The sequence below is a fragment of the Mytilus californianus genome, unplaced genomic scaffold (genome assembly GCF_021869535.1).
Source record: "Mytilus californianus isolate M0D057914Y unplaced genomic scaffold, xbMytCali1.0.p SCAF_5, whole genome shotgun sequence".
Taxonomy (NCBI): domain Eukaryota; kingdom Metazoa; phylum Mollusca; class Bivalvia; order Mytilida; family Mytilidae; genus Mytilus; species Mytilus californianus.
Genome location: NW_026262701.1, coordinates 84419848 through 84483999, shown reverse-complemented (window position 1 = coordinate 84483999; position 64152 = coordinate 84419848). Strand labels below are relative to the sequence as shown.

The following is a 64152-nucleotide window of genomic DNA, read 5'->3' as shown; positions in this document are numbered from 1 at the left end:
GAAAATGTACCAAATCTTCAGTACCTGAGTTGAAATCAGCATGATAAAGGTACCGTTAATAGTGGCGCACAATGAGTTTAAATGCTGTATCTAGTCAGCTTTATGCTGTCCAAGGATGATCGGGAAAAAATTCAGCTCTGACATTGTAAAACACTTAACAAATTGTGAGTTATAGTTCCCTTTTAGGAATATTTTAATTCATGATAAACAAGAATACAAGAGCAGACACTTGGTACTTAAATACATGTATAACAGATTTATAACAGATGTGTGTGTGTGTGGTACTTAAATACATGTATAACAGATGCGTATGTGTGTGTGGTACTTAAATACATGTATAACAGATTTTTAACAGATGTGTGTGTGTGTGTGTGGTACTTAAATACATTTATAACAGATGCGTATGTGTGTGTGGTACTTAAATACATGTATAACAGATGTGTGTGTGTGTGTGGTACTTAAATACATGTATAACAGATTTATAACAGATGCGTATGTGTGTGTGGTACTTAAATACATGTATAACAGATTTATAACAGATGTGTGTGTGTGTGTGGTACTTAAATACATGTATAACAGATTTATAAACGTGTGTGTGTGTGTGTGGTACTTAAATACATGTATAACAGATTTATAACAGATGCGTATGTGTGTGTGGTACTTAAATACATGTATAACAGATTTATAACAGATGCGTATGTGTGTGTGGTACTGAAATACATGTATAACAGATGCGTATGTGTGTGTGGTACTTAAATACATGTATAACAGATTTATAACAGATGTGTGTGTGTGTGTGTGGTACTTAAATACATGTATAACAGATTTATAACAGATGTGTGTGTGTATGGTACTTAAATACATGTATAACAAATTTATAACAGATGCGTATGTGTGTGTGGTACTTAAATACATGTATAACAGATTTATAACAGATGTGTGTGTGTGTGTGTGTGGTACTTAAATACATGTATAACAGATTTATAACAGATATGTGTGTGTGTGGAACTTACAAAAGGGCAATCGAGTCCTCAAAGCATCAGCCACATTTATAAAGATTGCCAAAAATATGTGGTCTTGATGGGTCAGCCGTTTCTACTCTATTAGCAGCTATCTTTGTAACAAGGTAAAACCTGGTGATATGACATATGATCTTGATTTCAGTGGAGGACTGAGTTAACATATGCATTAAATTTTAAATCAACACAATCAAAGTGTTCTTATTTCTGTATAAGAGGGTGCTACTATAAATTACTGAAATGTTCGTGACACTAGTCCCTTTTTCTTGTATAATTATTTGGGAAAAGAATGATGAACTTTCCAGCAAGATATACTAGGACAGAGCATATCTTTTAAATATGTTCTTATAAACTTTCTTACATGCTAAGATATAGGGCATTTTTCCCTTTTTGGAAAGGAGGAGGCTTCATGACATGTCAATCATACAAGTACCTGTGTTATTTTCAATAATAAGCAAATATATTTAAGTCAAAATTTTGGTAGTCCTGTCAGAGAAGACATGAAAAAGCAGGAGTTACAAACTAAAACTCTGTCTTTGTCTTATATAGTTTCTCTATTGTGACAGAATTTGTATGCCCCCCCCCCGTAGCGGTGGGGGCATTAAGTTTTACCCTTGTCCATCTGTACGTACGAACGTCCCAAAATTGGTTTCCGTTTTCTAACTTGAGTTTGCCTCAACCAAATGTTATGTAACTTATACACAATGCTTATTTTTATTTGTAATGTATCCAGACACTACTTAATAACGTAGACCAAACTAAGCAAGCAGATTGACAAAACTAATAACATACATACTTAAATACCAGTAGTATACAGTATAACAACTCTAAAGGTAAAACCTTAATTTTCAATGGTCATTTGTCCAAAATTTTTTCAATCGACATTTGAAGTATTGGGAACTATATTTAAGTGTATGTAGATTATGTGGGAATATGGCTACATATTATTATTACTTTGAGAGGTGATGTCTTAGGGAAGAATTGGAAAAAGTTCAAATCTTTTTAATAAAATGCTCCACTGGGCGCAGCTTGATACGAATACAGAGGTCGAACCCTGAACAGTTGGGGCAAGTATGGACACAACATTCAAGCTTGATACACACTGACTTTTGATTGTGATTAAATATTTGACACAGCATAGGTTTCTGACACAGAATGAATGTGGTCTAAGAACTTATAAATTTTTAATTTACCTATTCAAACCATATCATTATTATTTGCTTTTATATATAAATCAGAAATAACCAATTTAAAATGGAAAATTTTAAAGAAAAAAAAAAGGAAAAAAAAATCCCTCCCCTCAAATTTTTGGAACCCCCTTACGATTCATCAACCCCAAACTCAATCCCAGCCTTCCCTTTGTGGTATGGTACCTTGCAGTACAATTTCAGAGAGATCCATACACTTGAACACAAGTTATTGTCTGGAAACTAGAAAAATGCTTATTTTTGGCCCCTTATTCCTAAATGTTTTGGGCAATTACCCCCAAACTCAATTCCAGCTTTCCCTTTGTGATATGGAACCTTGTAGTACAATTTCAGAAAGATCCATACACTTACACACAAGTTATTGTCATGAAACTAGAAAAATGCTTGTTTTTTGCCCCTTTTTTGGCCCCTAATTCCTAAGATTTTGAGGCAATTACCCCCAAAATCAATCCCATCATTCCCTTTGTTATGTCTGGAAGTTACAAAAATGCTTATTTTTGGCCCCTTATTCCTTAACTGTTGGTACCATAACCCCCAAAATCAATCCCAACCTTCCTTTTGTGGTATTGAACCTTATGGTAAAATTTCATAGAGATCCATTCACTTAAACTAAAGTTAGAGTGCGAAAACCAATGTGTCTTTGGACAACGACGCCAACATCATACCAATATACTACTATGACCGGACTGGATCGCATGTCAATAAGTGGGGGAACTAGCTGTCATTCTGCGACCCAGTTCTGATCATATTATTTTGTAAGGGAACTAACTCTGAATAGTGATGGTAGGGCATAGGTAACGCATTGTCTGGTTTCCTTTAATTTACCGCACAAGAAGTCAATAAAACACTAAGTTTGATGATTGTATATTAATTATTCTCGAACAGATAAGCATTCATATTTACAACACAAGTCACACATGTATACGAATATGCGACTAAGTCACCATGATGTGAACAAAGCCTGAAATTCTCTCATCCTCTAAATTACACAAAGTTAATATATATCCATGTCCCTTTCTAAACCCATTCCCCAAATCTCAATAATCATTTAATGTATATCCTAGTTACTTGACCAATCAAAATACATAACTCCCAAAAAGGGGAGGGTAATCATTTTAATTCTGACTTTTGAACATATGGTCCCTTAGATACCTTTTTATCAATTACAATGTAAAGTTAAAGTATGAATTTTGTAACTAAAATATAACACTTCTATTGTATTTTATCTTAAATAGGAAATAGCTAATTACAGTCTTATTGTAATATTTTGAAGGTGCTAATAGCTTTACCTCAAGTTTACCTTAATCCCTAATCCAGAATTAAGAAAGACAGTCTAATTATGTTTTCTTTGAGATGTGAATTATAATTTATTTGCAATAAGCCCTTACTGAGTTTTGACATGTTGATATTCTAACACTTTAATTCATCCTAAAAGTAATAAAGAAAATATAGATTTATATAATATTTTAAACAAAACTATTCAAAAATATTGCTAAGGAAAAATACCTCATTTTTCCTTGGTGATATACTCTCCCTTCTTCCAAAAAAGATTTTTTTTTTTTTAAAGAAAGAAGAAGAAAAAAAAAATCTTTTCATATATGTACATAATATATAGAATACATGGCAACAAACATTATTTAACTTAACATTATATCCTTGCATGGCAAAGCAAATTATTTAAACAATAGTTAAAATACCATCATTTGTGAAAGTAAACACAACCTGAATTATGCACATGAATATCATTATGAATGTCATTGTATAGTCTTTGGAACACAGTCTTATGGTTTTGCTTCTTTTGAAACGAATCTTTTGACATGAATCTCCTTATGAACGTAATGAATAGTTATTTGAACACAGTCTTATGGTTTTGCTTCTATTGAAACGAATCTTTTGACATGAATCTATTGACAATTGTCTATTGGTTTGATTTCTTTTGGAACATATCTATTCTGTTGCGTGAAACACGAAAAATCTTCTGGAAACAAACAAACCTTCCTCTCAGAAGAGAGTGGTACCTGAAGGATGTTTTATCGGCATAAACCAGTCGCCTGGTTTGAAGTCTCAATCCACATGATACTTCTGAATTTACATATGCTGGATGTAAATTCTGAATCCCAGTTCTGCATGGCGATTCATACCCGAAAATTTTACTCCATACCAACCAGTCGCCTGGTTTGAAGTTTCAATCTGCATGAAACTTCTGAATTTTCATTATATGTAAATTGTGAATCCCATATTTGCATGGCGATTCATACCTGATAAATGGTTTTCCTGACCTTTGAAGTTTCAATCCGCATGAAACTGATGAAGTTTACATATGACGGATGTAAACTGTGAATTCCATATCCACATGGAGATTCACCTGACCAACTGATGTTTTACATCAACGAATGTAAAACTTTGAACTCCATATCCGCATGGAAGTTTCAAAAAGACACACATAAATTGCTTACCGTACATATTTTGAAATGTAACATGAAATCCATAACCTAATGGATTTTTCTTTATAATTGTTTGACAAGCATATTTAACCAGCGCTAGAATGAGGCTCAATATCATATCTCTTGTTCCCACGAGCAAAGCAGGGAAACTTGATTGCTGAACTGCAATTAACTTTGAAAATGTCTTGTATTCTGGTTCTTTTCTGTACTAGAATCATCTGAAATAGTCTAAACTGTATTATTTCACAAAAGTTACTGAATCTTCTTCCATACTACTGAGTATTATGAGACACAGCTTACTTAAATCAACCTGTGACAATATATTTTGGCCTTAATACTTGAAATATTAATATCCTAACTGGAAATACTATTTAAATTCTTAACCCTTTGAAAAGCGATGAGCAGAGTCTTCATGAATGAAGTAACGTTTAGTATCTACATGCACATAGCATCAATATTATTCTTGAGTTGAGACATGAATTAATTGAACACTATAAAGTACAACCCTTAAGGGTAACTAACACCTTACTTAAGTAATATAGGGTAAAAAATAATTTTTCGACTTTAATAACTGACTGACTAGATATTTATAACAATACTTCAAAACCAAAAATAACAATGATGTATTGAAATCCCAAAAATTTAAATGAAAAATGAATTTTCTTAATTTGATATCAATTCAGTATGAAGTCGTCACTTTCACACCGAACTGCCTGTAAGAAGTAAGGTTTGGTTGACGAGACCAACCCTTACTCTACAGTATATAAATGTACCCAAATATTTGTCATCACTTTTAACAATCATTGTTATTTCTAATTTATTTCTATAACTTTATTTTAGTGTTGAATGATAACAACAACAAAAATTACATTACTATTGAAAAAAAATGAATTCCATGGTCTCTGTCTAGGACAAGAGCATGAACAGTGCTGAGATAAGTAAATAGATTCTTAAAAACTTAAACGAGCATGTCTTTTGCAGAACAAAAGCTCGATAAAAGCAGAACCTATAACCTACCCAGTTTGGTAAGGGATTAGTAAAGGCTTGGATCATTGCCATTGACCCTTGCATAATGTTCAATTAGTTTTAATCTGAACCTGTTAATGCCATGACCAGATGAATATTGAGTGGGTATTGCTCTTCGTGTTGTAGGTGTAAAGTGATGCAAAAACTTCATTGTTTCAATATCAAACTGTGATACTGGAACAAAATCATTTGGTTGTACTGGATTTTGAGAATTTGCACACATATTTTCTTCTTGTTTGAGAACTTTTAAGAACTGCCTGAACACATCAGGCCTTAAATCATCACTCATAAATAGAGTACTTCTTGGGCCTTGACAGACATTACCATTTGAATACTTTACTAAATATCTGGACTCTTTTTGATCTTTGTCTAATGTAACGCTTACAATTCTTTGATTAAGTACTTGACTGAATTTTTGACAATTTCCCTTGTTTTGAAATGAATTTGGTTTTGTTTTTGGAAATGCCTTATTAGATTGTATGACTTGAACCGAATGACTTTTAGCTGACTCAAAAAACTTGTGTTTCCCTGGACGCTTACGTTTTCGTCCTTTTGCATTGTATTGTCTATGGTAATCCTGTTTTAAATTTTCTGGAATACGTGATCCATCTTGCCAACTAGTTCCTGGTTTACCAGTGAATTTGACTTTGTATATAGGTCTACCCTGATAAAGACTATACTCAACAAGTTTTTCAATTTCATTGGACTGAAATGCTATATTCTGAGGGTTTTGTGATCTGGTTTGATTTTGTGATGTCCCTTGGTTTGATTTTTGTGAACTTTTGACCTGTGAATTATGTTTGTCAGGAATACTTGTATCATTTTGAACTGAATTTTGAGTCTGAACTTCATTTTGTGTGTGATTATTGTTTTCATTTTGCATGTTTTGTGAATCAGTAAGGTCATTATTATGCTCAACATGTGTGGCTTCGTCATTACCTTGCTCCTCTGCATCAAGAAGAATGTCTTCATATTCAGGCAGCAAATAATTTGGCCGGTCCAGGGGATTATGATAGTCTTTCAGTCTCTTAGCATGTACTAATGCCTTAACCTCTTTTTGTGTTTCTGTGTTTTTAATCTTAAAGGTATTATTTGGCCCTTTGTACAGAATTCGGTAAGGACCTGTCCATCTTTGAACTAATTTGTGAGAGTTGCCTTTTGGTGTTCTGCTACAATATAGCCATACGTTTGCCCCAGCAACGAAAGTTGGTTGAACTGCTTTTTTGTCGTGTTGAGTTGTATATTTGTCTTGTTTTTCTTTCTGGTTTTTAGCTGCAACTTCACGGTAGAGTTTTAATCTGTTCACCAATTCATTAACATGTTGTCTAGTTTCCCTTGGCATAGTTTGTTTTGGTATTAAGGACACATCAATAGGCAGCCTCATTGGCTGTCCAAACAGTATTTCAAATGGTGAGAATTGAGTTGACTGTGTTGCAGGTGTGGACCTGTAAGCCATCATGATTGGAGGTATATAATCTGGCCAATCTGTCTGTTCTTTGTTACAATAGGAACGAAGGGATTGAATGATATAAGAATTCATTCTTTCACAGGCAGCATTGGTTTGAGGGTGATAACTACTGGTATAATGTCTAGTAACATCGCATAACTCACAAAGAGCTTGAACAAGCTTGGACATGAAATTGGCACCACGGTCAGATATGATACAACGCGGACTTCCCCAGCGGCATATTATTTCATTAAATAGTACTTTAGCAACCACCTTAGCTTCCATTGATTTTAAAGGAAACGCCTCACACCATTTTGAGTAACTATCAACAACCAAAAGCAGGTATCTATGTTTGTCAGGTGTTGTTGATAGCTCTAAAAAATCCATATGCATTCTTTCAAACACATTTTCAATTGACAAAGGAGTAAGGGGTACTGGTCTCTGATGTTTAGAGTTCTTTGATTTCTGGCACTGCTCACATGTTCTAACATACTTGTCTATGTCGGAATACATATTTGGCCAATAGTATTTTAACCGTAAGGAAGCATGATTTCTTTCAACACCTGGATGAGCTGCCATTTTACTATCATGGTAACATAACATCACGTCATGGCGCAGAACAGTTGGAACACAAAGTTGTTTTACGAAATTGTGGCCTGGAGGAAGTTTTCTTGAATTCTCTGAAACCATATGGTATAAAATGCCTTCAATAATTTCATAATGGTATGCCTTTGCAACAAGAGATCTTGCCTTCTGAACCTCATCTGGAACAAGTCCTTTTAGTTTATAGTCAAAAATTGGTTTGAAGTCTGGACAGTTTCTTTGTAGCTGGTACAAGGTTTGACGTGTTGGTAACATCTCATCAGGATCTTTAACTTGGTCCTCATCAATAGCTAGAACTTCCGGGATTCGGATGCTGTTTTGCCAGCCAAACTCAAAGGTGACTGCTATATGTTCCTTTCTTTCAGCATGTAGTGAACCAATCTCTGGAAGGTCATCATCAGATTGGTATTCCTTGTCTTGGCTATCTACCGAATAATCTCTTCGTGACAATGCATCAGCATTTTGGTTCTGGGTACCTGGTCTATGAATAATGTAGAAAGTGTACTGCTGTAGAAACAATGACCAACGCCCAAGTCGTCCAGTAGCATCTTTTGAATTATTTAGCCATCGCACGGTTATACTATCAGTGTAAACTGTAAACTGATTGTTTGCTATATACGGTTTGAAAGTTTTTATAGCTTCAATTAGAGCTAACCCTTCTTTGTGATTGATATGCCAACGTTTTTCTTGATCTCTTAAACCTCTACCTCCATATGCAATAACTTTTTCTAGTCCTTCATGATCTTTTTGACCTAATACATAACCAATTGCTGAATCTGACGCATCTATTGACAGGAAAAACTCTTTTTCAAAATCAGGAAATGCAAGAATTGGTGCAGTTGTCAGTTTTTGTTTTAATGTATTGAATGCATCATCTTGTTTTGTTGTCCAATCAAATTTTACATCTTTCTTTAATAGTGTTGTAAGAGAGGAACAAATTTTACTGTAGTTTTGAATAAACTTTCTGTAATAGTTGCACATACCCAGAAAGCTACGTAGTTGTTTGACTGTTTTTGGTATGGGATATTCAGAAACTGCAACTGTTTTAGATTTGTCAACCTGTATGCCATGTTCAGAGATAATGTGTCCTAAATATTTAACTTGTTTTGCGGCAAAATGACATTTGGAGGGTTGTAAAGTTAATTTTGCTTGTTTTAGTTTTTGAAATACCAGATTTAAATGTTCCAGATGTTCATTAAAGTTTTTGGAAAACACTAATATGTCATCTATGTATATAAGTGCAACCTTCCAATTTAGTTCTTGTAAGACTTTTGTCATTAACATTTGAAATGTTGCAGGTGCATTTGTTAAACCAAAACACAATCTCTTAAATTGGTATTGACCTTGTGGTGTCATGAAAGCTGTTTTGTGTTTTGACTGTTCATCAAGTGGCACCTGATGAAATCCGCTAGCAAGATCAAGCGAACTGAAAATTTTAGCTCTTGAATAGGCAACTGTATCAACAACCTCTTCTATTTTAGGAATTGAGAAAGAAACTTTTTTAGTGACCTCATTCAATTTTCTGAAGTCTAAAACGAATCTGTATGTATTGTTTGGTTTTTTCACTAAGATTACACTGCTATGGTAAGGAGACATTGATTCTTCTATGATGTCATTTTCTTTGAGATTTTTGATTTGTGTCTCTATAACTTCTTGCATTTTTGGTGAATATTGAAACCGTTTAGATCTAACTGGTGCTTCATTTGTTGTTTCAATGTTGTGATAATGCAGGTCTGTTTTGCCTAATTCAGAAGCATCTTTTGCGAAAACACACCTATTTGTTCCTATTAATTTTAGAAGTTTTTGATGTTGCTCTTTTGTTATGTTAACCGAATCAATTTGAACATTAAGATTTAATGCCTCTTTAATGGGGTCTTGAAATTGAACATCAGATTTTGAATTGTTATCTAAGGCACAGATTGGTTTTGTGGGTGATTTCCAAACTTTTGAAATTGGTGAATTTGCCTTTATAACAATGTCTTCATTTGTTGGATTTAGCACTCTGTAATAGACTTTTGCATCTTTGACTAGACTGAGACAATTAGAACCTAATATTTGTCTGTTCATCAAATTATCGTGTGGCTCTAACAGCACTGTTGTATTTGTTGGGAATTTATTGATGGAAAGTTGAATATCATTTTCTGTATATGCTTTTAAAGTGAGTGTTTTGTTTGTTTTTGCAATGAAGTATCTCTCTAAATTCTTTCCAGACTCTAAGGCAGCAATAGTAAAATGATCATGAAATGAAACAATACGATTCGAAAAATTTATGTTTGCCTTATGAGTAGTCAAAAAATCTTGACCAAGGATTAAGTGAAATCCAACATCTCTTAAAATATAAAAAGAAAAGGGCATAACTAATTCATTGACATCTATGTCCAAATCAATTTTCCCTTTAACATTATGTACAGTATTACATACTCCACGAATTTCATGTAAATCTGTAATATTTATGTCTGGTAATTCTTTTTTATAAAATGCCCTTCTAAGAAGTTGCTCATTAATAACAGAGATTGTAGCACCAGAATCTACAAGAGCATTAATATAAATATTACCTAACTTAACTCTTATCTTATTATTATTTACAATAGCTGTTTCTACATTAGCCATGAAGTTGTTTTTGAACTCAAAAGACTTTGCCATTTTAATAATATAATATTAGACTTCAGGAGGGATGAGAAATATAAGCCTTATCACTTATCAGACCTAATTATATGTTCAATAAATTAAATAATTATTATTATATAAAGTGTCACAGGTGATTTAATAGTAGGCTGTACTCACCCTCTGCAGTTACCAAGGAATAAGTAAATAGTTAAATTCCTATACGGTTTCCTGTCCTGGAGATCTTCTATATTATGGCACTAGTCTTTAAAGTTCAGAGAGCATCTTCTTCACGGGAAACAAAACCGGGTCCTCGAACCACTCTATGACCGGACTGGATCGCATGTCAATAAGTGGGGGAACTAGCTGACATTCTGCGACCCAGTTCTGATCATATTATTTTGTAAGGGAACTAACTCTGAATAGTGATGGTAGAGCATAGGTAACGCATTGTCTGGTTTCCTTTAATTTACCGCACAAGAAGTCAATAAAACACTAAGTTTGATGATTGTATATTAATTATTCTCGAACAGATAAGCATTCATATTTACAACACAAGTCACACATGTATACGAATATGCGACTAAGTCACCATGATGTGAACAAAGCCTGAAATTCTCTCATCCTCTAAATTACACAAAGTTAATATATATCCATGTCCCTTTCTAAACCCATTCCCCAAATCTCAATAATCATTTAATGTATATCCTAGTTACTTGACCAATCAAAATACATAACTCCCAAAAAGGGGAGGGTAATCATTTTAATTCTGACTTTTGAACATATGGTCCCTTAGATACCTTTTTATCAATTACAATGTAAAGTTAAAGTATGAATTTTGTAACTAAAATATAACACTTCTATTGTATTTTATCTTAAATAGGAAATAGCTAATTACAGTCTTATTGTAATATTTTGAAGGTGCTAATAGCTTTACCTCAAGTTTACCTTAATCCCTAATCCAGAATTAAGAAAGACAGTCTAATTATTTTTTCTTTGAGATGTGAATTATAATTTATTTGCAATAAGCCCTTACTGAGTTTTGACATGTTGATATTCTAACACTTTAATTCATCCTAAAAGTAATAAAGAAAATATAGATTTATATAATATTTTAAACAAAACTATTCAAAAATATTGCTAAGGAAAAATACCTCATTTTTCCTTGGTGATACTACCACAAAATTTTTTTGCGGTCATATAAAAACCAAAAATGTGATCTGGTGCCCTGGAAGGATCATCAATTTCAGTTTCAATAGTGACACTCACATTTCTACTGTAAATATGTATTGATGAATTGATGTGTCTCACCAGGCGAAGGCCACCAATGGGTCTTCAATGCAGCGAGAAACTCCCGCACCCAGAGGCGTCCTTCAGCTGGCCCCTAAACAAATACCATTCTTGCTGTTTACATTTTTCTTTAGATCTACTATAGATTTTGCCTGATATGCAAAAGAGTTTGTAAAAATCATCAGAGGGCAAAAACTACGGGTATAAGGAGTCACTGACAATTTCTGCCATTTGTGGTATTTGCAGATCTTGTCTTGCTGTTCAATTTTGCTGTTTTCAGTTTATCTTTATCTGCTTTAACTTTGCTTAAAAATGCAAAAAATTGGTATAAATCCTCATTTGGTGGCATTAACACCCATAAGGCATCAATCAACACCATGTCTGCCATGTTGGTTTGAAGCCAGAATCATCAGACACATTGCTTTAAATTAAATACCCCAATGATGATTCTGGCCACATTTGGTTCCAATTAGTCTATTAATTTCAGAGAGGATTTTTGTAAAATTTAAGGGACAACAGCGATGGACAACGGCAGATAAGAGACACCAAGGGATGATAATAGCTCACTAGACCCTTTGGGTCAGGTAACTAAAAATGAATAAAACAATGAAATATTACTGTTTTGATAAACTGAGGAATGTTTACAATCAGGTGCAGAGAATCAGATTGATATCAGGAAACTATATGTTTGAATATAGAATTTCCAGACAATATTCAAAATAGTTTGCAGTTTACCCTGACAAAATTTTGATAATTCAAAGTATAAAATACATAAACTTTTGTAGAGAAAGATTTGATTATATGCTTAAGGTCATCTTAACAATATGACTGCTTCATATGGGAAGTTTTTATATCTTAAACTTCACAACAAAAATGTCTAATAAAACAGAGTAAAAATTCTGATTTTAAAAAGATGTCACTGGATGTCAGGTGGACATTACTCCTGCAAACTGAACATTGTTGACATGTAATGCGTATTTTAATACTGAGCAACAGTCCTAATCCTGCAAACTTCAAGGTCACCTCAAAATTCAGATCGATTTCAATAGCAACAATTTTGGTCGGTTGAGAGATGATTTCAGCTTCCCAATTGTGAACTTCCCATTTCTATGTACAACATACCAGCAGCAACTGCATATGGAGAATATATCTCTCAGCTGATACATTATTGCAGAGCTTGTACTTCCTATCGTGATTTCCTTGAATGAGGGTTGTTGCTTACAAATAGGCTATTGGACCAAGAGTTTCTGAAGGTGCAGTTGAAATCTTTCCTTCGAAAAATTTACGATCGTCATCACGAGTTGGTTAATTGTTATGGAATATCTGATTCACAAGTGACGACGCATATGTTCCAATTTGCTGTAACTACAATCCCGTCCTCTTTTCCTCTAATGTGACCGAGTTAGAATTATTACCGTGTCTGTACTTACATGGGCCATAAACAGGTGACACATGTGGAGCAGGATCTGTTTACCCTTACAGAGCATCTGAGATCACCTCAGATTTGATGGGGTTTGTGTTACTCTTTAGTTTTCGATGTTGTGTTTTTGTGCTGTCGTTTTTCATTTTGGTCATGGCATTGTCAGTTTGTTTTCGACTAATGAGTTTAAATATCCTTTTGGTATCTTTCGCCTCTCTTTTAGAGTCTACGAGATAGTAAAAAAAAAAGAAAGTCTATATTTCAATGTTGCCGTTCTAAATATATATTTTGACTTCAACTAATATAGAATATTCTCACCTTTTTACGCGCAAATTTTGTTAATGGACACATGAAATTATTAATTTTCATTGATGGTTAGGTGTAACATAAAAATGCAAGCCACTTATCGTATTTCACCAGATAATGAATTGCTTTAAACAATAGTAAACAGAGTAGACTTCACAATAGATTCAGACTTTGACAGAAAATGAACAAATATATAATATGATACCATTTGATTAAAAATTAAATTTTGGTCACTTTTGTCTTCAATTACAAGTCATTGTAGAGAGCATTACAAGGCTCATGTGCTTTAAACCAGTTCTTTGAATTTATTTTGAATAAAATATTTTTTCTCCAAAATTCATGTGCACGCCCAGTTGTTTTGACATAAACGTAGCTACACTCCTACCAAATTTTGAATTCTGTCTGAGAGTTTTGGTTCCTTAGCATTGTGTATAAGTTTCACAAATTTTGGATGAGGAAAATTTAAGTTGGGAGTATGAAAACAAAAATTGGAGGGCAAAAGGACCGACAGAAGGACAGATGGATGGAAAGAGGGACAGGAGAATGGTCAAGGGTAACACTTAATGTCCCCTTCACCTTAGTAGGAGCATAAAAAACAAAAAAAGACAAATGTTTTATTTCAGAATGGACAAAAAAATGAAATTTCAGAATGACCGACATAGGTTAACACTATATACACTGGTAAGTAATCATTATACACTAATGTACCAAAAATCAGATCAATATTTGCTCGCATAAAGGAAAAAAAGTTTGGACAACTGTTTGATTTCATACAGATGTAAGTTGGAATGAGAGACAAGGGTAATACTATATGCCTAAAAAAAGAATAAAAAAGTAAATGGTGGACTGGAGTATATCACATGGTCATCTGGACTCTTCCCATCCAACAGTAAAACTGATGCTTAAGAGGAGCATCTGTTTGGCTAGGTGAGATATACACATATAAAACAACAGCCAGCCAGAATGGGAATGTTATTTCTGATGCATCATTCAGGAAGAGTGCCACACTCTATGCTCCTTAGAGAATCCTTGTAGCAATTTTTTTAGGGGTTCGTAGGTGATCTGTTGTAAGGTCAAATTACTGCCCTTATCAAACATACCCTGTTTTCAGTGGCAGCATAAATTTCCTTCCCTTTAGTTAGCTCTTGTCCTAAATATGCATGAAATTTTGGCCATTAGATGCACAGTACAACATGTATTTGATCTTCATACAATGTCCACTCTCACTGATCTTTTAACTAATGCAGCTGTTAATTATGCAATAATTTAAACTATGTTAAGTCTTCAAAAATGTATTCCAATGTTTTTTAAATTTACCCAAATATACATTATAAAATTTGCAAAATATACCAAATTGGTTCATGGAACACCAATATGAGTTTGCGTTAATAGATTTATCATGTTTGCTGTATGATAATTTAAAAAGGAACTCGCAAAAATGAACATTCATACAGATAGAAAAATTATTATATACAAATAAAAACAAAACTGAAGTAAATTCTATAGTTCGAAGTCCACTGGGACTATTGAAAAAAAATAACATTAAGAAACAAATAGAAACAAACAGTAAATTACTAAAAATCCATACTTGGTACAAGCACTTTCAGTGAGTATTACAGTAAAGAAAACTAAAAATTATTGTTTTATCAATAAAATGTCTGGTGTCTTGAATTATTTTGTCTCATGTACAATAATCTATCTTCTTTCTGCATTATCAACTAAACATAAACAAGGAATGAGTTTAATTTGCATTTTTTTTTCTAAAAGAAATTTTTAAGTATCATAGCAGAAAAATTTGTCAAGTAAATCTATAATATTTCTTTACAATTCATATTTCAAGAATTGAATCTGTGCTCATATTCAGAACTATCTTGTACAATGTATATGTATAGTGTATAATTTCAACACATTTCATATCTGTACATATACTGGTCCCATTAATTCATAGTTTGAAATTGTGAAATATGTAACTTTAAAACAATTAAAAAAAGGTTAACAAATCAAATTAAAAATTAATCACATGAAATGAAGGATTTCAAAAATGAAAAAAAGTTACAAGAAAAATGTTCCACACAAATACTCTGCTTTCATAAATGGAATACATTTGGAAATGAAAAAAAAATTGATTGTCAGATATCTTAATTTTTTTTAACTCTGTATATACCACTGACTCAAGTTATTCGAAATTTGCAGCAAGTTTTTAATTTAGATCATAATAAGCATGTTTTATGCTGTTTCAGCCAGATATAAAAACTGATCAAAGAGGACCAATAATTTTTCAGGAGTTACAAATCACAAGGAAAAAGCCTACTTTAAATCTTATTTATGATAGGTTGTGATTTCAATCTGAATATTTTTGTGTTTAAAAACCTTTATAATAAGCAAGATTTTGATTATACATTTTCTGTTGAGGATCTAGATGGTAATAAATGTATCAAACACATTTTCTGTTGAGGATCTAGATAGATGAATCAAACAAATCCACTTCAAAATATTCCCCATTTACATACACTGCCTGACTGACAGTACCATGAGTAGCTACAATTATTCTTAAAGCAAAATTCTATCAGAAAATTAAGTATAAATTATATATAACAAAAAGTTTCGTTGTACACTGACAGCAATATTATTCTTAACAAAGGTAAATGCAAATAGCTTTCAACAACTGTAGATACATAATTTCAAATTGTAACAAATATATATACATTAAAAATGTATCTAAAATATATAATCTAGCACTAAAAGATCCCGATATAAAATATTTTTAAGCCTTCAGATTACAAAAAGCATGTTCCAAATACATGTTTGGATCATATACACACTGCATAATGTACATTTATATTTTATCCAATCCTTTTCTGCAGCCTTTTAAATAAGCAATTGAATAAAATAAATGTGATTTTTTTTTTTTTTTTTCATTTTTAATGTAAATGGACAAGTAGTAAACAACAAATAATAATTACAAACGAAAGTGAACCAACGCCTGGTGAGTCTGTAGTGAGTTAGAGTCCCTGAAGTGGATACCTCGGGTATGCAGGGTCGTTATGATGAAACACAATAATGTAGAAAGTCTTATAACAACAACACTGGAGGGACTGCTGCAGAAAATTTATTGATCGACATGTTTCGGTGCCTAGGGCACCGTCATCAGGATACAAATAATACATTGAACATACTTAAGTGTACAATCGGGTTGTCTTGTGACAACGTCATAGTATAGTAGTTGTTATGAAAGGGAAGTAATAGTGAAAGTATAAATAGAAAATGTATATAAATAGATTGTCAACATGAAAATGAAAGTAAATTAAAATTGTTTGTATATCAACTCTACATACAAATACTACATGCAAATTATGGGAACAAGCATGGGAACAATTATGGCTCCGGAATACGCCATTATATTTATGGACAAATTAGAGAGAGAATTCCTAAAAACACAAGTACTTAAACCATTAGTATGGTGGAGATATATAGACGACATATTTTTCATATGGCCACATACACGCAAGGATCTAGATTCCTTCATAAGTGCCCTCAACCAATTCCATCCTAGTATAAAATTCACAAGCCACATAAGTACAGAAAAGGTCGATTTCCTAGATACAACGGTAGTTAATAACCAAGGAAAACTCCACACAACTCTATACACAAAACCAACAGATGCGCACCTCTTCTTACATTACAACTCATGCCACCCGAAACACCAAAAAGAAAGTATTCCATTCAGTCAAGCACTGAGAATAAGACGAATTTGTACAGAAATCAATGATTTCGAATTTCACACAAACCGTCTGAAAGAACATCTCCTGACTCGGGGTTATCCCCGACAGGTTGTCGATTCTGCAATTTCAAAAGCAAAGTCGTTAAATCGAAATGATTTGTTAAAACCAAAGGAAACTGACCAACCCGTGAAGCCAGATATGATTCCATTAGTAATCAACTACCATCCAAAAATAAAAAATCTTAACGGAACCATCAACCAGAGGAAAGATATCCTCAAAAGAACTCCTGAAACTCAAACCCTCGCGAAACAAAAACTCATTGTTTCATATAGACGAGCCTTATCAATCAAACAAATACTAGTAAAAACCGAAATTGTACGCAAACAAACCCGTAAGGGTAGCCACCCTTGCGGAAAGAATTGCTATCTCTGTAGATTAATGAAAACCGCAGAAAGTGCAAAAAGTACCGTAAACAGTTACCAAATAGATATTAAACACGAAATTACATGCAACACAGAAAGTGTGGTGTATTTAATAGAATGCAAACAATGCAAAAAACAATACATTGGTCAAACGGGAAATAGCCTAAAAGAAAGATTCAGGGGACATCTACAGGACATCAACACTGAGAATAATACAAAACCAGTCTCGAAACACTTCACCTCAAATGGTCACAATAAACACGACGTCACCATAACAGGCATAACAACCACAGAACAAAACATAAACGTCAGACTAAGAACGGAAGAAGCTCTTATACATAAATTTGGAAGCACCGAACCCTGGGGCCTTAACAGACGATATGGCTAATACGAAGATTACCAAAAGAAAAGAAACTACAGGAACTTTCATAAGACGATTTAATTGCAAAAAATGCCCGAAAACTTTCTGCAGTATTTCTACTTTACGAAGACACCATAAGGAACGCCACGAACCAGTCGCAACAATGTTTGAATGCAAACATTGTGTTGCAACCTTCACTAGAAAATCAAATGCCGTAACACACCTTAAATCAAAACACCCAGATAAAGCCAGAGAAGATTATAATAGCTTCCAACAAAATCCTCGTGAAATGGCCAAAGCAATAGAAAAATGGAGACCACCATTTGAAGCCGTACAGAAAAAAGAATGGAACGGGAAAACATCTACATTCAGGACAATACCAGCTAAATCACCGTATGAGTATCACCAATCATCCACCTCAAAACCGAAAAAACCCTCAACAAGTGATTTGGAACAAGACCTGTACCTGTCGGATTCCGACTCTTCTTTAAATAACACTCCGCAATACATAACAAACGATTACGGTTATGTCATGGACCTTACTCAGGAAGACTACATAGACCTGACAACAAGCAGCAGTGATGAAACCATATGTTTAGATGAGCTACCGGAAGAACTATGGGACAGACATGTGTTTGTACATTCTATTTATAACATTTTTAGCTGAGACAATAATAACACAGAGTTGATATACAAACAATTTTAATTTACTTTCATTTTCATGTTGACAATCTATTTATATACATTTTCTATTTATACTTTCACTATTACTTCCCTTTCATAACAACTACTATACTATGACGTTGTCACAAGACAACCCGATTGTACACTTAAGTATGTTCAATGTATTATTTGTATCCTGATGACGGTGCCCTAGGCACCGAAACATGTCGATCAATAAATTTTCTGCAGCAGTCCCTCCAGTGTTGTTGTTATAAGACTTTCTACATTATTGTGTTTCATCATAACGACCCTGCATACCCGAGGTATCCACTTCAGGGACTCTAACTCACTACAGACTCACCAGGCGTTGGTTCACTTTCGTTTGTAATTGTTTATTGTTTTATCGTGAACCCCTTGCATTCCTTTTGGAACCGCCGTTGCCAGCAGCGCTGACCTTCCCAGCCACCCGCAGCTATGTCTTTGAACGAAGGAAATAACGAAGATTTTGTTGAGGCACCATTGGAGCCTTCCAGAAGTGCCAGTACCATCCAGGCAAACAAAAGAAAAAGGATCGAACAAGAAGCCTTTCAAACAGGAATAAACCCGACCAGAATTCAAGAAAAGAATGTTTCACTTTTTAGAACTTACCGTAAATTAAATGTTAAATTGGTCCGTTGTGAACAGCATAAGGCTTACTTAACCCGATGTGAAATAAGGGATATGGTACCCAAGACACTTAAATCAAATATACAACCCCAAGTACCCGATACAACTCCCGAATTCCTTTTCGAATGGGAAGACGCACAACTAGAATTTGGCAGAACATTAGTGAAACTTTTAATTAAATATTGGAACAACCGATGCGAAATAATTTCATCTCAAATTGCAACTATGGAAATTAGATTAAAAGACAAAACAACTGACACTGAAATGGAACACATAACAAGTTTAATACAGAAAACAAAGCTATCCGTCGAAGACGAAATTAGCAAACGACCCGCGAATCCAGCTAAGCAACAATAAATCACCCAACCCCCGAAAATGCCGAGAACCAGAAAATTCATTAAACACAACATTTATAAGAAAATTAAGAATAAACCACAAAAGGATACATGTGCCGTAATAAATTTGAGCAAAAAACAATTAACATATGCCCAACACTCAGTGCTACAAACAGGATTAAGTTTCTGTCCAACACCAGGCCCACTAAATGAGTTAGAACTTTTCAGAGATACACTAATTTTTAATAGAAGAATACGCCTGAAACACCATTTTCAAAAAAAGAACGATACCAGTGAAAGCACATATACTCCCAACCCGTTTAAATTACCTACAGGATGGACACCACCAGCGGGAAGAAATAAAGATTTGGATACATTTTTAAACCTTACTTCTGATGATATCTCACAAATTTCGAAAACAGGATTTATAAGAAAAAACCTCAACCGAAATCAATTTAGAGCCTTAAATGAATTAAAAAATGATCAGACCATTACACTTAAACCAGCAGACAAAGGAGGAGCAATCGTTATTATGGATACCATAGATTACATGCGAGAAGCAGACCGTCAACTTTCTAACACTACTTTTTACGAGGAAGTAAATAAAGATCTCAACCCCAAAATCGCCAAAGAAATAAAAGAATTCATTCTCGATATAAAACACAAACTACCCGAAACTCTACACGAATTCTTATTACAAAAACACTGGCGAACGCCACTATTTTACCTTCTCCCAAAAATTCACAAAACAGGAAATCCAGGTAGACCAATTATTTCACAAATAAACTCTCCTACTGCAAATATGTCAAAAGTTGTGGACCATTATCTAAAACCTTTCATCAAAGATATACCGTCGTATATTAAAGATACCACACATTTTCTACAAAAAATCGAATCGCTAGGCGATATACCACCCAACAGCCTTCTAGTAACGGCAGATGTAAGCTCACTGTATACAACCATTCCACACAGAGAAGGAATACTAGCAGCAAAAGAAATACTGAACAACAGACAAGAAAATTCACCAGCAACTTGGATACTTCTTAGATTTATGCACTTTATCTTAACCAAAAATTGTTTTAAATTCGGCAATAAATACTACATGCAAATTATGGGAACAAGCATGGGAACAATTATGGCTCCGGAATACGCCATTATATTTATGGACAAATTAGAGAGAGAATTCCTAAAAACACAAGTACTTAAACCATTAGTATGGTGGAGATATATAGACGACATATTTTTCATATGGCCACATACACGCAAGGATCTAGATTCCTTCATAAGTGCCCTCAACCAATTCCATCCTAGTATAAAATTCACAAGCCACATAAGTACAGAAAAGGTCGATTTCCTAGATACAACGGTAGTTAATAACCAAGGAAAACTCCACACAACTCTATACACAAAACCAACAGATGCGCACCTCTTCTTACATTACAACTCATGCCACCCGAAACACCAAAAAGAAAGTATTCCATTCAGTCAAGCACTGAGAATAAGACGAATTTGTACAGAAATCAATGATTTCGAATTTCACACAAACCGTCTGAAAGAACATCTCCTGACTCGGGGTTATCCCCGACAGGTTGTCGATTCTGCAATTTCAAAAGCAAAGTCGTTAAATCGAAATGATTTGTTAAAACCAAAGGAAACTGACCAACCCGTGAAGCCAGATATGATTCCATTAGTAATCAACTACCATCCAAAAATAAAAAATCTTAACGGAACCATCAACCAGAGGAAAGATATCCTCAAAAGAACTCCTGAAACTCAAACCCTCGCGAAACAAAAACTCATTGTTTCATATAGACGAGCCTTATCAATCAAACAAATACTAGTAAAAACCGAAATTGTACGCAAACAAACCCGTAAGGGTAGCCACCCTTGCGGAAAGAATTGCTATCTCTGTAGATTAATGAAAACCGCAGAAAGTGCAAAAAGTACCGTAAACAGTTACCAAATAGATATTAAACACGAAATTACATGCAACACAGAAAGTGTGGTGTATTTAATAGAATGCAAACAATGCAAAAAACAATACATTGGTCAAACGGGAAATAGCCTAAAAGAAAGATTCAGGGGACATCTACAGGACATCAACACTGAGAATAATACAAAACCAGTCTCGAAACACTTCACCTCAAATGGTCACAATAAACACGACGTCACCATAACAGGCATAACAACCACAGAACAAAACATAAACGTCAGACTAAGAACGGAAGAAGCTCTTATACATAAATTTGGAAGCACCGAACCCTGGGGCCTTAACAGACGATATGGCTAATACGAAGATTACCAAAAGAAAAGAAACTACAGGAACTTTCATAAGACGATTTAATTGCAAAAAATGCCCGAAAACTTTCTGCAGTATTTCTACTTTACGAAGACACCATAAGGAACGCCACGAACCAGTCGCAACAATGTTTGAATGCAAACATTGTGTTGCAACCTTCACTAGAAAATCAAATGCCGTAACACACCTTAAATCAAAACACCCAGATAAAGCCAGAGAAGATTATAATAGCTTCCAACAAAATCCTCGTGAAATGGCCAAAGCAATAGAAAAATGGAGACCACCATTTGAAGCCGTACAGAAAAAAGAATGGAACGGGAAAACATCTACATTCAGGACAATACCAGCTAAATCACCGTATGAGTATCACCAATCATCCACCTCAAAACCGAAAAAACCCTCAACAAGTGATTTGGAACAAGACCTGTACCTGTCGGATTCCGACTCTTCTTTAAATAACACTCCGCAATACATAACAAACGATTACGGTTATGTCATGGACCTTACTCAGGAAGACTACATAGACCTGACAACAAGCAGCAGTGATGAAACCATATGTTTAGATGAGCTACCGGAAGAACTATGGGACAGACATGTGTTTGTACATTCTATTTATAACATTTTTAGCTGAGACAATAATAACACAGAGTTGATATACAAACAATTTTAATTTACTTTCATTTTCATGTTGACAATCTATTTATATACATTTTCTATTTATACTTTCACTATTACTTCCCTTTCATAACAACTACTATACTATGACGTTGTCACAAGACAACCCGATTGTACACTTAAGTATGTTCAATGTATTATTTGTATCCTGATGACGGTGCCCTAGGCACCGAAACATGTCGATCAATAAATTTTCTGCAGCAGTCCCTCCAGTGTTGTTGTTATAAGACTTTCAACAAATAATAATGTGTTTAATGACATTAATTCCTAAACACTTGTTAAATCCCCCCCTTTTTTTATTTAAAATAACTTGTTATCTTCAGCTTTGTTTCTCTAATAAAAATATGAGAAACTAACTTGTACAAAATGCAAAAAGTGATAACTTGAGAATAAAATAAAGACTTACAAATGGAAAAATATAAATGCAAGTTCAATCACATTTGTGTATGATTCAAACATATTTTTCTTGGACATAGAATGTACCGGTATATAAATTTATTTGGAATTAAGTTCATAATTATTATTTCTATGTTTTACAACCAAAAAAATATATATCATAATCTTAAATAAGACCAAACAAGCGGACAAAAGACCACATGTAATTTTAAATCTACAAGTACATTGCATGTTTCATTTGTTATCATGTGTCACCATAACGATCACAGATTTGACAAAAAAACATATCTTATCAGAACATTTATGAATTGGCAGTGAATCTGCTTGTGTTGATGAAATTTTGCTTTGGAACCCCTTGCAACATTTATTGCTTAAGTAGACTAGAAATGAAGATAGTTTGTGGTTTTATCCTGTCAGATACACTTCTATATCATTCAGGAAAATAAAGAATGTGATAATCATGGATTAATACTGTATCAGTGATGACAATGGTTTAGAGACTTTGTCTTTCCCTTTCAAATCACTTAGCTCTATAACAACTAAACAATCCAACACATCTCCAGAGGCTTTCTCAAGTAGGTCACAAGCAGCTTTCATTGTACCTGTCAAAATAAAGCAGAAGAAAATGTCTGATCAATTGTAAATTAATTTTGCAAATTTATTCATTGACAACTATTTTTATAATATTTTGCAAGACAATGCAGGTATTAGAATATTTAAATTATGAAAGATACAGACTTTAAGATAATACATGCACAATGACAGTATCAGTACAAGATGTATATATATGTGAAAGTATTGATCTCTGCATTATGGTAACCACATATATATATGTCAAAATGTCTTAGCTTCAAAGTGAGGATAAATAAGAGTCAAAATATACAATATGAACAATGGAGTTGAAGAAACATGTTACTACTGCCTCCTATAAGAATTGCTAATATTTCATATAAAATTGGTTACTTTTTATTGAAAAATTCCAAAGTATGAAACAAAAGGAGATAATCATTCAAATCCATACTAATGTAGGATTTAACTTACCATCTAGGTGTTTGAAGAAACTAATTTTTAATTATCTACATTATAATAACTAGTACAAGATAGCAATTTGGTCCATACATTCTGTGCAATACAGATTTTTATCAACCAAAATCTATTTACAACAAAAGTCGTCAACTCCATATATTTTTTTCACGATACAATCATGACAATTAACCAAAATTTCTACTATACTTAAATTTAAAAAAAAAAATTTCAGATATTTTTTGGCCAGTTTGCAAAATTGTGAAAGGACATTCAAATTGTATTTTTTATGTAATCAAATTACTTACCACCAGTAGCTAATAAATCATCAACTATCACAACCTTTGCTCCAGGCTTTATTGAATCCTTCTGTATTTCAAACTTATCCTAATAAATAAAAAAATCTTACAATAAATTGGGAAATTTTGGTATGAGTAAAATTTGTATACAACTCTTCAGATAGTACATTTATATTTTAAACTGGGCAATAATTTAAAAACTAGGAGATGTGGGTTGACTTCCATTTAAAAAACTATCCACAAAAGACCAATGGGTGTGGACATTTTCAACTATACCATGTATACCATCATGACCATATACTGTAGCTTTCAACAATGAGCAAAACACATATGGTATAGAAAGCTATAAAGGTTACTCATTATCAATGGAATCAGTTATGATTTTGCATTAAAACTTATGATCATGATAGAACTTTTTACTATCAAGCTGGGTAAGATTCAAAATTAAACTTATACTATATGATGTGTCGGTATGATACAGAAATGCTGGAGTGTAAAATTCAGCTTGGTTCCAACTGCTAGCTAAAACCTCAGACTTAACTAAACTGTGTTCTATCCCAAAATAAAAGAAAATGAGAAGTATACATCAATGAGACAGCAACTCAACAACACCATGAAAATACCATACAGAAGTCTATTCAAGAGAACTTGTATTGTTGGGCTGCTGTTTCATTGATGCTTTCCTACTTCAACCAACTTCTTTAGGGATTTCTTTTGCTTAATTCAGAGTAAATTTCTAGTATTTACTATTCATTCATAATAAATTCTCAGTTCTTAAAGAGATACTAACCTGACCATATTCTAGTGAGTAAGTAACTTCAAATGTCTCTCCTGGTAGTTTCCCAGCTTTCCTCACAGGAACAAAACTAATGCCAAGTTCCTGTGCCATGATTGGTCCAAAAAGAAAGCCCCTGGAATCTAATCCTACTATTACTTCCACATTAGGTGTTTTTGATTTAACATGGTCCACAAGAACATCTGTCAACATTTTAAAGACAGACGCATCTCTTAAAACTGGAAATATGTCCCTAAAAGAAATATTGAGTTGATATTACATTTTGTAGCTAATATTACCACAAAAAAATTAAAACTATTTCAGATTATAATAATATAGTCTATTTATTTTCTGTATATAACATGTATAATGCTTAAAATAATCTTCTCATGAATAAAAGATGATAGTGACTCAACAACACAAAAATTTAACATGAGTGTGGTACATTGCATCTTTAATTTTTTAGCTATTCTTCTTATTAACTTATTCTAATGATTAAAGATTAAAATCTGAGCTTGTTTGGTCCTCATCTTGGTTATTGACATTATTAGGCATTTCCATTACATCAATCTCAGTGTGAATAACAAATTTGGACTTTTAAGATGATTGATTGATTGATGTTTAATGCCACCTTCAACACTATTGTGCTTTTTCATGGCAGTCAATTTTTATTGGTGGAGGAAGCTGGAGTGCCTGGAGAGAACCACTGACCTTCGATAGGAAAACTGACAATCCTAGTCAATAAAGATTGGAGTCAAGTGCACCTGTTCTGGATTCAAACTCACAACCTCAGTGTTGACTGGCTAGTGATACAGTAGATCAACTACTTAGACCAATTGGCCACTGAGACCCCCATGTAGATTTTATCATTAAATGACAAGATTCAAAAGTGACAGCAACTCATCATCATACATATGAAAATCCCTGCAAATACAGGCCTAGTAGTAAGCCATGTTTTCATTGTTTATAAGAGAAATTAAAGACAGAGTCTATAGTGTTAAACCTATCTCTTGGTAACCCTTATTATATGTATGTTAAAAGGATATTTCCAAGAAGAGTTCATGTAATAAAAAATAAATGGGGAATGTGTCCATGGGACACAGATGATGCCCCCACTTGCATTTAATGTTATAAAGGGACATAACTCAAGAACTGTAAAAGTGATGCTACCCAAATTTGAACTTGATCTGAGTTTTGTGGTAATAACCATTGTGTATATAAGTTTCATAACATTTAGATGTGGCAAACTAAATTAAGTAAGAGAACGGAAACGAAAAAATTCAGCAATTTTTCCATTTGTATAGGGGCATAACTCTAGAACGGTAAAAGTGACGCCACCAAAATTCAAACTTGATCTGTGTTTTGTGGTAATAAGCATTGTGTATAAGTTTCATAACATTTGGTTGAGGCAAACTAAAGTAAGAGAACGGAAACGAAAAATTCAGCAATTTTTCCATTTGTAAAGGGGCATAACTCTAGAACGGTAAAAGTGACGCCACCAAAATTCAAACTTGATCTGTGTTTTGTGGTAATAAGCATTGTGTACAAGTTTCATAACATTTTGGTTGAGGCAAACTAAAGTTAGAGAACGGAAACGAAAAATTCAGCAATTTTTCCATTTGTTAAGGGGCATAACTCTAGAACAGTAAAAGTGAAGCTACCAAAATTCAAACTTGATCTGTGTTTTGTGGTAATAAGCATTGTGTATGAGATTTATAACATTTAGTTGAGGCAACTTAACTAAAGTTAGAGAACGGAAACCAATTTTGGGACATACGGACGGACGGACAGGGGTAAAACTTAATGCCCCCTCCGCAACGGCGGGGGCATAAAAATATTTGAGAAAAATTATGAATTTCTTCTTCTTCTTCTTCAGTTTCAGAAAACCATCAACATACTGATGTTTACTTTCCGGCGCATACCTGGTAAAATTTTTTCAAATTTATGTATTTATAAATGTAGTTAGACATAGATTGTCAAATTTTTTGTATTCAATATTTTTGTATATTTGTTATATTATTATTAATTTTTACAATTTTTCTTTGTTTTTAGATTTTTCGTTTTTATGTATTTTTTCTAATATTTCATTTTTTATTTTTATTTTTAATTTAAGATAAAAACATGATTGCCTGATTACTTCTTGTGTGGATAGGTATCAAGGAGCACATCGTGAGTGAGTGCATCCTTGAAAGTTTCTGTGGTGGTGTTTTTTGTTATGACTGAGGATAATTTGTTCCAGTCTTTAATTGTTTGACAAAAGAAGGAAAATTTGTAGCTGTTTTTGTTACATTGGATTTGTCGGTAAGCATCTTTATTGGTGGATCTTGTGGTGGACTGACTCTTTTGTAGTAAATTTTGCGATGGTATGGCAATATTTTTGTTTATAATTTTGTGGAACATTATTAGCCTTGTTCTTAGTCGGCGTTCTTGTAATGTTTGCCATTTCATGGTATCTAGCATCTCAGACACACTGCTGGTATTGTGATGTCTGTTACATGCATACCATGCCGCTCGTCTCTGTACTTTTTCTAATGATCTAATGTTTTCGCTTGTATAGGGGTCCCATACAGTACAGCAGTATTCTAATTTGGGTCTTATGATGGTTTGGTATGCTCTTTCTTTTATTTTTTGTGACTGGACTTTGAGATTTCTTCTGATGAAGCATAAAGATTTATTTGCTTTAGCGGCTGTTTGTTGGATGTGGGTGTTCCATTTTAGATCTGAAGAGATTGTGATACCTAAATATTTAGCATGTTTTACTGATTCTAGGATGTGCCCATACATGTTGTAGTAGAAGTGGATGGGAGTTCTTTTGGTTGTTATGTTCATGATGTTGCATTTGTCTGGGTGGAAAGACATGAGCCAGTCTTGCTCCCATTGTATGGCGGCTTCTAGATCTTCTTGAAGCTTGAGGCAGTCGTTTTGGGATTTAATTTGTCTGTAAATTATACTGTCATCTGCGAAGAGTCTGATTTTGCTATGTTTGATGTATTCTGGAAGGTCATTTATGTAAATAAGGAAAAGTATAGGTCCTAGCACTGTACCCTGTGGCACACCCGATGTGACTGGTATTTTTGAAGATGACGTGTTTTCTAAAAGTACTGTTTGAGTTCTGTTTGAAAGAAAGGATTCGACCCAGTTTATGATTTGATCTGATATGCCAAAGTATTTCATTTTATATACTGTAAATTCAGAAATTATTGCGTGCATTTATTATTGCGATTTTGTCATTTTAGACTAAAATGCGATTTTAATTTTTGCGATATTCAGAAAAATCCTGTTTGATTCATATAATAAATTTCAAAATGCGAGTTTTAATTATTGCGATGATAACCCTGTCGCATTTTTCGCAATAATAAAAACATCGCAATAATTTCTGAATTTACAGTAGTAATCTTTTGTGTGGTACCTTGTCAAAAGCTTTGGCAAAATCCATGATTATGAGATCTGTTTGTATGTTCTTGTCATTATTTTGTGATAATTCATGAATGAGTGAGATAACTTGAGACTCACATGATCGCTTTGCCCTAAATCCATGTAATTCATACAGTGTGTTATTGGTTTCGAGATGTTGCATCATGCTGCTTGCAAAGATGTTTTCAAGTAATTTGCAAGCTATGCATGTTAAGGATATGGGTCTGTAGTTACCTGGGTTATGTTTATCCCCTTTTTTGAATACAGGTGTGACATTAGCGTGGTTCCAGTCAGATGGTACTTTGCCTGTTTCTAAAGATCTGGTGAATATTAGTGTGAGGATATCTCTGCATATCTCAATGTTTTGTTTGAGTACTTTGCCTGCGATGGTATCAGGACCAGTAGCTTTATTAGGGTTTATGTTTTTGATAAGTTTATAGACACCATCCCTAGATATTGTTATGGTTGTCATTTTGGGATGAATACTAGGACCTTTATCTGGAATGTCAGTATTTGCTTCAGATGTAAAAGCTGACTGAAATTGTTTGTTCAGTATGTTCGCTTTCTCAGATGGATTTGAGTGCAATGTACCTTCACTTCTTAGAGGAGCTATGCCAGTATTTTCATTTTTTTGGCTTTTGATATAAGAATATAGCTTTTTTGGTGTATTTTTGAAGCATGGTTGGTCTGGTTCCTTTATTTCAATATCAAAGATCATATTTTCTATATATTGCCAGTAAGAGTTTCTCATTTCTTTTTGGAGCTTGGTTTTAATTTCTTGGTATTGTTTTTTGTACTTGGGATTTCCTTTTTTCTTTTTGTAAAGTTTGTTTTTCTTGTTAATCAACTTTTTTAGTTGGTTATTTACCCAAGGTAGTTTTGATTTATAACTAATGCTTTTTTTAGGAGTATTCTTATCAATGGACGTTTGGGTGTTTGTCTTAAAAGTATTCCATAGTTCATCGAGGCTCATTTTATTTTGATCTTTTTTTAGCTGTTTGTATGTTTCAGTGAGGTCTTTTTCGATTTGGTCCCAATTTGCCTTTTTATAGTTTAATATTTTGTGAGCCTGTTGTTTATTTTGAGGCAGTGCTAAGTTTATTTCACTGTAAACGATGTCATGGTCGCTCACTCCAATTGGTGGTAATGTTTCGACTCGATTGACAAATGATGGATTGGTCATACACAGCAGATCTAGTGTTGTGTCGTTTCTGGTGTTCTTGTTTACTACCTGTGTTAAGTTGTTGTCATTTAATATGTCAAGGAGTTGTTGGTGTAGTGAAGCATCAGGTTTACAGGGTATGACTGCTGGTGTGTTCCAGTCTATGTGGCCAAGATTGAAATCGCCACTTACCCAGATATTTGGGTTCGTTTTCTTGCATAAGACTCTATTTAGTGAGATACCAAGTTGTTCTAGGGATTCTCCTTTATCGGATGGTGGTCGATAATAGGTACATAGGTATAGTGATTTGTTTCCTTCATATGAAATTTTTGCCCACACATTTTCACAATTTGTATCGAGGTCTAGGTCAGTGCCTGTATTTGTGATTTGTGTAGATGTAAGCTGGTTTGAGATAGCCAGTAACACTCCCCCGTAGCCATCTTTTCTGTTCTTTGTAAAGATGTTGTATTTGGAGGCTGGGATGTATTCGTATGGAGAGGTGTCATTTGAGAGCCATGTTTCAGTACCAAATATGATGCTTGGTTTACAAGAGTCAATGATGAGTTCTACTTCAGGTTTTTGTTCTTTATTGACTGAAAATTTATCGTAAGTACTCTTAGTGGTTCTGAGTTTTTTGTTGTACGATCATGACGATTGTCTTTTTTCTTTTTGATTTGCTTTTTTGATGGTGATAATTTGATTTGATTTTTCTGGATTGGTGATGAAGAATGTGTTGGTAATCCGATATCAATAATTTCATTGTCAGAATCAATGCTTGTTTCTAATTCTGAGTAGGTATTTGACATTTCAGGTAAAGTACTATTGAAAAATGTGGTGGAGAAGTTTGGCATACCACAGTTTATACATTCCCATGATAGGTTGCTTTTGTTAAGTATTTTATACATTTTATTGTCGATACCTTGGCAATTTATATGGTACCATTGATCACAGCTGTCACAACATACAGCTTTTTGTTTCCAAGTGCAGGCTTTATTGCATGATCCACAGGGGTATTTTGGTGGACCAGGGTTTGGCTCTGGTGCATACGAGTTTGTTAGGAGAATGTTACATAGGTATGTCAATACCAGTCTATCATATTTGATGGTTTTAGTTTTTCTTGTAAGTACAATCATAGATGTTGTGTATATATTTGACTTACATGTCTCTTGGTTTGATATTGTTATTGACCATCATTTATCTGGTGCCTCCTTATTTTCTTTGATGTTTCTATTTGAGCTAACAGTCTTGCAGTTGACAATTAAATCTAGCTTGACACAATTTGACAGGAGGTAAGCATGGTATTAAACTGATTCTCGACCAGTGGGCCAGCATTTATCAGTTTAATCAGATCTTATACTACTATATAACTATAACAATTAACATGTGTTATCAATATTAGTCTCAGTTCAGACAGATAAATCAACTTATAAAATTAGTAATAAGTGTAGTTAAATTTAAAATTACCTAAATAATATACCAGGTTTGGGGAAATCTGGATGACCAGTTATGCACTGCTTAATTTTTGCTATTTTTTGTTCAGTAGTCATTATTGCATAGATTGAATCAAGAGCAATTACAAGCCAAGGTACAACAAGGTGGTAAGAATTATTTCCCCTTCTAACTGTTACCTGTTACCTTTGACCACGGGTGCAGGTCGTTTCGTAACCTGGTCGTTTCGTAACTAGTCGATACGTAACTTAACTAGGTCGTTTCGTACCTGAGACGTTTTGTAACCTTACATCAATATATAATAACAATAAGAGTAGTAGGTTACGCAAAAAGTAATAAAAAGACTTAGTGATGTATGTGTATATATATATCTATATTTATTTATTAAATAATTAATTGCACATAAATTTACACTTTACAAGTACAGTTTTGCACACATGCGAATAGAACAGAAGAATTTGAATTGTCCATCATCATTTAGATGTACCCCGTCTTTATCAAAGTATTTAGTCTTCTGCCACGTGCTTTGATGTCTCCAATACTTGACACCACTCATCTTTATGTTGCTTAGTTCTTTATTTATTTTCTTTTTTTTTTCTATCATAAGTTGTTTCTTTCATGTTTCTTGTTTTTAGTCTGACGATGTTGGAGCCTATAACTACAGAAGGAACAACCAAAGCGCTTGACATCTTTTGCGAGTTGTACAATCTCTGATGCTGTGTGTGATGCAGATAATTTATCACAGATGTCATTCTCTCCAATCTGTATGAAAACAAAGTCGGGTTTAAATTTCTTCACTATGTGGAGATCAAAATGTCTCAATGACTGTACTTTTCTCCCGCCTACCCCGTGAAGCTTTGTTTCGACAGAACTTGATAAGCATAGATGCCAACCATTACGATTTTCCCGTAATTGTTACGATTTTTGGACCCAAATTACCTCTTTTTAGTGACAGTGACTCAGATTCAGATCATTATATTGTTAGACGCCGACCACCACCTAGAGTCATAACCGAGGACAACTCCGAGGAGACATCGTTTCTTCCTCTACAGATCAAGTTGGTATCCGAAGGTAAACTGAAAAGGTATCAGCGTGTAAGGACCCGCTACATACAAGGACGCTTTTGTTTACGGACCAACTGCTGCTGCTGCTCCGGCCCACTAAGACTTTGTTTCATGTTTATACCAGGGTTTTTCGGATGAAAAATCAGGCTTTATGCCAGTATAAGCATGCAAACAAAGGACAACATAGTGATGTATCTGAAAGAGTAAGATAAAGTGTTCTAAAAAAAAAAAAAAACTTTAACTCCGCCAACGCCGGTCCCCAGCCCGGGCGAAACAGGAGGAGGGTTATGCAATTGCATGTAAAAGTGAAAAAAAAGGAGAAAATAATTATTTTTTTCAGGTCGTGTGCCATTAATCTACTTAATCACTTTACACCTACTGTAATTACTTTTTATTACCTGTCATTAGTTGTCATAAATCCATTAAAGCTGTCACCGAGTGTAATTACCAATTAGCCAATTAGCCAATAATTAAAAAGATTTCAGAAAATTTTAAATTAAAAAAATTACAATATTGTTATTATTAGATGAACAATTTGATTATTTTTAAATAATAACTTTAACTTTTTCATTTAAACTAATTAATTTAAACTAACACTTTATAACCATATATAATTACAAAAGTTACGAAACGTCTCAGTTACAAAACAAGGTAGTTACGAATCGACCAGGTACGAAACGACCAGGTTACGAAACGCCGTGCATTCTTGACCACATATAACTGAAAGGCAACAAGGGATTATTTTAATCAGAAATAGCCTGTATGTAACTACATGTATTTTCGATAGTACATTCTCGTGTAAAATTGGAGTATTAATTTCGAATAATTCTATATCTATTTTATATAGAGATTTAGGGATCTTTTAATTTATTCGTTAATTTATCTTATCCTTGCTTGAGCCCCACATCTGCAGAAATCGTGTTCATTACAATGTTTTAATGACACAATAAAAATAATTGATTGAGAAGTTACATTTTTACATTGAAGAAAAACTTGAACAAAAAGTTTCTGTGTAATCAAGTACTTTTACAGCAAAGCTCCATTCATTTAAAGTATCTGTGGTTATACTTACAACAGAATAAGTTAAAACGAGACATAAAATCGTATGACTTTTTTAAATCTTAATTTTCATCATTCTTTTTTTACAAAAACAGTCAAAAAAGTTATGACTTTTTTATATTTATATTTAAAATAAGATATCATGGATATCATACAAATACTATAATCTAACAACATGTATTCCTTTAATGTGTGTTAATCAATAATGGAACATGCATTTAGGGATAACACCATTTTGTTTATATATGGTCCCAAATACGTCTTTAGCTATCTGTGTTGTGTTTTCTGTACTGACTGTTATTTGTCTTTTGAACTTTTTCTTTTTTTGCCATGGCATTGTCAGTTTATTTTCAACTTATAAGTTTGAATGTCCTTTTTCGTATCTTTCGCCTCTTTCTTCATCACTTGTTCCATCGCTAAAGAAATGACCCAAACCATTTTTTCTGAACAGATTGATATATGAGGAAGAAAGCAGTATTTTTCATGACTTTTAATCTTTGTCATTTTCACTCAATATTCTTAGGAAATGAATGAGACACATTCAATTTCATGCAAGCTCAATAATGATAAATTATTAAAAGGAGAATAGGGATGGAAATCAATGAGATGGCAACCCAGTAACATAATCATACAAGGAAAAAACATCTAGAAAAGGGCTTCCAAAAAATATTTATAAATAGACAACTTTCAATGCCATATATGCGAAGCTATTAAACGCCCTGTGTCTAGACAAATTGCATGATTCTTACTAACTCCAAAAGTAAAATAGTATAGGACATGTAGGAGCATACAATATAAGTACAAAGATGCATTCTGATATATCTTCACATCACTACAGACAAACTAATAAAAAAAGAATGCTTCAGTCTTTAACTATGGTAGTCTACAGCCAAAAACCACTAGCATTAAGCCCCCTGACTAGTAAAAATTGGTTTGGGCTTTAGGAAATTAAAAAAAAATTGCTAAGGCGTGTATACATTTTGTAGAAGTATTTTCTTGAAATGAGCTTTCATACTAGTAGGTATTAACATTCTTGGCACAATCTGTTTAGTGTTATTGTCCCCTTTTTATAGAAAATCGCACTGCATACTAAATCATGTATGTTTAATAAACGTATAGAAAAATTTGAAGTTAACACGTGTTTACAATACTAAAAGAAATAGTTTGACAGTCAAAGATATAACTCTATAGGGTTATTACAGAAAATAACTTGCGTGTGTTATTACAGATACTTTCATGAGTTGTCTACTCTTTATTCCTTAAATTTTCTAAATCTGTAATAACATATGTTTGTTATTTGTAAAATTATTTCATTTATAGTGGGCTCTAGGGAACTCTTGAGACTTTGCGCAGAAACTAAATGCATAGCCTTGATAACTAATTTTTTAATTAAATTAATTCATTTTTGATTAACCATGGTAAATCAATGAGACGAGGCTATTAAGGGATAAACTTAGCTGTGATAACAAGGCTAGGTTATTAAAGGAATGTAACTTATTATATAAGACACTTGGGAATTACTGAGAAACTTGCGCAGAACCTCATTACATGCTCTGGTCATTATTTCTTACAATAAATTCAAATACATTGTAATTAGGCATGATGTATGTCTGAGCAAATGCTTTGAAGTGATATAGAGAAGCTGTGATAACACCCTTTAGTTATTACAGGCATACTTTTTCTGTAATAACATATAGGTGTACTATGCAAAATTGGCAAACTATGAACTGTTATATCTTTCAATAGTTAAGTATACATATAGACAAAAGTAATATCAATAGAACTTTTATACATTTTAACTAAACTAATGATGTGTATTGTCCCTTTGAAACATGTAACATACATATGTTATCACAGTTCTTTGATTTTTTAGTCCACAATAACAAATGTATGTTATTTTTCTGTAATAACCCTATAGAGTTATATCCCTGACTGTTTGATAGTGAAATTACTGCATAGAAATTAAAAGAGCAACTACAAGTACATGCAAAAAACTTAAATTGGCCAGATGTAAACATAATGTTATTGCTTAAATGTGTTCATAGTCTGATAGATATTTTAAAAAAGCATAACAATTGACTTCCGTTTTATTATACAAGTTTATGATATGTTTTATATAAATTATAAACTTAGAATCTACATATTTTTTATCATAGATATTTTATTACTTTATTTAAAACACGACATATAAATTTTTTGTATTGCAGACTTCTTATATTTGTGATGAACTTACTACTAAATATTTTGAAATGGAGCTATAATTGAAGATTCATGATGAGTCAAAAAATAAAGCCCAATATGACTAAAGGAGATGTATCCTATTTACGGGCTACAGGAGTACCACCCCCAGCATCCCCCGCCCCTTCAAGAGAAGGGTCTCATACACCAATGTCGCAAATGTCTAATATGGAAAATGATTGGGATGACAGAGATGAGATAAGAACACGTGAATTAGAAGAGGCAAGAGCAAGGGCCACACAGATGGAGAAAACTATGAGATGGTGGTCTGATTGTACATCCAACTGGCGTGAAAAATGGAGCAAAGTTAGAAATGAGAGAAATAAAGCTCGTGAAGAAAACAGACAGCTCAGGACTAAGTTGGAAGCAATGGCTAAAGAATGTACTGCATCTAAACGGCAAAGTGAAGAACTTAAAGCAAAAAATGTAGAACTACAGAAAAAATTAGGTGTAAATGTTGAGGTGGCAGCTGACAGTGTGACAGTCAATGATGTTGACAAAAAGTCAGATAGTAGCACTTCAAACAAAACTGAAAGTGAAAGTAATAAAGCATCTCCTGTGTCAGATGTTAGAAGAAAAAGTCATCCAAAGTCTGAGGATGATTCTGATGATGTTGAGCTTGCAGAGGAAAAGATTAACCTTGCAGGACTCAAATTAGATGAGGCACAAAAGACATTAATTGCTGAAAGAGGGTAATATTTTTGTACAGCAGTCAAAAAAATTATAGAAATTCAATTGAAAAAATAATTGCAGGTTTTAAACTAAAACAAGAGACTGAGCAATCTTGAATAATGTTTTGACAATGAAATAAGCATGATATACCTATTTACATCAATATTTCATAAAAATAATTAGTCCTGTCGACAAGTTATATGCAATTTGTGTTCTACTCATTATTTAGCTTTGTTTATTGAACATTGACATTGGGTTACACACCAAAGAAAGCTTTCAAATACATGTATGTTCTTTCCAAAAATTTGAAGAATTCATGAATTTGACTATGGTATGAGAAAAAATAATACCTAGGTCATAAAGCTGTAATAAGAAACAGTTCAATTAAAAGATGGTTAGATAAGACCTAAAATATATAAGGAAAACTTTTTTTTATATAATTTATAATAAATGTAGAATATATTATGTGATTATTTTTGACAAGTTTTTCTTTATTTTTCAGTGAAAAATCAGTATTGATGAAAACCATAGAGAAGTTACAATTAGAATTGAATTCACAGAAAACCAAATATGATGATCTTAAACAATCAAAACAAGAAGCATTATTAGAGGCAAGTTCTGTTAAAACAAAGAAATTGGGGGAATGTCTGTTCATTTAATTTCTATTAGGTTGTGGAAAATTCTTTGCTATTGTTAAAAAGAAAAACATCTGATTGGGTGTACAAGTATATCATGTCTATAAAGTAATAAAAATGTTAGCTTATTAAAATCACACAAAACAAGTTTTGAGCAAAAACTTTTTTGAGCTAAAATCATTAAAATGATTAAAAAGCAAAATTATGTTAACCTCAACACAATAACATATGGCAATCAATTAAGAACATCTATATCCTTGCTATGTAAAGGCTTATTCTAGATCTTTCATCTATTGTAAAAAAAATTATTCAGATTTATTTCAAATTGTTGCATTCTGTCAAGGGAATTTTCAGTCTTACAAAATGGACATCAGTTTTCAAAGATCTGAAAAATTATTTGAAATGGCTTTAGCAGTACATGTAATATAACATTTCTTCATCAAGGATTGTGTGCAATATTGCTGAGTGTAGAATCTTCCTGCACAATATGCAAAAACTGTCCACAGATCCATGCTGGATTCATCTTCCTTCACAATATGCAAAATCTATCCACAGATAAATGCTGGACTCTTAATATATTAAATATAATGTAGTTGAAATTCATTGAATAAATTTCTATTTTATAGATAACCAAATTGAAAGAGAGTAACAAGGACGAATTAAATCGTGTTACAGTTGAGCTGGAAGATGAAGCAGTGAATAGATCTAACATGGAAAAGAAACTAGCAGAACTGAGACGAGAGGTATGAAGTGGTGTAATATCATGTCATAATTGTCTTGCATTTGTAAACACTGGTAAAGTATGTATTCATACTGGTTCACAGAATAAGAGTTTGTGGGTTTAATAAAAGAATTCAAAGCTGTGTGTTAGCAAACATACAGACAGTACGCACTGAAAAATAAATAAAAGATAGATCACACCCCAATGATGAATTATCTCCCTTTTATGTATATTTAGAGATATGTCTGCCTATATGTAGTGACAACTGAAAATTCTACCTTATATATATATATTTTAGATCTTCATATTAAAGAGGCATTTAGAATATTTAAAGATTCATTTGTTATGTTTCAATAGAAAAATTAACAAAAATATTTATTTGACTTCTTTCCAATGAGTATGGTATTCTATAAAAACTTTATTTTTGTCGAGCCTGCGACTTTTGTCGCAGAAAGTTCGACATAGGGATAGTGATGCGGTGGCGGCGGCGGTGGCGGCGGCGGCGGCGGCGTTAGCGGCGTTAGCTAACTTCTTAAAAGCTTTATATTTTAGAAGGTGGAAGGTCTGGATGCTTCATACTTTGTATATGGATGCCTCATGTTACGAAGTTTCCGTCAGTCACATGTCAAATGTCCTTGACCTCATTTTCATGCTTCAGTGACTACTTGAAAAAAAAGTTCAGATTTTTTGTAATGTTAGATTCTCTCTTATTATAAGTAATAGGATAACTATATTTGGTATGTGCGTACCTTGCAAGGTTCTCATGCCCGTCAGACAGTTTTCACTTGACCTCAACCTCATTTCATGGATCAGTGAACAAGGTTAAGTTTTGGTGGTCAAGTCCATATCTCAGATACTATAAGCAATAGGTCTTGTATATTCGGTGTATGGAAGGACTGTAAGGTGTACATGTCCAACTGGCAGGTGTCATCTGACCTTGACCTCATTTTCATGGTTCAGTGGTTATAGTTAAGTTTTTGTGTTTTGGTCTGTTTTTCTTATACTGTATGCCATAGGTCTACTTTATTTGGTGTATGGAATGATTGTAAGGTGTACATGTCTAGCGGGTAGGTGTCATCTGACCTTGACCTCATTTTCATGGTTCAGTGGTCAAAGTTAAGTTTTTGAGTTTTGGTCTTTTTTTCTAATACTATATGCAATAGTTCAACTATATTTGGTATGTGCGTACCTTGCAAGGTCCTCATGCCCGTCAGACAGTTTTCACTTGACCTCGACCTCATTTCATGGATCAGTGAACAAGGTTAAGTTTTGGTGGTCAAGTCCATATCTCAGATACTATAAGCAATAGGTCTTGTATATTCGGTGTATGGAAGGACTGTAAGGTGTACATGTCCAACTGGCAGGTGTCATCTGACCTTGACCTCATTTTCATGGTTCAGTGGTTATAGTTAAGTTTTTGTGTTTTGGTCTGTTTTTCTTATACTGTATGCCATAGGTCTACTATATTTGGTGTATGGAATGATTGTAAGGTGTACATGTCTAGCCGGCAGGTGTCATCTGACCATGACCTCATTTTCATGGTTCAGTGGTCAAAGTTAAGTTTTTTGAGTTTTGGTCTTTTTTTCTAATACTATATGCAATAGTTCAACTATATTTGGTGTATGGAAATATTTTATGATCTATTTGGCAGTCGCGCAGGTTTTATTTGACCTTGACCTCATTTTCAAGGTTCATTGCTCAGTGTTAAGTTTTTGTGTTTTGGTCTGTTTTTCTTAAACTATAAGCAATAGGTCAACTATATTTGTTGTATGGAAGAATTGTTAGCTGTACATGCCTGCCTAGCATGGTTCATCTGACCTTGACCTCATTTTCATGGTTCAATGGTCAGTGTTTAGTTTACTTGGTTAATGTTAAGTTTATGTGACAGTTGTAATAAAGCTTTATATTTAGGACTATCAACATAATATCAATGATTAGTAAAGAAGGCGAGACATTTCAGCGTGTGCACTCTTGTATAAATTTGTATAAATATATAGACGACTATTATGTTTACAGAGAAAGGGTAGCTATTAAAGGGGCACTAGCTACGAGATATGAAAAAAATTAGAATATGATTTTGTTTGAGTCAATCATTAATAAAAGTAAAATAATGAAATAATAAATCGCTTTTAGCAACCAATTTGGTTTAATTTTGTCAAAATAAGCAATGAAACATCGGTCGTAGACCCCCATCGGCCTATGAAAATTTCTTACCAAGGTAGAAGGCGGACAAAAATTTTGCCCCTGCTTCGGAGACCCGCATCGGCCTATGAAAATTTCTTACCGAGGTAGAAGGCGGACAAAAGGTGATGAATTATTCACTTGCACCTCATTTAATCCGTATTCAATGTGAACTTCAATTTAACCCATTACCTAGATATTGGTTGTGCATGTATTAGTCGTGTTCACCCATTAAAAGGAAAAGAATGTCAACATTGAAAGTGAAACAAAGGTGAACCATTTCGTTGACTGATTCGATCCACAAAAAATCATTCTTATAGGTAAAAACGATAATTAACTTATTTTTTTAACTTATAACACGAAATCAAACAGACCTAGAAAAATCCAATTGCACGAGGTCGCTATCTATTTATATTTATGTTTATGTTTATATAGGGTTATGTGACCGTCAGCAGTCTTCAGAGGTCATCTCGATAGTTAATTAGATGGCGTCTAGACTAAAATACACACGAAATTCTGATATACATGTATTGTTAACTGTTTACTTCAGACTTATTGTAATTTGGATATATGTTTTAGTATGTTATAAATCAAATATAAGAATTTGAGTCAAATCGGTGAACATGAATTTAACAGCTAGTGCCCCTTTTAAAAAGCTTGTGTAATTTTTTTTACATTTAGTATTAGACAGTTTATCATTTTATATCTGTATAACATTTTCACCTCTATTTTTTTTTTTTATATTTATACCAAAAATATTTCTGAGTTTAAAGATGCAATAGAATAATTCTTTAATAAAGTCACATTGGTAGTATTTTGGAAGAAAAGTTTAAAGTCTTATACCTCTCCTTAGAAAGCTGGCAATCACACTGTGCAAGTGCTAACTGAAAAAACGTATGGGAAGAAAAAGTAGACAACATAGAAGGAAGATATTAATAACTGATTCTGAAAGAAATATGTTAATAAACAAAATCATTTAACAACTTATGACAAAATTTAATTATCAAATGGGAACTATGGAAAATATTTAAAAAAAAACAACTAAATAAATATTGCTCTGTCATCTCACTTATTTATAATGTGCTCTACGATTGTTGTTGATTATACGTTATGGATTCCTTTTAAATGAATAATGTGCACAGAGGACATAGTTTAGTATATATGCATGAATTGTTCAATAATTTTCCTTCACATTATAATAACCATAAACTTGCTTCATATGACTTTAAAGTAGCATGATCCTAGTTAAAAATTTTGTTTTGATATTATAGCTTGAAAGATTACAAAGAGAAAATGCAGAAGAATATGGTAAAAGAGAACGTTTAGAAACTGACAAGTTTTCTCTGGAAAGAGAAAATAAAAAGATACGCATTCAAATAGAGGACCTGAAGGAACAGATTGACAGAAAGTCACAGCAAACTTCTGCCATGGCTAACTCTGATGTCAAAAGTTTACAGACAGACCTATCAGCCAGTAATAAGGTAGCATGAAAAGTATACAGTCAGAACAATTTACTAAAATAAGGTAGCATGAAAAATATAGTCAGACCAAAGTTTCTTAGATAAAGTTGCATGAAAAATAAACATTCAGACAAATGAACTAAAATGAGGTAGCTTGAAAAATATACAGTCAGACCAATAAACTAAAATAAAGTTGCATGAAAACTATAAAGGGAGACCAATGTACTAAAATGAGGTCACATGAAAAATATAATGAGCTAAAAATAAAGTTCCATGAAAAATACAAAGGGAAACCAATGAAAAATATGGTCCGACCAATTAGCTTAAAATAAGTAGCATGGAAATTAAACAGTCTGACAGATCAATGAGCTAAAGTATGTCTTATGTAAAATATTTTCTTGCCAATGAGCTAAAAATAAGGTAACACAAAAAATATACAGTTAGAATAAGGCAGAATAAAAAATTCTGCTAAAATTTAGGAAACATAAAAAAAATATCTGTATTTAATGTATTTATATTTATTTTACTTGCATGTTCCTTGATGTTTCTATAAATGAAAGCCCAGTTTTAGCTTTCAAACTTGCAAACTTTGACAACCATGGTAAGATAAATAGCTGAACTCATTGGAGTGAAATAGTGTTGTAACTCCTGCTATAAGAAGAAAAATATTGTATATCATTCTTAGTTGAGTTGTACCATTTGGTACTCCAGATTGTGTTGTTGCTTTATTTTTATAAGCCATGCATTGTTCAGTAAATATTAGGTCCTCAATGGGTGGTTTCAATGATGCTATCAGATTTATTTGCAACATTTTATTTCATTTTGTTTTTGCATGGGAAATAAATAATGACAATGACCTTAACTTCACATGAACAACACAAGGTCATCAGAAAAGGCATTTTTAAAGTGTTAAGAGTCATATTTATATCTGTGCAAGAAATTTCTGTATTGTTTTATATTATATTGAAAGTGCTTTTCTTTCAAGGAGCTGAATGACTTAAAAGTTGCTTATACAAGGTTAAAGAAAACTTTACAAGAAAAGAATACAGAATTAGAGCATAGTAAAAGACGTGCTGAACAATATGAGGCAGATGTAAAGAAACTCAGAGTGAGGATAGAGGAACTTAAAAAGGACTTGGCAAATGCAGAAGATGAGGTAATTATGCTTGACAAAGAAACAGTCAAATAAAATGCTGAGGATGAGGTAATTAGGCTTGACAATGAAAACAGTCAAATAAAATGCTTAGGATGAGATAATTAGGCTTGACAATGAAAATGGTCAAATAAAATGCTGAGGATGAGGTTATTAGGCTTGACAATGAAACAGTCAAATAAAATGCTGAGGATGAGGTTATAAGACTTGACAATGAAACAGTCAAATAAAATGCTGAGGATGAGGTTATTAGGCTTGACAATGAAACAGTCAAATAAAATGCTGAGGTTGAGGTAATTAGGCTTGACAAAGAAAATGGTCAAATAAAATGCTGAGGATGAGGTAATTAGGCTTTACAATGAAAATGGTCAAATAAAATGCCGAGGATGAGGTAATTAGGCTTGACAGTGAAACAGTCAAATAAAATGCTGAGGATGAGGTAATTAGGCTTGACAAGGAAAATGGTCAAATAAAATGCTGATGATAAGGTAATTAGGCTTGACAATGTAAATGGTCAAATAAAATACTGAGGATGAGGTAATTACACTTGACAGTGAAACAGTCAAATAAAATGCTGAGGATGAGGTAATAAGGCTTGACAAAGAAAATGGTCAAATAAAATGCTGAGGATGAGTTAATTAGCCTTGACAATAAAAATTGTCAAATTAAATGCTGAGGATGAGGTTATTAGGCTTGACCATGAAAATTGTCAAATAAAATGCTGAGGATGAGATAATTAGGCTTGACAAAGAAAATGGTCAAATAAAATGCTGAGGATGAGGTTATTAGGCTTGACAATAAAGCAGTCAAATAAAATGCTGAGGATGAGGTTATTAGGCTTGGCAAAGAAACAGTCAAATAAAATGCCAAGGATAAGGTAATTAGGCTTGACAATAAAAACAAAAAAATAAATTGCTGAGGATGAGGTCATTAGGCTTGACAATGAAATTGTCAAATAAAGTGCTGAGGGTGAGATAATTAGGCTTGACAATGTAACAGTAAAATAAAATGCTGAGGGTGAAGTACTCAGGCTTGACAATGAAAACAGTCAAATAAATTAGGTTGAATGAAAATATAGCCAATATCAAATATCAGTATTTTGTTTCACAAGATATATGTTTGAGTTTAAACAAGGATTTGTTTTTATTTCCAGGCTGATGCACAGGGAAATTCTTTAAGAAAGCAACAGAGAGAAAATGATGATCTTCAAGAACAACTAGAAAACCTACAAGTTCAATTAAATCATGCACAAAATAGGTATATTAATGATAAAAATATTAGATTTATACTGTACCCTATATTGTTTTGTTTTTTGCTTCATGTATTGTTCATGGTTCGGGCCTCATGTGGGATAAATAAATCTTTGCTTTGTTCACATCCTATGGCCTGAATACAATGCATTTAAATGACAGTAAAATGTTCAGCTTTCATTGAAGCATTTTAATTTATTTTAAAGTCTATTTCAGTCACTGTTGTCTCAGAAAGAAAAAAAAAGGATAATGTTGCCTGTAAGCCCAAACAACTATTGTGGTAAACATTTTAATGTTGACATCTGATTGATCTAAGAATATGAATATCTAAAAATCTATTATGGTTTAATCTCTATGAATAAACTATTTACAGATTACAGAGAAGTCATCCATCAACAGTGAAGTCCCGGACACCTAGCGTAAAATCCTTTGACCCAAATGAACTTGGAGAGGACCCAGATAGTGATGACTCAGATCTAGACATAGAAACGTGACCAGAGTTATTGAAGCATAATATACACATAAATACAGTATATATCTGTTCCAGAATATATGCCTGTGTGTTTCAATGGTGCAACATTAGACATTTGTCTCGCAGTCATAACAGATTCCAACACATCATGTGACTAACGGCTTTATTTGTGCCAGTTATATCAAACTCATGTTGTAGTGTATATCTGAATAGAAAATACTGATATTGCTATTGTTTTAAGTGTAATACTAATTCACATAAGGTCATATGTCTTAATCTCAGGAATTATTGATAGTATTAACCGGAATGCATCATTTAAACATAAATATCATCGATGTATAATGTATATACATTTAAAAATAATAGCATTCAATATGATCCTACATACTCAGTGGGAAGATCCCTAGTTCAAGTCAGTCTGACCCAATATTCTTTGATAAAGTGATTCTAATTAGATAATGAAAAACATTTAATGATTGATGCTATTTTAGCATTTTGCATGTTTTTCATCAATTCAGAATATGGAAACCAATTTTTGTCTCGCCTTGACGGAGTCAAAAAGCGAGATTAAGGTATGCTGTTTCCAGCAGCGGCGGTGTCAACAATGTATTAGTTAGTTATTAGGTCAGTTTAAGAGGAACCAATGATATTTAGTATGCAGTTGTATAAGTCATGGTCATGGTTTATTGACTTTGAAACATTTGCTTAGATAACATGTATTAGTTTGTGATAAGGTCAATTTAAGAGAAACCACTTGGAGTAGGTCAATGATATTTGGTATGCAGTTGTATAAGCATTGGTACATCTCATTTCTATGGAGAATAATTGGCCACGCCCCCTCAGTCATGGTCTATTGACTTTGAAACATTTGCTTAGATAACATGTATTAGTTTGTGACTAGGTCAGTTTAAGAGGAACCAATAGTGGTTGGTCAATGATATTTGGTATGCAGTGGTATAAGCATTGGCAAATCTCACTTCCATGGAGATTATTCAACATTGGCATTATACTTTCAAAATTACAAAAGGGCGAGACATATCTCTGTGTCAACAGTTTATATTTATTGTTCATGGTTTTTCTAATAATGGAGTTATGGCTATTATTCCAGGAAAAAGATATGTGGGAGGGTTGGACACTACATGATAAATTTTTTCTGTGGGTAATAGCGGTGGAAGCCAATACAATTCTGATACAAATGAAAATAAAAACTACAGGTGGTGTTGTATAAAAAAGTGTTGTCCAACCCCCCTTACATTTTTTTACAAGAATCTTACTGGGAAGAGTGAAGACCTTGAAATCTTAGACACACTCTGTTGAGATTTCCAGTCTGTGACAAGGCTTGTCTGAGTTCAATATGATAGGAAATCTTACCCGAAGTGCTTTAGATTTTCATATCTTCATATCTTCTATTCTTGCAGGTGTTTTATTTTTTTCTCATCTGCTCATGTTCAAAGAATTTTTTTAATGTTCAAATGTACCATGGGTTAAGGTGTACTCAAAAAGTCGGATTAGACAGGTATATCTCAGTCATAGCAATATTTAGCCAATAATAGGATCATAAAACAGGATTGATTGAGATATGTATATATGCTATTGTAGCTCATGGAAAAATAAATTAAAAGCAATACTAAAATGCTTATCACTCTTTAAGAAATTATTCATTTTAAATTTCAAAAGTGGCTTTTGGAAAGAAAATGTCACTATCATAACTCTTCATCACATTCATTAGATATTGCTGTTAGCTAGCAATCTAAATAAAAATATACACAGAATATGCATATATTGTCTTTTTATAAAAAAAAAAATATACCAAATGTATTTGTTTATGGTGATAAACAAGAGGTTTGTTGAGCATTTCTATCCTGTTTCATGCTAAGTACAAATGACTTTGATGTTTGTGACAATATATTTTTATTGGACTTTGTCCCCCTTATATTGCAATGTTCAAAAATAGATATTTAAGAAATGAAGGGGAAGATGTAAAATTTTCTTGAACCTGTAATTCATCATAATTTCACCAAGATTATTGTTCACTATTTGATAACTTGGGTATTTTATTTATGTGCCTTGCAAGCACATAGTTGTTAAGATATTTGAATGATGTAACACTATTACCCCTTGACTAGATATTGTTAAACGTGATTCATTAGTGCACTTAATTATGCAAATTTATATCATGCTGTATTATTCTAATTACTGTTTTAAGATGATATATGAAATGAATTTCTGTCATACTTTTTTTTTATTAACATTTTAATGTTAAAAAAATCATGGTACATTTTTTCTACCAGACTTCTCGAAATTGATTAAATGTATACAAAAAATATGAACAGCAATGACATGCAAAAAAACAATTAAAATAATTGTGTAAGAAAATGACAATTGTATTTTCTCTGTTGTATTTATTTCTACATGTTTAAAATTTTAAATAAAACTACTGAGGTTCAAATTTATGAAGTTATGCAAGTTGAGAATTTTTAAAATTTTAAATTTATAGGGTGATTAATGTCAGACTAACTAACTTTTGAGATCACTCTAATCAATTAAGCAAATTGTGTTGTACTTGTAAGAGATACACTCCTTTCTTTTCATGAAAGAAGGAAGACATGAAAATAAAAATAGGAATGTCGGGAAACTTTAAACAACAGAAAAAAGTTCAAAAAATATCTTGATTTGAAAGAAATGTGAGATCTTCAAGAAGTAATATACTGTGGAATCATTATTGTTCATGGGATTTCATTTTTTTGGCGGATTTTGTGGGTGTAGGGAAACCATGTAGCACAAATTTTCTATAGGTTTGTATGCAGACTTTGGCAAAACTACGAAATCAACCATCCATGAATATTCAATTGTTCCTCCATCCATGAAAATTGGTATCCATAAAATTAGATGAAACAACTTAAGTTATCTGATAGATGGTTTTGCTTTGGTACTATTAAAGTTCAACTTAAGTTAAACACATCTATCAATAATTCTCAAAAGATTTCAATTGATCAGGACTGGCTACTTATTATCATTAAATTTTTAGAAGTTCTAAAAATAGTATCAACATTAGTGAATAAGAAAGCTTATACATGGATGTACATTTGGGACATAGTACATTGTAAATTCATTTATTACTGTAGATTCATTATTATAAGTTGGATACCAGTATTTCGTGGATTTTGTGGATATATGTTAACCAAGAGTTTAAATTTTCAAGGAAGTCCAAGTTTATTATAGGCTTGCATACAGACTTTGGTAAAACCCTGAAATCAAATATTCACTAAAAAAATATTTATCCATGAAAAGAAATGAATCCGCAGTAATTGATAAAGCATACAATAAAGGACATGAAAAGCTTTGTAAAACATAATGTTGATAGTCTAACAACAGGGAACCTTTACAACCCTCGAGGAAGAAAAGTGGAAAAAAGATTTAATTGCATTTTCTTTATTATTTTTATTTGATTCATTTGTATAAAACAATATTTTTAATGTACTAAATACATGTACTACATTTATTTTGTGTGTATATATAGTTTGTTATAAAAAGTAAGTAAAATAGTATCTAGTATAATTATAAAAATGTCTCATTTCTGTATTCATCTTCTATTTTTTGGTAGTTTAAAATGAAAACATTTTTATTTAAGGTTGTGACACTTTGTTTGATTTGATTTAATATTATAATTTTTACAATAGAGTTATTGATCTGTCTTATTTTAGTTATATTTTGGACAGAATTATATATATTTTTATAATGTAAAATTACGTTTACCAAACACAAACTTATCAAATTGAGTTTGATTTGTCAAATACTTGCCACCGTCTTATCACCAGTAGTTACATTGTTTCAAGTTTTTAAAGTTGTAAAACAAGAAAAAAGCCTTTTTCCACTATTTTGACTCAAAGAGCTGATTATTTTCTTACTGGTTTCATTTCTTAAACTTCTTTTTTGATGATTTTGATAATGTAAATTACTGTTTCTCTAATTCTGTGAACATATAAACCAGTTCTGACAAGTTAAACTCTCGTGCAATTTCATGCCATATCCATTGAAAGCATTACACTCAGCATTTTCCATTTAATCATAAGAGAAACAGATTCTACCACATTTTCTATTGACTTCAATATTTATCCACATTCAATCTCAGTTAAGCATCCTGATCAATATGGTAGTGTGGTAGAATTTATCATACAATGTTATAATAGATTTATTAACAATCAAACTTCATATGTTGCGGGTACATCATGAAAGAAAATATATCATGAACATATTTATATATTGAAGTTATATATTTTATTCATCTTTGAATTTTATTCATTTTGATTAGCGCTATTCCATTAAAATGGATTGGGGGTGGGTAGGAAGAGACTTTAAATATCCCGCCACGACCAACATACTTTCTTGAGTAATTTTAAACACGTTAAATGGACATACAACCATATATGGCACAGGATCCATCTCAAGAAATAAAAATTCCCTTCCTACTCTCACATCTATTTCAAAGGAAAAAACCTTAGTTGTTCAAATGCAAATAAAACCTCAAACTATTGTTTCGTCTTCTCCAGCAAAGTAACTGCTGAATTTGTTTATACCATTTAATAGCAATATTATTTTGCAATGTTTATAGTTATGTGCATATCATTTCTTTTTTTAGTGGAAATATAAGAACAGTTAATAATTATATTTGAACTATTCTATTATTTCTTTCTCTGTTGACAGTACAATGTATATTCAGGAATACCGAATTTGATAAGAAGAGTATGATATATCTGTACACATTATTTACATTTTTATAATTATAAATACCGTAGACAATTTTTCTTTTGTATTGTATTTGATTTACTAACAAGTACCCTGAAACCCTTTTATTAGTCTCCTACTGACGAAGTCGTAGGGGACTTTAGGTTTGTTTATATTTGTTGATTGATACATTTCTTGATCTGTTGCTTATCGATATTATATGATTAAGACTATGAATTGATATTGTTATTAAAACTTTTGTTTTCTTCTAAATCTTTTAATTTTTTTAATACATTTATCTACCTATTTTTGTTTTTTTTAGAAATTAACCAACAAGTCAGTGGAAAACATTTCTCTAGCTATGTGTGGTTTGCTTTTTCTTGGCTCTCTTGGTTGGTTGAAGTTCAATAATGACCGCGATTTTCTCTAATTAAACTATTGTGTGTACATGATAGAAAGAATCTGAAATCATCCCATTTTTAAAAGCACATATATATTTTTTGCAGCTCACCTAAAAAGTATGCTAGTTATTTGTTAAATTAAATATAATAAAAGAAACATATTTTACAAATGTATAATGAGTGGAGAAATATAGTTAGTCATTTGATGTTATGATTATTTCTCATATAACTTTAAGTTATTTTTTTCTTAAAAAGGTAAGAAATATTGTTACCTTTGTTTATATTTTATTTCATTTAATATCATTTGCTAATTATAATTTATAACATAAATATTAAAACCATACAATAAATATATTGATAACAAGATACAGATTTTATAGAAATAAAACCAACTTTTTATTATTGTTCAGGTTAAATCATTACATGGTTTGTCATGTGTTCTGATACCAGTCACTCTCAATGTTCTAGATGACTAGCTATTTTATGTCCAAATTAAAACCTTTTCTTTAAACTTTGTAATCATTTATTTACATCTGAGATATTATTACCAAAGATCTGTTTCATCTACACCCTGTAGTTTAATTTTTATTATTATTTTTTATTCTTTTATTTTGTTGTCATGAATAATATATTATGATATGGTCTTTCTTGTCATTCATATTTCAGAGAAGTAACTGATTGAAACCCATGAATCTTTGTACAAATTCCTTTGATAAGATTGTCATAGCTCCTTATGGAACCTGTGTCAGACCTATAGAGACAGATATCCATTAAGCTTATATGTAGGAATTTCTTTATCTCCAACACGAATCAGACTAAATTAAAAAATACTAAAGGTGGGACCAAGTGCAAAAATTCTTAAGAATAAATTGTTTCACTATGTGTATATCATTATATGTATTAAACATGTCTTTCAAAAAACAAAAAAAAATTTTGGCAGTATTTACTCTTTTAAGTTATATCATTATTTATCTGCATTTGTGAAGAAAAAAAAATCATACAGATAAGAAAATGGGGAAACATATAAAGAATTATGTAATACTGGATTTACATTTACATTCAGAAACCTAGATTTCATGTTTTAAAATTCATCCTAGAAATACAAAAATTGAATTTCAAGGATGTTCGCTCCTATTGTTTTTATACGCCCGTTTACGGGACGTATTATGGTATACCGTTGTCCGTCTATCCGTCCGTCGTCAACATGTCGGACATTAACTCAAAAACGCTTAAACCAATTTGCATAAAACTTTGGTGAATTGTTTATATCTATTGACGTGAGCTCCCTTTCGTTTTTTATAAATTTTAGATTTTACGTTTCAGAGTTATGGGGTTTTATTCATTACAGTTTTCGGACAATAACTCAAGAATGCTTTCACCAACTTGCAAGAAATTTTGGTTAATTGTTTATATCTATTGACATGAGCTCCCTTTTGATTTTTATAAATTTTAGATTTTACGTTTCCAAGTTAAGGGGTTTTATTCATAAAAAAAAGGGGGATTTTCCAGTTTTCGGACAATAACTCAAAAATGCTTTCAGCAGTTCTCATGAAACTTTGATGAATTGTTGATATCTATTGATGTAAGCTCCCTTTAGAATTTTATAAATTTTAGATTTTACATTTCCGAGTTATGGGGTTTTATTCATTAAAAAAGGGGGATTTTCCAGTTTTCAGACAATAACTCCAGAATGCTTTCACCAACTTGCAAGAAATTTTGGTTAATTGTTTATATCTATTGACATGAGCTCCCTTTTGATTTTTATAAATTTTAGATTTTACGTTTCCAAGTTACGGGGTTTTATTCATAAAAAAAAAGGGGGATTTTCCAGTTTTTGGACAATAACTCAAAAATGCTTTCAGCAATTCTTATGAAACTTTGGTGAATTGATTATATCTATTGATGTTAGCTCCCTTTAGAATTTTATAAATTTTATTTGTTTATAGTCTGACAACAGATTTACTAAGTATTGTGCAACAGCATAGTGTATTGCACAACAGCAAGAAATCTTTAATTGAATATAAATTCAATTCATATAACCAATTTCAAGTTCTTTGACTACATTTATTCAGAAACCTATAATATGTCAAATAATTAATTACAATCCAAATTCAGACCTGTATCAAGCTTGAATATTGTGTCCATTTTTGCCCCAGCTGTTCAGAGTTGGACCTCTGCGGGCGTATCCAGCTGCGCTCAGCGAAGCAGTTTATTGAATATTTGCCGTATATTCGGAATCCTCTGGTTTTATACATGTAGTGCCATTAAAAAATTTCCCCGCAAATCCCTATTTTTCTTTTCATAATTTTATTTATATAGTTTAAAAACAATTTTTGAAAATCTTATAAAATCCTTGTCATTTTTTCATAGTTTTTGAAAGAAAAAGGTGCCAATGTTAAATGTATGAAAAATCTAGAGAGAATCACTTCTTGCCAAATTTTCAATGACATATCTCGAAAACAAGCACACGGAGTCACGGACCCTTCATTTTTTTCTGCTTTTTAAGTTCCTTTATTCATATACTTTCAATTTACAACAATCTTTTAAAAAGCTTGTTATTTTGAAACAGAGCAGCGAACATCCTTAATTTGGAAATTGGTTTCATTTTGCCTTTGCTATTGATAAGATGAGTTTAAAATTATCAATAAATCAATCGGTTGGTTCAGTTTTAGGCAATTGTATCATGATGTACTAGGCACAGCTCTTATCTATCCTTATTTTTTTAATGTAAATTTTGTCATGAACATTTAAGTTGTTTTTCATTTTTCCATCTTTTGCAATATTGTTTTTCGTTTTTTTTTTTTCATACTCAAAGATCTTATTTATTTTTTTCTATTTTCCAGCAGAAAATTTTATGATACAGTTAACTTGATTAAGAAATACCTTTTCTCTAGATAAAATAAAGTGTAAGTGACAAAATCCTGTCTCTTTCCAATAGAACTTTATTATTCTTATAAAAAAAAAATCAGTTTTCTTCAATTCAAAAATATTATTTCTTCATTGAATATTATTAAGTTTGGTATGTATTGTCCAAGTGAAATTTACTTAATGCAAGCTTATAGTAAATATTTGTAAATTTTTATTAAACAGTTTAATATACTTATATACTTTTGACATTCTATTCCTTTGTGAATTCTTATTAATATATACATGTATGATGTACATTTCTTTAATGATCTATTATGAAAATAAAACTTGACTTTCTTTGTGATCTTAATAAACTACAGATATATATAGACAAATGAGTCTTGTTATTAATTAACTATACAAAATATCCATGTGTGCTGCAATTACTATTTGTACACTTTTAAAAAAGATGTCCTATGAAATAGTTTTGATTGTAACCAAATTTGGCTAGAAGGCTCCTATGATGGTTTCCCTTCAAATTTACTAGAAGATGCCCGCGAAATCGCAATACAATTGGGCAAGTGTTGAAACTAAGAGTGTGGACACAGTAATAAGGTGGACACAGTAAGGATTTGGACACTGTTAATGCATTCAATTCTATTTCTTTAAAGAGATGAAAATGAGGAACATAATGCAAAAGACCCCATTCATCTCGTCGGGTGCCTGTGTTTACACATAAAAAGTGGGGAGGGGTCCAGACCTTGGGTGCCTGTGTTTACACAAAAAAAGGGGTAGGATCACTTCAACATGTTCAACGCCCCTTTTCATTTTTGGACAGTTCTGCGCCTGAGAATATGAGAAAGTGTATAAGACACGGATCCATAACGGTCTCCGAATTTGGATATTTTCTCAAAAATTGTCGTTTTCTGTGGAAAAAAGATTGTTTCAAAGACAAATTTTGGAAGTACAAAACACTTCATTTATACGTCATATCACAAATATTTCTCTTCCTTTAGTAGTAAAGATATCAATAGACAGATAAAGTGTATTGTAAGGTACACTGATACGATACTAAGAACTCTCCCAAGCTACTATTGAAAGGGTTTTTAGTGTTCATGTCTTCAGTGATTTTCTGATGGGTATATATATATAAAAAGGAAGTAGTAAGATTGCCAATGTGACAACTATCCACCAGAGACCAAGTGATGTAGATGTTAGCAACTATAGGTCACAGTACATGTACCTGCAAAACCCATACCACATAGGAACATTTTAAAGGCCTTGACTTGACAAAATTTTAAACAAATCAAATAAAGAAACTAACAGCCTGATTTATGTACAAAATAATAAATGAAAAACAAATAGTATATATCGGGTACAGATACAAACACCAACCACTGAAATGCCTCACTTTAAGACAGGCACATGCAGAATGTGGCTGTGTTTATCCTTTTTTGCTGAAGTTCATGTACATTGTATGTAATTTCTGATATAACAGAGATGTTCTTTGAGTCTTTTCTAGCAGGTGATTTTAACTTTGTGCACAAGTTTATCTGAAATGTCTTAAAAGAGCCAAATTGTTAACTTCTGTTGTTAACTGATCAGTCAAAAGGTAATTTTTGGTGTAATCAAAATCATTCAGGTTTTTGTTGAGCCTGCGACTTCTGGCGCAGAAAGCTCGACATAGAGATAGTGATCCGGCGGCGGCAGTGGCCATGGCGGCGTTAACAAACTTCTTAAAAGCTTAATATTTCAGAAGGTAGAAGACCTGGATCCTTCATACCTTGTATATACCTAGATGCCTTATGTTAAGAAGTTTCCATCTGTCATATGACCATTGTCCTTGACCTCATTTTCATGGTTCAGTGACTACTTGAAAAAAAAGTTAAGATTTTTAGTATTCTTTATTTATCTCTTATTATGAGTAAAAGGATAACTATATTTGGTATGTGCGTACCTTGCAAGGTCCTTGTGCCCGTCAGACAGTTTTCACTTGACCTCAACCTCATTTCATGGATCAGTGAACAAGGTTAATTTTTTGTGGTCAAGTCCATATCTCAGATACTATAAGCATTAGGTCTACTATATTTGGTGTATGGAATGATTGTAAGGTGTACATGTCCAACTGACAGGTGTCATCTGACCTTGACCTCATTTTCATGGTTCAGTGGTTAAAGTTAAGTTTTTGTGTTTTAGTCTGTTTTTCTAATACTGTATGCAATAGGTCAACTATATTTGGTGTATGAAAATATTTTACAATGTACATGTCAGTCTGGCATGTTTTATTTGACCTTGATCTCATTTTTAAGGTTCGTTGCTCAATGTTAAGTTTTTGTTTTGGTCTGTTTTTCTAATACTGTAAGCATTAGGTCATCTATATTTGGTGTATGAAATGATTGTAAGGTGTATATGTCTGCCTGGCAATTATCAATTGACCATGACCTCATTTTCATGGTTCATTGGTCAATCTTAAGTTTTCCTGGTTAAGTTTGTTTCTTATATACTATATGCAATAGGGCTACTATGTTTAAAGCATGTAATGATTGTAAGGTGTACATGTCTGTCTGGCAGGGTTCATCTGACCTTGGCCTCATTTTCATGATTCATTGATCAATGTTAAGTTTTCCTGGTTAAGTTTGTTTCCTAGATGTTCAATAGGTCAACTATATTTAAAGGGGTACTAGCTACATTCTTTTTTAGTTGTAATCTCTGTCCTGCCTTTTTATTTTTCACTCTATTCAGTCTTGCCTTTTTTTTTTATTAGTTTATCCGGACTTTTTTTACATAAATTGTCATCCTGCCTTTTTTTTTTGCAAAGTTGCTCATCCTGCCCTTTTTTTTTATTTAAAACTCCTGTCAAAATATTAAGAAATATTTTTAAAAAAGAAGAAAAAAAAATATAGAAAAAGGGGGGTTCATTCCTGAAGCACCTGCGGTCCTGTTAAACAACCAGCTGTTTTTAAACAACCTTTAAGTATAGGCTGTCTATTTATCACCTTCGTTTTAACTTATTATGTAGAGCTCAATATTTCAAAAGGCAGTAGAGCTATACAAGAGGGTCTGGATGGGGGTCCTTCTTTTCTTTATTTCCTTATTTCCTGAGACCATTTTTCTCTATTCTTTATCTTTTTTGCCCATTATTTTCTATTCTGTATTGTTTTGCCTTTTTCTCAACTCTTTATTTTTCTTGTCCTTTATTTTGCACCTTTTGCCCATTATTCTCTTTTCTTTAAACCCCATCAAGACCCTCATACTCCCATATTATGTTGTACATCTGCGGTTAATGGTCTGAAGTATCAGTCTAGAATCAGGATTGACATTGACCTCATTGTTATGCTTCAATGACACATTATGTTGTATCTGGACGGTTATAGTCTGAAGTAATGTATCAGTCTAGCATTGGGAAGTTGGCCATGGCCTCATTTTCATGACTTTCATGATTCAGTCAACCTTAAGTTTTAGCACCTAGTTATTGTGAGTAAAAGATCAACTTTATTTGTTCTATATCGTACGTAGTTGTTAGGCGAATATGTTTGAAGTTTAAGATCCGATTTTATTTCATGGGGACCTACAACAATTAAACACAGTTTTTTTTTCCTAGATTGGCGATTATGTTGTTTCAGGAAAAAAGGGGATATACCACTGAAGGGTAGTACGACATATGACATTGATCCCCATTATTCTTCAAAAATAGTACACCGAGTAATATTTTCGATTGGGATAATTATTTTAGCATATTCCCCTAGATGCGTATACGTCAACGTATCGGATATTTTGGATATGTTTTAAATTGACCGATCTCTAATATTAGGTACCCCCATAGGCAGATCCAGGGGGGGCCGGGATCCCCCCTTTTGTGGGAAAAATTTGGTTGATTATATAGGGAATCACTGAAGCATGACTAGAGTGGGCCCCCCTTAGGTCAGTCAGCGGGCCCCCTCTTATGAAAAGTTCTGGATCCGCCACTGACCCCATACATGTCGTTTATACCAACGGTTATGATTCTGTAATAGTTATCCCACGAGGATTCGGAGTGTCAGTGTAAGATCACCCCGATGGCCGGAGTCCACAGGATGATCTTACACTGACACACCAAGTCCGAGTGGGATAACTATTTTATATCCCTGCTCTTCTAGACTATATGAAAAAAAACATTTACGCTTCATAACATCTAGTTCAGAATGCCATAACATAACTATAATCTACTTTATATATTACTATATAGTATATACCCTTTATGAGCCCCGGATACAATGTTTAGATACCATGATCATGTTAAATTAACAGTCAGTGTGTATCGAGTCTCCCTGGTGTAGGGGTATGGATTGTGGCTTCACATGCTTAAGGTCTTGAGTTCGATTCCCCGCATAGACACTGGAAATTTAGTGGATTTTTTCTACATAAATTTTGAAAGTTAATCTTTATTCCGAATAAATATTTCTAAGTTTTATTGTGTGTTCAACATTCCCGCCAAAATGTTACAGAACAAAAGAAAGCATGCAGAACAAATAACTTAGGGTAGGGTGATCTGGTAGGGGTGATCCGACTCAGATCACCCTGTTAGAACAAAGGAGTTGGGATGTAAAGAAAAAGAATACACCGTAAAGGAATAGGCTGACGTCACAATGTTTTAAATTGTCAGATCTGTAATAATCTTATCCCTATGGTCAGTATATGGAAAGTGCGAATCGAGAAATTCGTTTCTTATGTGGAGTAGCGATATTTTCTTTTGTAAATAAAATGCATTGTGGGGAAATCCCAGAAGAATGTTGACATGTGCAGGAATAAAATAAAATTCATCGTAAAATACTTGTTTATTCTTTTTAAAACATAGACATATTTAACAGGACAAACGTATTTACAACTTGTCATGCATTTTGAATATTTTATCCCAAGTATGTTGAATTTATACGAGCAAATATGCATTTGCATGAAATAAAACCTATTTGCACGATCTATAATTTTGAGGTTACCAAATACTTCGACAATGATGTACCAAAAACAGTAGAATGGTTATTGAACGTATTCCATTGCATTCGACGCCACAATCACTTGTAATAGGTTAGAAATGCTATTTTTTTCTTATATGAGTGCGACGTTTTTCGAATAGAATAGCGATATGCTTTTGTTATGAAAAACTTTTTCAATGCGATATTTTTCTAATAGAAATGCGATACTTTTTTCATATGAAAAAAAAAATACGATAATATGGCACAATACATCCAAACAAAGTAGAACATCGACAATTATTGATGACAGATTCGATGGTACAGGCAAAATAAGTGAAATTTCGTATAGATGATGTACGTACATAATAAACCAATTATACGCTTTTATAAAGAAGTAGACACGATGTTCAATATCCCCTGCTCGTCGATCAATTTTGGGTTTTCAACTCAATATTGCACAGTACTTACCACCTCCCGACTTCCGATGAAAAAAAATCTGGCTAGTGTCAGTCTAGAGTAATAAAGTGTTGACACAAATATATGTATCATCTGTCATGTCTATATGTAATTTTAATAGTTAAATACAATTGTTGATTTGAAATGAAAATACTTTATCATGCATTTATTATGCAACACATTCAAAGACAATGAAACATGACTGAAGGTGCAGGGCCAAATAATCTCCCTGGAAATGAGATATGATAATGCTGTTACAACTGCATACCAAATATCATTGACCTATTGTAAATGGTTCTCCTTAAACTGACCTTATCAAAAACTTTAACTGTAAGCGATGCAAAACTTTCGCAGTCAATAGCAATCGTTCAGGGGGTGAGACCTCATGATATCAATAAAAATATGCCAATGCTAATGCCAATGCATACCAAAATCCATTGACTTATCGTGAGTGGTCCCTCTTTTAAAAAACTTACCTAATCACAAATTTGAAAAAAAATGTTGACGCCGCCGACGCGACCGGAAACTTCTTTGAGGCGAAAAAATGTTAGTATAGATAGAAACTAACTTTATCACAAATTAGCAAAAAATGTTGACGCCGCCGACGCTACCGGAAACAGCACGCCTCCATTACTTCGTAGAGGCGAGACAAAAATATCTTTCCTATACTAACATTTTTTTCGCCCTCTTGTATCTGGGAAATCTATATTTGATGTAATGTTATTGCAATTTTATCAAATTATGCATGCAGATAAAAATGAAAGTCCAAGAACTATTTCGATATGTTAAAACGTGAAAAGTAAGGACATAGTTTTGGTGTTGTTAACTGGAATCGTTTTTCTTTTTCATTACTCAAGGAAGCTGGGGTGTCTTCCTCTATCTGGATTTTGATATAGCAGATAACAATCGGTCTAATCTTGGATTTTGAAATAGCAGATAACAATCGGTCTAGATCTTTAACAAAATGTGCAAATTTCGAGGTAGTATATAATTCATATGTAAGACTTTTCATCCTGATATAGAAAATTGAGTGTTTTATCTTATTTTACGGCTGTATTTTACAAAACAGACCAGAATATTTTTGTTTGATTCATTTTTTTTCCAACTTTACCACATAAGGGGAGATATCTCAGATAAAGTTACTTTTACAATATAATGTGTTAAGAATTTACCTATTTTATTATGTAGCAAGAAAACGAGTCCGGTGACCCCAGGCCCATTTTTTTTAAATTTTTCTTATTTGAAAGCATATTATTAGAGCTAATTTCTCATATTTTATCTTAAAATTCTATGGTTTAGTTTTTCTATTATTATCACACAAAATTGGGGTTTCCATGCATAATCTTTACAAAATCTGACAATTTTGCACAACCTGTGGCGTGAAAAAGAACCCGGTGACCCATGCTTTTTATTATATTTATGAAAAAAGGAAGATATAAACTATATTTTGACAAATTATTAAAAAATTCCATGGATTTTAATTTAAACCCCTCCCCCCCCCATCTACCTTAAAGTAAATTTTATTTTCCACCGATCATAACATCTATTTGACATACATAAAAACTCGTGTTTAGAATATGATATTATCTAAACACATTTCTAGGTAAATACATTAAATGTACACATGTCTTGAATATAAATATCTTTTTAATATGTTTTAAAATTAAAAGTTATTAGGACTTAAACACTAATTTCTAAGCTAAACATGATCATTATCACTTTCTTCAATCTAAACTTGTACGATTCGCTCGTGTATGTAACAATGTTTTAGATTTTAACGAGAGAAATTTATGTATTACTGAAAAATTATTACACCAGGGTTTTCGATATCACAAACTAGTCAAAACATTTACTAAATTTTATCATCGGTATAAGGACATCATTCGTAAATATAGCTCAACAGGCAGACTTCTTATACATTCAGGTATTTCACATCCAATTTTTTATGGAAATATTCTTTATAAAGCACAAAAATGTCAGTATTCAACTCTAAAGCTAACAAAACCTTTAAATAGACATATTAAGAAGGGATATAGTTACGATACTGTTGTCAGGTCATTAAAGATTGCATATTTTGGCGTTAATATTGATTCACTTATAGGGTCTTTGCATCGGCACTAAACACATTTATTTAAAAACCAGTTGTTGGCATGACACGGGTTATGTTCTTCTCATATATGTTATGATGGTATGATACTAAACCCCTAACGGGAAGGATTGTGCCTGATATTCATATGATGAAGACATAATCTTTCAATCAGTTTCATTGAAGTCTGGAGCTGGCATGTCAGTTAACTGCTAGTAGTCTGTTGTTATTTATGTATTATTGTCATTTTGTTTATTTTCTTTGGTTACATCTTCTGACATCAGACTCGGACTTCTCTTGAACTGAATTTTAATGTGCGTATTGTTATGCGTTTACTTTTCTACATTGGCTAAAGGTATAGGGGGAGGGTTGAGATCTCATAAACATGTTTAACCCCGCCGCATTTTTGCGCCTGTCCCAAGTCAGGAGCCTCTAGCCTTTGTCAGTATTGTATTATTTTAAATTTTAGTTTCTTGTGTACAATTTGGAGTTTAGTATGGCGTTCATTATCACTGAACTAGTATATATATTTGTTTGGGGGGCCAGCTGAAGGACGCATCCGGGTGCGGGAATTTCTCGCGCTGCATTGAAGACCTGTTTGTGACCTTCTGCTGTTGTCTGTTCTATGGTCGGGTTATTGTCTCTTTGACACATTCCCCATTTCCATTCTCAATTTTATGCTACGAATTTAAACATGTTAACAAAAGTGCGCAAACAATGTACATGTATTTAGAGTAGTGTTTAGGATTTAAACACCATTTATACAGTTTACATGTAATAAGGATATCAGAAATGCATGTTTTGGACGTGGTCATATAGAAATTTGATAGATGTTATGTCGATGCCAACAATTTGAAAGAAAATTTGGGGCGGTCTTTTCAACATAACTTGATTTTTTTCTTCTCATATAAAAAAGTATAATAAAAATACCGAACTCCAAGGCAAATTAAAAAAAACCTGACAAAATCAAACACTATCAATAAACGGAACAAGTGAAAAACATCTTCCATATAATTGTCATCTTATACAAAATTATGTGTTTGAAGAACAGTTCAGAATTTCGAAAGATTTCTCAAAATGTTCATTTTGACAGTAAGCAATGGGCTAAAACTGCTACCTCATATAATATGAAACGTATATTTACAATAAAAACATACAGCAACTACATTAAAAAGATATTGCATCTACAATAAAATGAATAGCATTTAATTATTTATTTACAAAAGAGAAACGTAGCAGTACAATTTTTACAAGGATATAAACTTTTGCTATTACTTTGATATTGAGCATATTTCAAGACTTAATCTAATTTTTATTTAAATGATAGGTTAACAGTTTATATTTCCATAAAGAGAAATCTTACTATGTTGCTCGTTTAACTGGTTCATTAGACTTTTTTCCTTTGAAACGATCTTGAAATGCTGATAATAATCGGTCTCACACTCTTTTGGATAATGGTAATACATTAACTCTTCTGTTTGTCGTGTGAATTAATTTCGATCTGAACGTATTTACATATTTTGATATTGAAATATTTTTTTTACTACAAAAAACATCTTTTTCCTCATAGAGTGTCTGCATATTTACAATTTCATAATAGAAAATATCGCGACTCCACATAAGAAACGATATTCTCGATTCGCACTTTCCATAGACTGATGGTGAGAAACTAGCGAACGATCTAACAATTCTAACAATATAAACGACAAATATAAGGTGAACCATTACCCACCCCCCTTCGAACATTATGACGAAGGGACTAGAAAAGTGAACAAATTTGCATGAAAGATTAATAATTCAAGTAGTGAAAGATTTTAAATGTTCCTAATGTTCTCCTGTTACACAGTAGAGTTGTCGTGCCTCCTGTCACGTTAATTGTATTTCTTTATTATTATGTAGCATCGTATTCTCTATTTAAGGTCATTTGGAGTCTTCTGCTAGGTTTGATTTTAACACCCTTACCGAAAAATAAGCCTTGTGGCAAACATTTGCCGCAACCATTTTACCATGCAAATGAAGGTTGCGGCAAGCTTGCTTCAAACATTATTATGCAAATTAGATTTGCCGCAAACTTGCCGCAACTGTTTGCTGCAATTGTTTTCTGCAAACTTGCGGCAAACTTGCAGGAACTACACATATACCAATGTAATGTGTGTAGACACATTCAATTTATCTCTTTCAAATTACACATCAAAATTTAAAAAAAGAACTTCCTGCCTGTAAAAACACTGTCATCGAAAGAATACTTGCACACTTATGAGATTAAAGGAAATACATACATGCATTTCATTTTTGAAAAAGGGAGCGGGGGTCACTCTTAAATGACATCATATACCGGTATTAAGAAATAAAAAAGGATAATTCTCTAATGTGTATTGAGCATAAAGCTTTTTTAAGGTAATAATTCCAATACAGAATTGAACTTAACTTTATTAAACAGTATACATTCAATCAGTTACAAAATTCAAACTTATAATAGCTAGAGTATTTCAAACACATAGTTGTTATGATGGTGACATTAATTATTTTATTAAAACAGTTCTATGAATAATTTGTACTTACAAAACTACATATTGAATATCCTATATTATTGAATCAAAATGCCTTTTTGATCTCTTATATGTAACATTTATCAAACACAATCAACATGACCTAGCCCACAATTTAAAATTGTTAGCTTTTCAGGAAGTGCCAACTAGGCATGCCCAGTCAATATTGTGTAATTCTTGCAATGTTCTGGCAAACATATAGAATGGTCAAAGTTTTCTGCAATCTTGCGGCAAACATTCTTTATTATCTTAACTTTCTTGCAATTTTACTGCAAACATTGATGTTTCTGCAAACTTGCCGTAAGCTTGCAGCAAAAAGCTGCAATGTTTGCGGGAAGTTTGCAGCTAGCGGCAAACATCTACAAACACTATTTTCTGTGTTCCTGCAAACTTTTTGTTTGCCGCAAACTTGCAGCAAGTCTGCTGCAAATTTGCGGCAAACATTTCAGTTCTATAAGGGCACATCAGAATACAATAGTTCCAGATTGTCAATCAAGCCAGCAAATTTCGATGCAGTACACAATTTACTTAAGAGAATTTTCGTTTAAATGAACACATTAATACGTACCTAAAAGTTTTTCAAAGGTAGAATATGTTTTGCTTCATTTCAAAATGTTTCAACATATCGTTTCAAGGGGAGGTAACACAGAATTTGTATAATTTATAAAGGAATCTACAGGATTTTTTCCCATTTTAATTCATAGCAGGTGATAATGTACTTTGGCACACCCCTTTTTTTCTTTTTAATATATATTCACAAAGCATTTTATAACAGTTAACTTTTCATATTTTATTTCAAAATTCTGTCGTTCAGCTAACCTTCTATTCACACAATAATGAGTTTCTCTGAATATTCATTACAAATCATAGTATAATTTTTTCACAACCTGAAAACGCTATTATTTGGAAATTATTGATATACTCAACGAAACTAGCTCGATTTATCAATTAATGTGGGTTTTTTAATTGAACAGGGGAAAATCGATATTCCAAGTCATATCTAATAGTTATTCAATAAATGATATTTTTGTTTTTTTGCTGTTATATACATGTAGTTTCTGTTAGCACATCTGTATGACTCTTTCTCAGTTTACATTTCGATATGACCTTGTCAAAATCGATTAAGTTTTATTTTAAGTCTGCAAGTTAAATAACAATACAATATGAGCTCTGCATGAGCGAGCTGTTGAACCAATATACATAATAAATTAAAGACATGCGTAGTATATGCAACTGCGTGCAGACACAACAGGACAACACAACACATACAATAGTTTACACATACACAGTTGTCACATGAGAGGAGTAGTCTAGCGTAAAAGCATATATGATTTGTATAGTAATACAACACGATAAAAAAATCAAAAGTTCGGAGAAAAAGTGAAGCCCGTATTTTCATGCAAAGACAATGGATGGGACTCATATTAATGTGTCATGCCTTGGTCTTGTCAGTTTGGGTACAAAATTAAGTAAAATGCGAATTCGACACCTATAGAAAAAGTCAAATCGGCATCCAGGCAAAACAGCACCTATTTAAAGTCATTTCGGCATTTGGTTAGTCAATTTTTTGGCACCAACTATTTGTTTTACCCTTTTCTATCCTTTTTATTTGAAGTATGGGGAGAATAGTTTTACTTTTTTTTTTTATTGCAGAGGTTAATTAAAAAGATACATTTCCTACATCGTTAAAAATCAGCACATGCAATTATGCAGTTAGAATACGTAGCTTTTGATGTTTTATGATTAAAATAACTTAGATTAAAAAAGAAGCTATTACCCAAGCTATTGTTTAATCAACATATATAAGGATAAAAACAAATTTAATCATTGTAATTTCATTTTTTTCTTCTGTATTTCCTGTCTATTTATATAAAATGGATAACGCTGGGACCAATTTTGGTATGTTTACTAGCAATGTACAGTTATCATGACATGGAAGTTCTTTGATAATTATGAGTATAAGTTCCAGTAGGAAATATGACCGATAGACGTCGTACTGACTTTAGAATTACCTTCACCGTTTACGCCACGACTATGATCATATCATTTCCCTCTAAAGCAAATTTTATCGAAATCTATTCAGCAGTTTGTATTCTATTTTTTTTTTATTTTGATGGATATGGTTTTTGTTGTTACGTCTTACGCGGTAAAAGCGGCATCATGCACACGGAATCATCGCCGGTAAATTATAGAATAAAAACATATT

The 64152-nt window shown here is 32.6% G+C and overlaps 2 protein-coding genes across 2 annotated transcripts; one reads left to right on the top strand and one right to left on the bottom strand.

The window, feature by feature from the left end:
- Positions 1-22484: 22484 nt before the first annotated feature.
- Positions 22485-31213, bottom strand: LOC127701698 (adenine phosphoribosyltransferase-like). Its single transcript, XM_052205698.1, has 4 exons — positions 31044-31213; positions 25019-25256; positions 24238-24316; positions 22485-23508 (listed from the first exon to the last, which is right to left on the bottom strand). Exons 1-4 carry the CDS (start codon positions 31124-31126, stop codon positions 23372-23374), a joined length of 537 nt encoding a protein of 178 aa, XP_052061658.1. The 5' UTR covers positions 31127-31213; the 3' UTR covers positions 22485-23371.
- A 1867-nt stretch (positions 31214-33080) lies between these two features.
- LOC127701671 (coiled-coil domain-containing protein 102A-like) lies at positions 33081-52301 on the top strand. The gene is made up of 9 exons (XM_052205667.1): positions 33081-33195; positions 35359-36081; positions 36564-36672; positions 37323-37439; positions 40870-41079; positions 42044-42214; positions 43365-43468; positions 43835-50195; positions 51268-52301. The coding sequence occupies exons 2-8, from the start codon at positions 35423-35425 to the stop codon at positions 43953-43955; spliced, it is 1491 nt and encodes a 496-aa protein (XP_052061627.1). The 5' UTR covers positions 33081-33195; positions 35359-35422; the 3' UTR covers positions 43956-50195; positions 51268-52301.
- The last annotated feature ends 11851 nt before the right edge of the window (positions 52302-64152 follow it).

Excerpts from the sequence above, each read along its gene's own strand:
- LOC127701698 (XM_052205698.1), bottom strand. The coding sequence starts at position 31,126 with ATGACTACTGAACAAAAAATAGCAAAAATTAAGCAGTGCATAACTGGT. Across the intron at positions 24,317-25,018 it reads ACTCACTAGAATATGGTCAG|GATAAGTTTGAAATACAGAA; the intron begins GTTAGTATCTCT and ends TTTATTTATTAG. Across the intron at positions 23,509-24,237 it reads TGATTTATTAGCTACTGGTG|GTACAATGAAAGCTGCTTGT; the intron begins GTAAGTAATTTG and ends TTATTTTGACAG.
- LOC127701671 (XM_052205667.1), top strand. The coding sequence starts at position 35,423 with ATGATGAGTCAAAAAATAAAGCCCAATATGACTAAAGGAGATGTATCC. Across the intron at positions 41,080-42,043 it reads ACCTATCAGCCAGTAATAAG|GAGCTGAATGACTTAAAAGT; the intron begins GTAGCATGAAAA and ends TTTTCTTTCAAG. Across the intron at positions 43,469-43,834 it reads TTAAATCATGCACAAAATAG|ATTACAGAGAAGTCATCCAT; the intron begins GTATATTAATGA and ends AACTATTTACAG.